Source organism: Xenopus laevis, chromosome 7L (genome assembly GCF_017654675.1).
Source record: "Xenopus laevis strain J_2021 chromosome 7L, Xenopus_laevis_v10.1, whole genome shotgun sequence".
Taxonomy (NCBI): domain Eukaryota; kingdom Metazoa; phylum Chordata; class Amphibia; order Anura; family Pipidae; genus Xenopus; species Xenopus laevis.
The window spans coordinates 97,463,696-97,519,916 of NC_054383.1; the positions used below are offsets into that span (position 1 = coordinate 97,463,696).

Here is a 56,221-nt window from a genome sequence, read left to right on the forward strand (position 1 = left end):
TAACAAAACGCAAAGATGCCAGGTATGATTGGCAAGAGTCAGAACTTGGAACACGCACAGCATTGCGCACAGCATCTACTGACACGGGTGTGCGCAACTTGTTGAGAAGCAAGGCAAGAAGCTGCAAGGTGCGGGGAAAAAAAAGTCAGGGTGAGACGGAGGAGCAATACTGTGAAGTGGTGTGGAGCAACTGGCAGGCAATGGCGACGTCGGCTGGAGGATACATGTCTGTGTATCGCTTAGAAGTGCTGCCCCATCTTGCCTGCAGAGCGGCCGGGAAAGATAGCCAGGGAGGAGAAATCAACTGCTGCAGAATGGATGGTCGCCCTTTCGCCTTTTCTCCAGAAGAACGGAAGTGGAGTTTCAGTGAGTTATTTTTTAATAAAGGCTTTACAATTTAAAAGTTTAATTTGTGTTGGTGTTTATTTTTTGATGTTTACTAATGAATTTTTGTAAAAAAAAATTTGATGTTACTGGTCCTTTAAGGGAGACTTTCAGTGCATGGCAGAAAAGCAAAGCTGTTTATGGTTAATGAATATAATATTATTATAGCTGTGTCAGTATGTCTTGACTTTCATGTTTATCTTGCCATTGTTGCACCGTAATTGTGCGAGAGGAATGGTAAAAAAAAACCCCAGCTCCAACGACATCTTGTAGCTGCATTTGGGTGTCTAAATATTGAATAGAGTCTGACATTAATTCACTGTAATCCCCCCTCACCCCACAGAAATTCAGAGGCCCAGTGATCCCTTCAATCCCTACAAACATCCAGCGACACAATGAACTGGCCCAAAACCTGAGGTAGAGGTTACAACCTGTACTAAACCTACAATACAAGTTGGCAACCCTGGGAATTAAGTTGCAGGTCCTGTCAAGAGTCCACAGCCCGCCACTAGAACCCATTACCACTTTCCCATGTTTGAATTTGCCGTCACGAATAAGTAAGCCGCAGTGGAGCGGTCACATGTCAGGATCAAATGACCGTGACGGCAGGCCCTTTCCTAGGATAAGAACTAGACGCTACAATAAACGTAGCCCGGGACTGTAGTCCTACAGAAGCACTAAACCCCAGTAAGCTACACTCAATCTCTCGCTCTATAACCTGCATAGAACTGTAGACATATTGCGAGAACATTATCACATGCCACCTTCAGTTGCCCCGCCCCGGATTGACCTCAACGTGTCGCCCGTAGCTGGGGGGCGACAATTCGCAGCTTGAGAAACGTGTCAGCGTAGCGTTCGCTGTGGGCGTGTCTATTTGTGCCGCAACTTCTTGGTTTTCTGGCTTCCCAGAGCTTCCTACTTCCGGCACTGTGCTTGAAGGCAAGGAACTGTAGAACACCGGGTTGAAGGTAATTGAAACTGGGCTCAGGGTTCCTGCCCGGTGTGTTTCTGTTGTGATTATAGTCTTCTGGTATTCCTTCTGCTTCCTACAGACATTTCACTTATTAATGCTGCTCTGGAGCATCCATAGAACTGCATTGTTTGTATACATTTTATTCCTTGCCAATGGTCGCTGTTGATTTTATTTTGTATGGTAATTATATGCATCAAGCTAGTCCCTATGTCTTGCTCCTACTTTGGGCCCTTTAATACATTTTTCCCTTAGGCTGCCTGTGTTATTTAAAGGGGTGGTTTCACCTTCAGGTTAACTTTTAGTATTTTATCGAATGGCAAATTCTAAACAACTTTTCGATTGGTCTTCATTATTTATTTTTTATAGTTTGTAAATGATTTGCCTTCTTCTCCTGACTCTTTCTAGCTTTCAAAAGGGGGTCGCTGACCCCCCTCTAAAAACTAATCCTCTCTAAAGCTACACATTTATTGTTATTGTTACTTTTTATTGCTCATCTTTCTGTTCTAACCCTCCCCTATTAATATTCCATATTCTCATTCCAATCAATGTATGGTTGCTAGGGTAATTTGGACCCTAGCAACCCGATTGCTGACACTGCAAATTGGAGAGCTGCTGAATAAAAAGCTGAATAACGCAAAACCCACAAATAATAAAAATTGGAAACCAATTGCAAATTGTCTCAGAACATCACTCCCTACATTATACTAAAAGTTAACTCAAAGGTGAACAATACTTTTTAAGGATCCTGTACCTATATCATGCGCCCACTGATGTCCAGAAGATTGGCACTTGATCACTAGATTTTTCACTGAAAGGGCAACTAAAGTATTTATTTAAAAGTGACCCATTCTGCACTAGGACTGTTGTACAGCATCCCACAGCCAGCAGCCCTGTCTCGCATATGTTATAGGCCTGAAAACATTCTAGTAGTCCTAGTGCTGCTGTACAGGATGGCAAAGACAACAGCCATCTCCAAACACTATTTGCAACACCTCCGTGCAGTACTCATCATCCAATCCTCCACTGTAGCCATTCACACGGCAGCCATTCACACTAGCCAGTTTTGGTTGCCAGGTACTCGTTTGTGTAATGGTTCTGTCCACCCAAGTGTGGCATATTTGAAGAATAGCAGATTTGTACGTTTGATGACCATGGCAGGTTCTGCTGGGTTTGGGAAGATCGCAACTGTTCTATAAGTGTTACAATGAGGCCATGTTTAATAGTGGCTCTAGTAGTTAGTCTGTAATAACATTCAGAATACAAAACAAGCATGGTTTAGAATAGAGACCGATGCAAAGCATTCTGTACATATAGAATACTAAATAGACATATGGTAAAGAGGAACACACAAAACATTATGCTATGGCTTTTATAGTAGAATGCTTTATTATTGTTTACTTCCTTCTCCACAACTTCCACAAACCCTTGATATCTCTAGTAGATTTTCTTGCAAATTGGTTATAATAGTAATTATTATGTATGACAATAGTAACTGGTTGTATTATTTTCCCTCTGTTCTACTTGTGTTAAGTTCTTGAAAATATGCGCTTGACATTCTTATTGTTATGTCCCTCGGGTTGCCTCACGTAGGGATGTTTGCTACTATTATGTGGTGGCATGTTGTAATTGTAGCCATTTCACAAATTACCTGTTTAGCATAAATAATGACGTTTCAAAACTGCTTACTTTGGCACACATAAAGAAATGGATAGGGAGCATAAGCCTGAATTAGTCTATAGTGTCATTTAGGTGCTTGTCTTGGATAGTCCATTAGCTATTGAAATTATGTAATTCACACCCCTTAACAGCTGTGGGTTGATACAACTTCTATTGCCCCGGTGTTGAGGTTGAGACATTCCGTGAGCTTTTGAAACTATCAATGACATGATGGTTTTGTAGATTTTTGTCTGCATCTGCTTATTAATTATAATTTATAAGCTATTCGTAGCTTCACAGTTTACTGACATTGTTCAATGTTTTTCTTCCCAGGCTTTAAACACTAAAAATCCCACTGTGTGATCTCTGTTTAAGCAGAAACATGGTGTCCAAGCAGGCTTTCCTCTTCAGCCTTGGTTCTCTCTACCTCTCCCTCCTCTTCATATTTCTCCTTATGGATGTCTATGCCAGGCCTGCAAACAATTCTGCTCTTAAGGTAGAAACAAAAGAAAAGGCCACAGACAATAAAGATGAAAATGAAATTCTGCCTCCTGACCATCTGAATGGAGTAAAGATGGAAATGGACGGTCACCTCAACAAAGAATTCCACCAAGAGGTTTTCCTCGGTAAAGAATTGGAAGAATTTGATGAAGATTCTGAACCTCGTAGGAATAGAAGAAAGCTGGCAGCTATTTTTGCCAAGTAAGTCAACCCCCAAAAAGGAGTAAGGTTATCCTTTCATGAATAAACTAATATTAATCTTTAGCCTTTCTTTACTATATTCTTTCTACAAAAGGCATTGAATATTATTCTTATTCTAGTGCTAGATATTTCCCTGTGGCAACTCCTTGTAACCCTTGAAAAGTTACTCAATATCCTGGCATACTTAGGGGCGATTTACTAAGCTCGAGTGACTAATTAGAATAAAAAAATATTCAAATTTTGAAGTAATTTTTTGGGTACTTCGACCATCGAAGTGGTCAAATTCGATCGAATCGAATGATTCGAACGATTCAAAGTAAAAATCGTTCGACCATTCGATAATCGAAGTACTGTCTCTTTAAAAATAACTTCAAATTCATACTTCACCACTTTAAACCTACCTAACTCCAATGTTAGCCTATGGGGACCTTCCCCAGCACTTTTCTAAGCTTTTTCTTGGTCGAATAAAAATCCTTCGATCAATCACTTAAAATCGTTTGAATCGTTGGATCAAAGCTTTTGCGCTAAAATCCTTTGAATTCGAAGGATTTTACTTCGACCCTTGCTAAATCTGCCCCTTAGTGTGCCCATCATGACTGCCTATATAAATAGTTCTTCCCTATTCTATAAAGTTGTGAGATGATCAAATTACATAGGGCCTGGTGGCATGTGCTATATGTACCTATATTGTACCTTTCATCCTCAATTTCTGATCATTTTTGGATACTTCAGCACCATTTAGCCTTGAACCGCCAACAAAGTGGTTTTCAGTTTCAAAGTGCAACATGTTATCTAGTATTTTAATTTTTGAATTTGTGATTCAGGGTGAGTCCAGAAAATCCACATGGCAATCTTTATGGCTATAGACCTTATCATTAATTATTCTGTAGGTGCTTTTTTGAAATTTACAGACTAAGCAAAACAAATTCTCATAACCATTAATATTTTTTCAGATGTTTTGCAATTTTTTTTTTTTGTCCCGTTTCTCGCTTCATTTTTTTTTTTCTTTTTTTTTTTATATAGTTAATTTCTTGGGCATGAAGTTATCAAAAATATTCTTCAGTTACAGGACATTCACCTTTGCTTGATATTGAGTTGATTTACTATTGGATAGGATGGCTCTTTGCATCTCTCAGCATTTCAAAACAGAGATAAGGGAGATTTATATTTAAAAAATAAAGTCTTCTACTAACAGCCCATGTTCCACTAAATAGCAAAGCTTGGGTATAAACGTGCGGTTGAGGTTACATGCAGCACCTTTTACAGTATTAAGTAAGATGACGGCGCATATTTAAGAAGTGAGATGGTTTTTGTGGTGAAACTCAAGCTAACTTGCTTCCTTTAGTTGTACAGTTCCAGTAACTTTGTACATATGTTTTTCATAATTCTTATAGTCACATACCTCAAAAGTAACATGACCGCTAAAATAATTGCTGGGTAATACTACTTTTTCACAGCGAAAAGATATGATGCGGACCGCATCAGAGCTCACCTGGCTGCTGTGTCTTTCCAGACGCTGCCATCCCGAGACGCTGGCAAATCCTCGCGGGTACAACTCTTTAGCACTAGAGGATCCCGCTTGTGTAAGCGCTGTTCTGGAAATCCATTAGCGGGCACAGACTGTTTCTTCGAAAATCGTCTTTATTAGTGCACACACAGTGGTACAAACAAAATTCGGTGGGTATCCAGGACCCACTGTGTGTGCGCTAATAAAGCTGATTTTCGAAGAAAGTCTGTGCCCAATAATGGACTTCCAGAACAGTTCCTACACAAGCGATATTCTCTAGTGCTAAAGAATACTACATTTTTCGTACACCAGCTTTCATGATGTATGAGGCAGAAGTGCACACTAGATTTGGGGGAGATGGGGGTCATAAATAAATTGTTTGGGAGTATAGTCTTTCTTTTGAGAAATGGTGTATTCTCAAATACTTGCTGCAGTAATATTGAGGGTTATTCCACAATTCTATCTTGCCACTGTTTGATAGAAGCTGTTATTATATAAACAACTTTGTTTAAGTTACTGTATTTTTCAAGGGCTTTTGGTGCTGAAAATCTTTTTGCATTGGAATGAAAAAAAAAAAGCAAGATGCATCTATGGTGAATGGGAACTATTTGTCTACTGAAATACTGTGAGCCCTGCTCACGTGCTGTCATTTTTTTGGGGCAGCACACATGAATATTGCTTGAAATATACACTCAGTTCAAAGTGATGGGCCCAAATATCAGCATTTAATCTGGAAATTTACCATCGTGGCAGGCAATTTTAGTCGTTGTGGCTGATGTTTATGTAATTTATACTTGTGACTTGCAAGAACAGACACAAAGTTTCATTGCTGCATATATTTATTGTTTATGGTCATTCTTATTGATATGGCAAATATCCATAAAAATGTAAATGTAAATGTATGCATGTATGTATATGTGTATATATAAACAAGACTTCCTGAAGATGGCCCGAGTCAGTGTGCCGAAACGTTGAAATCAATTTTCCACTATTTTCACTATTTCAAGACCTTGGAGTGCGGTTTTATATTTTGGATTATTACACTATGCTATAACCAGCACCCAGGCAGTTGCTTGTATCGCGAGTGCACCACTATAGTCTGTGTCTCTCTCTCTCTCTCTCTCTCTCTCTCTCTCTCTCTCTCTCTCTTCCCCCCCCCCTATATTTTTTTTTTGGTGTTAAAAGTTTCAAATTCCAATGGAGCCTTATTCATATGGGGCATCATCATTCAAATAAGAGCCTATCCTCTTCACACAGCCAATATACTTTGATCAATGTCATCAGGAACCATTTTATCTTCCTTTTTGTTTGTGGAGTGAGGAATTCCATGCAGACATAGAGCACACATACAAACTCTATGTAGATAGTGCCCAACTTAAACTTTGGACCCCAGCAAGGCAGCAATGTGAAGCCTTGTTACGATTTTAGTGATCTTTTCTGGCATCTCTTGATTTTAACCAGGTTGTATTCAAAATATTTTAGAGCTTTCAGGTATGCCCTCAAGTGCTTTTTGTATGCCTAGGAATAGCAGGAAACATATACTAGATAGGAGTCTATACTAGTTGGAGTCAGGAAGGAATTTTTTTAATTGAGGAAATTCATTTAACTATAAAAAATCCCTTAGCAATGCATAGAGAAACAAAGCAATGCATAGAGAGACAAAGGCAATAGTAAAAAAATATTTGCAGCCTGTGCTGTGGCTTTTAGCTTGTACTGATTGTGTGTAAATATTTAATTCTTCACAGTCAATTTCTAATTAAATGCACTCTCAATTTAGTATTAGTGTGTCCCATGCATATGTTCTACATAACAGTGGCAAAATACACAGGAGTTGTACAGCACTATGCAAAACCCTTAAAGGACAAGGAAGGTTAAACTAAATAAGTAGCTAGAAATGTTGTACATTATGTTTTGGGCTTCGGTGACAGCCCCAGACAACTGAAGCCACAGTAACGTTCTGTGCCTCCAAAGATGCCCCAGTTGCTCCCCATCTTCTTTTCTGCTGATTCACTGCACATGCTCTGTGCTGCTGTCACTTACTGAATTTAGGGACAGACTCAAAATATACAGTACACATAGAATATAAATGTCACAATAGAAGGCTGATTAGTAATTAATATGGATAATTACTACATGGAAACCAGTGCAGTTAGCATCAGAATTTAATCAGCCCTGTAGCATTAGCTTATATGACAGTCCAACCTTATTTTCTGCTTGATAATTTGCAAAAACCCCTTAATCCTGGCTTCTCAACAGCTGCTCAGAGCCCACTGAGCATGTGAGTGTCGCAGACACTTTCCAAGACGGTGACCCCCTGTGACAAGTCCTGAATCATTGTTGCTTTTGAGAAGCTGAAACTTTAGGCTGGTGCAATAAGTTCAGTATATAAAACATTGCATTTTTAGGGTTTACTTCTCCTTTAAGACACCTGAAACATTTAAGAAGCAGGCAAGCTGTACAAGTCAATGTAATTTATTGCAGTTTGCCTTTAGCAGGAGGATTGTCTTAACCCTGTAAATATTAGTTAGTGTTCAGTATAAGAATGCACCGAATACAGGATTCGGCCTTTTTGAGCAGGATTTTGATTCGGCCGAATCCTTGTGCCTGGCCGAACCGAATCCTAATTTGCATATGCAAATTGTGGGGAGGGCGGGATTTCACATGACTTTTTGTTACAAAACAAGGAAGCAAACCAATTTTTTTCCACTTTTTCCTTTTCCACCCCTAATTTGCATATGCAAATTAGGATTCGGTTCAGTAATCGGTCGAATCTTCCAAGATGGATTCAGGGATTTGGTAGATTCCAAAATAGTGGATTCGGTGCATCCCTAGTTCAGTAATAATACATAAAGAGAACATATCATTTTTGGTGCTTAGCATTTATATATTTGTTGTGTTGACAATGGCCATCTACTCATAGAGTCTTGTTAGCCTTTGAATGGTTCCGTTACCTGTAGGTGTCATGGACCTGGAGTAGGGATGTGCGGGCCGGGCTGATAGCTGCGGGTTGGTCGGGTTCAGGCCGACACGCACAATGAATTAGGGCCACATGCGGGTTCAGGATGAGCTCTTTGTGCTTCCCATTCTGCCCATCCCACACGCAACCTAAGTATGCTTCCGGCCTCGTATATTGCATGCCTTCCCTCCCTGCCCCCTCAGTGATGTCAGAGACAGGGTATAGTGATGTGCGGGCCGACCCGATACCCGGGGGGACCCGCGGGCGGTTGCGGGTTGAGCTCTTCTCCTGCTCTCCCTGCCCGCCACCTTCAAATCCCGGCATCTGGCTTCCGGTTTTATAGTGTCGCGTCTGCTCGCCCTGTCCCTTTTGTGATGTCATTGTGATGTAATCGGCGGGTCTATTAAAGGACCCATATTGGAAGCTGGTGCGGGCGCGTGTATTAGCAGGGCAGTTAGGGTTGGGTGCAGGTCAGGGAAACCCTGACCCGCACATCACTAGCGGCTTATATAAGCTGAAGCGGAGCGGCAGGTTAGGGTCAGATGCTGGTGCAGAGCAGCGAGTTAGGTTCAATAATCTGGAGGTCCGTTTAGTAGTAAAAAAAAAACTACAGCAAGAATGCTTATTGTTTAACATTTTCAAAATTACTTGACAAACTGTTAGTGGCATCAACAATATCACGATTAATGTAAAGCCATGTGATTTGTTTTTTACCATTGGCTATGAAACACATTGATGACATATATATGAAGGCTTTCTGATCATGATATACAGGTATAGGAACTGTTATCCAGAATGCTCAGGACCTACCTTAGGTCTGCTAGAAAATCATGTAAACATTAAATAAACCCAATAGGCTGATTTTGCCTCTAATAAGGATTAATTATATCTTAGTTTGGATCAAGTACATCTTATTACAGAGAAAAGGGAAATCACTTTTAAAAATTTGGATAGTTTAAATAAAAAATAGTCTATGGGAGACGTCCTTTATGTAATTTGGATCTTTCTGGATAACTGGTTTCCAGATAATGGATCCCATACCTGAATTAGACTTTGTGACTGTATGCCATGTAAACTATTGGAACAAGTCCTACTAGTAAAGCACTTTCATTTGTTTTTTTTTCAAATCCTGATGCCAAAAAAAATGAGTGTTTAAAGTTAGTGTTTTTACTTAAAATGTATGGATAGTTTAATTTATTTTATATGCAATATTTATTCACACATTTTATTTGCAATGTATATTTACATGAAATATTCATATACAGTATGTGTCCATATTTGTGTTTTTATGTATATGTTTGAGCTTCTCATGGGAAACCGGCAAATGTCTTTATAAATCCCAGTTACATAAAATGTATTTATTTCATTTTTTATGTTTGGACCCTTCAAAAGGAAGAATTTTTTTCTGGCACATGCATTCTTTTTTTTTTCTCTACTTTCTGAGAAATGTGAACCTACATCGCCAGTAAGGATGAATGTGAAGCCTCTCCCTGCTGGAAGCAGTGATTGATGTGGTACCTTTTACAAGAAGTGACAGCTTGCTGTTAGATCAGATACCCCATCCTGAGCAAATATGCAGTATCGCTTCAAAGCTGACATTACTGAAAGCTATCCCACGCAGTTTGCTAGGTATTGTGTTTGTCTGACTTTGTTCTCTGAACTTCCATTGCACTAGTTGATTTTGCTTTATTTTCTTATAAGTGTTCTACAGCCTTAACTGTAGATGGATATCTGCTGAAGTGTGTTTCTTATGGATGTGACCATTTTCAGGAATGGACTTTTGATTTACAGTCATGGGTTGCATGCCACATATTAGAATCTGATTTTCCCTGTTATTGCATATTTGTTACATAAGACTTCAAACAAAAAGTAAGCAAAAACACATAACTCTGCAAGTGCTATAGTCTAAAGCAACTGGACTTTGAGTTTTCTTAAATGTTTCACCCCTCATCTCAGAGGCTACTTCAGTTCAAGTGGTAAGGAATCCTTGGCATTTTAACTCTTTAAGGGTCAGGCCACACTGGGTGTTTTGGGGAGATTTGGTCGCCTGACGACTAATCACCTCGTTTTTGCGGCGACCAATCTCCCCAAACGCCGGCTAAAATGAAAAACCGCCGACGCTAATCACACGCGGTGATTAGTTTTCCGAAGTCGCCCGAAGTTTCCAAAAGTTTCCGACCAAATCTCCCCAAATGCACAGTGTGGACTTACCCTAAATGTAGCAAAGTCACAGGCATCCAATCACAGTGCTTCCATTGAACTTATTCTTTTAGGTGTTTGTTAAAACTCACAGCGGTGTTAAAGTAAAAACTAAAGATTGCAACCACCATTGTTCCACTCTATGCAAGCTTTTTTAATTATGTGTTATTTTAGGGACATGGTCCTGCACGGCTATAAGTTAAATATGCTGTGAGTCTGTGTTGTTCTGGACAGCAAGTTTTTAAGTTGAACAGTTATTAAAGGTTACATTTTATGTACATTGTTGCAACTGTTATCTGAACTAGTTTGCTTGTCACAACAAGATGGAAGTGTGATTCGCTTACATTCTATTTTAGTTGGTTCCAGTTTTGTTCTGAGTACTTGGATAGTTTGTTGCAAACTTGCGGATGGTTGTTAAAAGCATGTTCTGCTCTACCTTTTAGCTACCAGTCACAATGTTACCAAGATCTTCATCGAAGCATGTATATGACGGGAAGTTATTCTAATTTTCCAGCAACACCGCTGACCGCTCCTCCTCTGTTACTTTTGCAAACAAATCCTCTCCTCCTGTTCATCTTAGTGTGGGGGTGCTTGGTACTTGGTCCTCTGTTGTTCTCTCTTTAGGAGACCTTATATCTTCATTTGGCCTTAAATATCACCTCTATGCCGATGACATTCAGATATATTTAGACACTCCCTCACTAACCTCTGATGTTCAAACCCAGAGCTCAGACTGCGTAGTAGCTATCTCTTCCAACGCCACCTCAAGCTCAGCTTGGCCAAGACTGAGCTCATGGTCTTTCCACCCAAACTGAGCCCTTCTCTTCCTTTCACCATTACTATTGATGGCATGACTATTAACCCGGTTAACTCAGCACGCTGCTTAGGGGTCATATTTTACCAGTCCCTCTCCTTCTCTAATCATATTAATAATACTGCCAAAACCTGTCGTTTCTTCCTCCGCAATATAGCCAAGATATGCCCATTTCTTTCACAAACAACAGCCAAAACACTAATCCATGCCCTTATCTTATCCCGTTTAGACTATTGCAATCTCCTCCTAACTGGTCTTCCTGACTCCCATCTTTCTCCCCTCCAATCAATCTTAAACTCTGCTACCAGGATCCTTCTGCTCTCTCCTAAAAGGGAACCTGCTCAACCCCAACTAAAATCCTTAGTGTGGCTTCCTGTTAATCCGGAAGGATAGCATATAAAACCCTTCTACTAACATTTATAGCCCTCTGCTCCTCACTACATTTCCTCTCTTCTCTCACTACGTCCCTGGTCGTCTTCTTCCGCCCTTCTCATATCCACCTTCTCAGAGCCACCTTCTCTTTACACCAACCACATCCACTGCCACCTCTCGTCTCAAACCCTTCTATCTTGCTGCTCCTTACTTCTGGAATTCCAGCCCTGAATTCCTCCGTAAGGAATCCTCTCTTAATCTCTTCAAGAAAAAACTAAGAGCCTACCTTTTGGACAACTAGAACATTAGCCTAGTCCTGTCCCTACTGACTATGCCCTACCTTGTGTACTTTTTCATCACCAATTTGTACCTGTATGTTAGCCTCCCATCCACTTAGACTGTAAGCTCTACGGGGCAGGGACCTCCTTCCCACTAGGTCTCTTACCACATAGCACTTAAGCTCTTTGTCCTATGATTCTGTATATATTTATTATGTGATTTGTCTCCCCCCCTTTTATATATGCATGTATATGTGTGTGTGTTTGTATGTGTGTGTGTATATATATATATATATATATATATATATATATATATATATATATATATATATTGTACTTTTATGCACTGTACAGCGCTGCAGCTCCTTAACAGCACTTTACAAATAGTTATAAATACATATATACAACATATGGGATGACTGTTGCTTTGCCTGCTATGCTCCTCCCCTCTGTTTGTAGGTTTGGTATTTTTGCAAGACCTTCATTTTGCTATGGTAAAGGGCCAGTTTGAGTATCCACATGTTTTCAAAATTCCTTTGAGATGCATGCAGTCCGTAGCCTCAACATTGGTTATTACAGTTTCGGCCCGATGGTGTATACTTCTTATAACCCTCCGTTTATGTTCCAGAGGATGGTGGAAATCAAACAGCAAAAACATATCAGTATGAGTGAGTTTCATGTATACTTTATTATCTACCACCCCTGGTTTGCTGTCTTCCACATCTTCCCTTGTGAACTTGATGTTTTTGTCCACTGAGTTTGTGTGTTCAAGCATGGCTGGAACCTCATGTGCTTTCGTTTTGACCTAGATATCATCTACTTATCTGAACCAATGACTTTCTGCTGTTCCTTTGAAAGTGTTCTTGGCTTTCTTTTCCAGTTCTTCTGTGTTAAAGGGGACCTGTCATCCAGACATAAAAGACTGTATAATAAAAGTCCTTTTCAAATTAAAAATTGAATTCCAAATTCTTTTTTTTTTTTTTTTTCTTATAAAAGCATTGATAGCGGTTGTAAACGCATTTAAAAATCTCGGCTGTCAATCAAATATTGCCTGCCCCTCCTCTATGCCTCAGGCATAGCGGTGTCACTGTACTCTCCACATTCCCTGTCTCTCTTCACCAGTTAATATGTAACCAGTGCATGGGGATGGACACCAGGTCCCCCATTCTGGTGCAGAAACAAAATTTTGAGATGAAGCAAAGCTTGCCATAACAAAATGGCTGTTTGCTATAATTATGAATTCCCAGACTGAAGGAAACAAGATTCAAATAATTTATATAGTGTATTTAACTTTATTTTGCTTGACTAACTTGATAAAAAAAAATATTCCAAAACCTATTTTAGGTGACGTGTCCCCTTTAAGATTTGCTGCTATGGGAGACACGGGCAAACCCATGACACACACATTCCTAACGCTTGTAGTAAGTGGTATCAAGACATAGGGCTGGCAAAGAACAAACTTGTTCAGCTTAGTGTTGCTGTGAGGGTGATTCCTTGTTTCAGCCGTTTCCACGCTTTTTTTAATGGCCTCGGTAGGGGATATGCTTGTAAATAGTGGTGTCAAATCATAGTACACCATTGTCTCACCAGTCTCCAGCTTCACCTCATGAACTTTGTTGACAAAGTTCTAAATGTGTTGCTAATTAAGTAAGCCGAGATGTTGGTCATGTATTTAGTGATGTTATAAAGTAACAGAGTTGATGCTGCTGATGATTAGCCTCGGGCAGGCCCGGACTGGCAATCTGTGGGTTCTGGCAAATGCCAGAGGGGCTGCTATAAGGTCCCATAGAAAGTCAGTATTTAGTGGGCTGGTGGGAGCTGTTTGGCGCTGTGTGGGCTGGTGGGCCTCTGTGAACCTGAAATGCCAGGGCCTATTTTAATTTTCAGTCCGGACCTGGCCTCGGGGGTCTCCTTCCTTGTGTATTATAGGGAGTCCATATATTTATGTAGGGGCTTTACCTGGGTAGAGGCGACGATACAAAGCCAGTTTGCTAGCCTTGTCCTTCTCAAGCTGTTACATGCAGTCTATAATGCCTCTTGTCCACAACATGCAGTGCCACTTTAACAATAAAGACTTTGTAATTTTGCTCCCATTTATTCTCTTCACAAAAGGAGAACTATTTGATGCCATTTTATGTTACCAGTGCTTTCAGCTTCATTTTTATTGTGTCACGGCATGGTAGTTTGAGGTCACTCAGTACAACAGAGGCCTCTCCCAGCATTGTTTTTGGTGGGTAACCAATGTTTGACACAGTTCTGCTACATTTGAATATTTTGTTCTTTTTTTAAGATAAAGACTAATAAGAAGCTTCATTGTAAATTATGTAAAAGCAGATCACTGGTGGGAGGTGTTTTCACTTTTACTCGTTACTTTTAATAGCTTTGTGGTGGGATTCATTTTACACTTACTGTGAGCAGTGTTAGATATGTATGTGGTTTCCTAAAAAGAGATTCTCATCTTGGTTCTAAAATCTTAGAAGTCACTCAAGAAAAGTCATTGACTTTATTTTGTGTCCGTCAGAGCTGTTGTCCTTCTTATGGGAATTCATTGTCATCAGTCTTGTGAACGTTTTTACTATATTAAAGGACAGGTAAGAGATTCACATCTTGTTTCTAAAATCTGAGAAGGCATTCAAGAAAAGTCATTGACTATTTATGTGTCCATAAGAGCTATTGTCTAACTAGGGGAGTTCAGTTTCATTGTCAATAGTCTTGTTAAAAGTTTTTACTAGATTGAAGGGCAGGTAATATATCCTTCCTGCTAGTTGTGTTCTTGAATATTTGCTAGTTAAGTTGGCTATAAACACATACATATACACACAGAGTCAGCAGCTTAAAGGGGTTTTTCACCTTCCAAACACTTTTTTCAGTTCAATTGTTTTCAGATTGTTCCCCAGAATTAAAGACTTTTTTCAATTACTTTCCACTATTTATTTTTTACTGTTTTTCCGAAATTTACGTTTAAAGTTAAATGTTCGTGTCTCTGCTGTTTGAGTCTGGCAGCTCAGTAATTCAGGCGCAGACTCTAAACTGTTATAATTTTTGCAACATTTAGTTGATACATTTCTCAGCAGCATCTCTAGAGTAGTAGCAACTATTGTATCAATTCTAACCCAGAGATTCTGCTCAGCAGAAACAAAGATAAGAAATGTATCAACTAAATGTATCAATTTAGAACAGTTTACAGGGTCGGCGACCCCCCCCCGCAGAGCTGCTTTAGAAGGTGAAAAATTACACGTTACTCTACTCACATAGAAAATAGAAAGTTATTGGAAAAAGTTGTTATTTCTGGTGATCTATCTGAAAACAACTAGTTGTTTTAAGTTGAACAACCCCTTTAACAGGCTGTGTATGGGCATCTCTAAGGGTCAGGGAACACAGGCAGATTCGGGGAGATTAGTCGCCCGGCAACAAATCTCCTCTTCTTTGGGGCAACTAAACTCCCCGAACTGCCTCCCCTGCCTTCCCACTGGTTTAAATGTAAATCGGCGGCGGGATGGCACTCAGAGCGCTTCGTTTTCCGAAGTCGCACAAAGTTTCCTTGTGAGAAAACCGAGTGCCATCCCGCTGGTGATTTGCTTTTTAGCCGGCGGGAAGGCAGGGGAAGCAGTTCGGGGAGATTAGTCGCCCCCAAAGAAGAGGAGATTTGTCGCCAGTGACTAATCTCCCCTAATCTGCCTGTGTGCCCTGACCCTAAAGATGACCATAGACTTGCAGATTTTATTTTTTTTGTAACAAACGCTCGTTCATTTCAGTCTAACGGTCTACCATTAACCATTCAGATTAAAATAAAATGGCCATTTATAGACAGAAACCATACAAAAGTTATGTTCAACAAATAGTGACCCATTGATATAGTCAGATAGGTAATACATGCAGAGATCTTATAGTAATACCATATGAACTGATGTTTTGTTGGTTTATTTGTACTTGTATTGTTGCATGAACAATCAGAACAATAAGAAGGCAGCCATACCATGTGTGGCCCATGCATTCTGTCATCCGTTCTGCGGAGAGCATCCACAGTTGGCTTGTGTATGCCCATCTTAAAGGAACCATAACATCAAAAAATTTGAAAAATATGAAAATATAACGTAAACTCTTAAAATACATGTTAATAATAATAATAATGATAGTAATAATATTGTGTTGCACTGGTAAAACTGATGTTTGCTTCAGAAACTCTACAATAATTTACATGTACAAGCTGCTGTGTAGCCATGGCGGCAGCCATTCCCAGCTGAAAAGAAGAAAAGGCACATGATATACAGCAGATAGCAGCTGTAGTAACAATGGGATTCTTCAGAACTTCTCTGTTATCTACTGTGTATCCTTTGCTTGAATGACTGCCCCATGGTTACACAGCAGCTTGTCTATATAAATGACAGTAGTCTTTCTGAAGCAAACACGCCAGATTTACCAGTGCAGGGCAACTGTATATTATATTGTCATTCCTTTAAAACACTTTAATTTTTTGGTGTTACTGTTCCTTTACCGGTACAGATACAGTTTATGACCTGTGTTAATAAATCAGACCTATTGGTCAAATGCACTCACAGAAATGTAAAGGGTTTATTATAAATGTATGATGGGAAATAGCATATTCTATTTAGTGAAATGATTGGGCAAGATGTTTAGCAATTTGGTTTAAGAAATCCCAGTGACTAACTACTAGCTGGAAGTGACAGCAGAATTCCCTTTGTATATTACTGGTTAAGGGAAGAATTTGTGCTGACAAAAACCACAGCAAGCTTGCTAGATATTTAGTTATTCCATTTACAGATGCTTTTTAAAATATTTTTGGTTTGCAAATAGTTAAATTTTTAAAGTGATACCGACACGTTCCTATAAAAATCATAGGAACATGTCAGTATCAAGTATGTGCTGCACCCGCAGTAGTTCCCCGCAAAGCCCCCCTCAAAGCTGCCCCGCGAACCTTGGTGCACTACTAACAGATCTTCCGTATTGTTTCAGTGACGCTGGGCTGGTGGCGGAGCGATCCTTCCATAGGCTGAAGTCCTGTTGCACATACAAATTAGGGATGGTGAAGGAAATCGCATGACTTTGTCACATAACAAGGAAGAAAAAAAATGTTCCCCTTTCCCACCACTAAATTTGCATATGCCGAATCTTTCGCGAAAGATTTGGGGGTTCGGCCGAATCCAAAATAGTGGATTCGGTGCATTCCTAATTGAAAACGACATCGGTAAACTTTGATGCTTGGGAAATAACACAGCGGATAAGTGTAACTTCTTTATTCAACCATTAAATATACACGTGTATGTGGCTATGAGAATTGCATTGGGGTACTGAGAAGTGAATGCTAAGGAACTTATTAATGCCAATACCCACTGACTACTGGGGGCTAAAACTTGTTCAATTGGATTAAAAGCCACTTTCATTCCCTTTTTTTAAAGGGGAACGGTCGCAAAAATAAAAATTGAATATAAGCTTCAGCATACTGAAATGAGAATCGTTCTACATATAATCAATTTAAAATTCTGAACTGTTTCTGAAATAATCAAGTTCATCTTCACTATTACCCTCTCAGCATCTGTTTCTCTTCTTTCTGTCCTCATTCCGGACTTGGGTGTTAAGGTGGCCATACACAGGCAGATTAAAGCTGCTGATATCGGTCCTTTAGACCAATTTGACAGCTTATCTGGGCTTCTGACGGGTCTTCCCGATCGATATCTGGCCGAGATATCAACCGGGAAGGTTTAATTTTTCAGGCGATTGACCAGTTGGAGCCCATTGCTCCTTGTTGTAATCCGATCGTTCAGCATATAGCCCTGCGTTGGTTGGCATATCAGGGAAATATACGCTCGTTTGGCGATGTTGCCAAATGAACGGAGCCAATATATCTTACAGGGGGGCTCCATTTGCCTGGAAGATGTATTGGAGCTTACTCTTTTAAAATCAGCAGACATCTTGTCTCTCTACATGCAGAATTTGTGCAGAAGGCAGTTATTTTTTATTTTGTAAGAATTTGTTTGTACTGGAATCCGTTATTTGAGTGAGCTCTAATACATTTGCTAAGAAAGGAAGCCCCCCTATAATATATATTGGATCATACATCTGACACCCAACACCTGCATGAAGACAGAATGAAGAGAAACAGATGCTGAGAGAGGGATAGTGAACATGATTATTTCAGAAACAATGCAGAATATTTAATTATTTTTAGAAAGTTTCTTGTTTCAGTATGCTGAAGCTTATATAAAATTTTCATTTTCGTGATAGTTCCCCTTTAAACTGTAAAGCATACATCTACTGAACATATCCACTCACCCAGTGCTCTTGCTGCATTATTGACAATATGGTTCATAACTAGGAAGGATTATCTGCCTTCATACACCATGTAAACTGGCCAGTGTAAAATTCACTATTCAGTTTTTGTCCCCTGCTGTTTTTGTGGGGACGGGAAGTACTTTTTGTAGTATGTTTGAATTAAATGAAGGTGTGATTTTTTTATCTCCTGTATCTGTTAGACTTATGGTTATTGGTTTATAGAGGGAATCAAGACTTGGCACATACATTGTGGTAGAGCCATTGTTTCCTCTGTGGTTGGATCAATGTCTTTTCAGTTTTTGCGATTTATTCTGCCTAGTGTGTTACTTTAACTGATTAATAGGAATGGGAATAATAATCTTAATAAAGTTGTTCCAAGCGTTTACCATTTTTTAAAAAAAGATGTTTTCTCCCTGTGCTAGTCGGCAGAACCACAATTGATTTGTAAAAGAATGAGAGATGTAGTCATAATGTGTAATGACAGTGTTACATATAATAAATACGCCTTCTGTTTCCTCTTCATTCTTCAGGGGTTTTCCCCTTCAAGATGAACCATCCGGTCTCAGCGTAGATATAAAGGTGTCTAGCCTCTGCTATAAATCACTGAACTCACATTGTGTAACATTGTGCCTAGAAATATAGCAATTCAGTTTCATGGTTTAGACCAAAGTAATCCTTTTCATGTCAGGATATATTAAGACATTGGGCCTGGGATAGGGGGTTTGATATGTTATCTGGAATGTTGGCAAACTAGGGTTTTCTGGATATGCAGTATTTCATTAATATAGAGCATTATACTAAAACTAGAACCGTATTTGCAACTCGGTAGGAGGTCAGCTGTCCCTCCATTGAATAGTAATGGCCTGGACCCTAAAGGCCCCCATACACGGGCCTATAAAAGCTGCCAACAGACCGAGTCGGCAGCTTATTGGACCGTGTGTGGGGCCATCCGACGGGCTTTCTTGATTGATATCTGGCCGAAAGTCGTCCAGATCTCGATCGGGCAGGTTAAAAAATCCCGTCGGATCCCGGCCGCATCTGTGCCCGTATCAGATGCATTATGAACCGATCGTTGGGCCCTAGGGCCCATGATCGGATCAGCCCAATGTCGCCCACTTCAATGTGGGCATATCGCGAAGAGATCCACTCATTTGGCGACATCATCAAACAAGCAGATCTCTACGGGTATGGCCACCTTAAGAATGCACTTGCAGGTCTGTGAGTAATGCTCCTAAATGCTCAGAGCAACATTTCCAAGCTGATCCACAAGTGCATCCCAGGGTCCAGACAAATGCAGGTATGGGATCTGTTATCCAGAATGCTCAGGACCTTGGGTTTTCCAGGTAACAGTGTTATCATACCTTTAATCTACTAGAAAATCATGTAAACATTAAATAAACCCAATAGGCTGGTTTCACTTCCAGTAAGGATTAATTATGTCTTAGTTTGGATCAAGTACAAGGTACAGTTTTATTATTACAGAGAAAAAGGAAGTAATTTTTAAAAATATCGATTTGGATACAATTGAGTCTGTGGGAGAGAACCTTCCCATAATTCAAAGCTTTCTGGATAATGGGTTTCTAGATAACGGATCCCATACCTGTTCCATACAGATCAACGGTAGGGCTGTTTCGTCTGCCGAGCTGAAACGCATGTCTGTGACCCTGTTTGTAGCCATTTGCAGGCCCCACAAATAGCAGTGTCTAGTCCTGATTAAGTATATAGATTTCCCTCAGGGTAAAAAACAGATGATATAGTTTAGGAGAAACGTTCATTTAAATAATATAGTGATAAAACTCCCACTGTTCCTAAACAAAAGGTATGATCTACATTTTCCACATGCTCTGGCTGTTATTCATCTAGCAGTTGATTAAAAAAATCTTTATATAGTTTATTATGAGGTTCCGCCTCTGTGAGTACCAAAGGTGAGTATTCTGGCCTTCGATCGCTGTGCTGGTCTCCTAATTCAACAATGGGCTGTCGCCTAACTTCTGTGTCTCTTATATTAAAGCAGCAGAAAGTACACGTCCTAGTCCAAGGCTGACCATACACCGAAAGAGTTAAAAGCACAATATGATATGTGGGGAAACCGGTATAAGCACTGGCCTAGCATCACACCAGTAGTATATCCAGGAAACAACAAGAGAGCAAATACCTTTATGATGCAGCAAACGGGCTGATCCCAACTTTATTTCATGGTGCTCAAGACATTTTACACATTATCAAACATTTCTGGAACATGTCCTTTCCTCACTCATATGTGTTCCCGAAATGTTTGATTGTGTATAAAGTGTCTTGAGCACCATGGAATAAAGTAAGGATCATACCCGTTTGCTGCATCATAAAGTTATTGGTTCTCTTTGTTGCCTACATACACTGAAAGATCCACTCAGCTAGCGAAGTAGCCATAGGAGCAGTTCTTTGCCCGATTTGACCACCCGTGTGCAGTGCCAAATTGGACTGATCCAATCATTGGCTCAGGAGCTGAAATTGAATGTTAATGTGGGTCTGTGCAGATGAGTCAGGAGAAGATCACATCAGTGTTATGGTGCAACCCTCATCCTATATTTATTTGGGCAGGATCCCGTCATGAGCCACTAAGCTGCCAACTTGGTCTGGAGTAGCTGAGACAGATTTTATCTGACGGTGAAGGTAGAAAGCACTTTATCTAATCTAGTTGCAGCAGTAAAAATAAGCAGCTGAATTAGCATATGGTGTTTTCGTTCTGCTCGGCTACAATCTGATCAGGGGAAAGCACGTACTGCCGAGAGTGTGCCTACACAAACCAACATTTTCATAGTCACCACATTTCGAAGTGGATGTAAGAAATAGCTCTGCCGTCTTGCAAATGCCATTTAAATGTCATTTTGCAGTAAAACAAGCTTGGTTCTACCTCCCAAACAAAACTTTGTACTTACTCTTCTGACATGAAGGAGGCAGCTCAATACACTGTAATAACCTGATGAATGTAGGTAATTTAATGCACGAGCTAATGACATTCTAAAATATCATATAAATACAGCCTAACATTAAAAATATAGGCAGTTTTCATTACACATATGTATTGTATAGCTCATATATCCCCTATAATGAACTGCCTGGCAGACTGTTCTGAGGATAGCCAATCAGAAAGCAGTGCTGGACTGGAGAACGCTGTGCCTTTGGCTCTAAACACAGGCATCAGGGAATCTTCTGATTGGGGATGTTTCTTGAATCACTTAGTTAGCACTTGTTTGTTAGCACTGGCAACCAATCAGCACCTTGAATAAAAGCAAGTATGTTATTGGTTGCTTTGGAGTAAGTTAGTTCACATAATTTCATCGAATTGGGATATGAGTCTGGATGAGTAGCATATAACAGTATATATATATATATATATATATATATATATATATATATATATATATATATATATATATATATATATATATATATATATATATTAACAAGGGAAAGTTGTGCTCACAACTAATTTTTAAAACCATTAGGCGGGGGTGCAATGAGGCTGTGACCACAAAATACATACAAATACAAGATTCCTCTGCACTCAAACCATTATCAATATAAGACAGCGACATTTTGTGCATACTGCTACTGAAAAATGCCTTACCCTTTAAACAACACAGGGATTGTTTGTCCATATATTGTAATATATTTAAGCTGGCCAACTACGTCAAAGTCATCCCATATCTGGCCAGTCCTATGCTCAATTTTCATCTGATTCATTAAGAATTCTATTGCTTCATTATACATTTTACAAAGGGACTAAGTTTTACCTGCAATTTACTTGCTGTTTTCAAAGTAAAACTCCCAAACTTGGCTGCCCTTTTATTAGACACCAGTGGGATCACCTGACTATAGCTGGGAAGGGTGGGAGCTACAACATGGAGCTGGTCACTGCTCCTGTATAAACTATAACAAATAAGGGAAAGTTGTGCTCACCACTAATTTTTAAAAACATTAGGCCGGGGTGCAATGAGACTGGGCAGCCAAGTTTGGGAGTTTTACTTTGAAAGCAGCTAGTAAGTTGCATGTAAAACTTAGTTTCTTTGTTAAATATATTGATAATGGGTTGAGTGCAGAGGACTCTTGTATTTGTCTAATATATATATATATATCTCCTGCCCGACTCCTATGTAATACATCTGTGTAGCATGGAGCACCACATAGAGTAGAATAAAATCCAATACTTTATTCATCCATTAAAATAAAATATCAATATAAGAATTCGCCAATAGTGTACAGAACCATTACACTTGACGCGTTTCGTAGCCCTCCGACCACTTTCTCAAAAGCTCCTATATAATACATGTATTAGATCCATTATCCAGAACACTTGGGATCTGGAATTTTCTGAATAAGTGGTTTTCACAGACTTTAAACACTCATACCCCAAGTCTGAAATAACATTTACTGTAAACCGTAGTATTAAATAATAGTCGAGTCTTAAGAGTTTTTTGCTTCATTTTTATTTTCCAGAGTGGATAGAAATGAGGACAAGCAAATTAGTGCAAGTGAAATGCAGCGGTGGATCATGGAGAAAACAGAAGAGCATTTCCAAGAGGCTGTGAATGAGAATAAGCTTCACTTCCGTGCTGTGGATCCAGATGGTGACGGTAGGAAAGAGAACCTATGCTGACAAGAACAGTCGTTTTGTGCACGAATATACAAAACAATAAAAAAAAATTGTAATGGCAAAGGAATGTCTTTGGGACTCAAGGAATCCATAGGGCCTAAAAAGCTGTATTTATTAGTTTAAGTTGAAAATTTCACATCTCCCTGGGCTTTACGTGTTTCGTCCCCTAGGGGCACTTAATCATCACCAATGAGGTCCACTGAGAAAATATTGGCATTCAAACAAGAGGTCCGTGTCTGACTGTGCCAGATTAAGCATACTGAAATAAAATATCTCCTTCCACATCTGCCTTGCTATGCAAATAAGGATCACATGGAGATTTGATTTCATTTGCATTGCAGTCGCAGGATTAGAGAGGTGATTATTGTCATGAATATCCTGTAAATGATATCCTTATAATCAGAGCTTAGTGATGCCATCTGTTGTATTAGATTCTCAGTGATGTCATTTGTGCTACATGATTCCATAAAACTTGCGTAGGTTCAGCTGAACAAATGGCTACATAACTCCTAGATTTATTGTATTTCTACCAGTAACACTGTAAACTTTCTCCTCTATCCATGAACCCACAAACATTGTATGTCTGCAGATAATATTTTGATTGTAGACTGGTCTATCAGAACTGCCCTCTGACCTGACATATATATCCCAATGGCCAGGCAGTATGGTTAAAACTGCCATCAAATTGTCAAGAGTGTAGTACAGGGGTGCCCAAAAGGTAGATTGGGATCTATCAGTAGATCTTTAGCTGGGGATCAGTAGATCTCGAGACACTGTCGGCAAACAGCTTGAATAAATGACCCTCCTGTTTCATACTTTTCATTCAGATATTTATCATGTTAAGGTTACATAAGAAACAGTTTTTTAATAAATATAGCAATATACATTTTCTGATAAATCATTATTTAAGTAATATTTTCCATGGAACAGAAAGCTAGCAATGATTTTATGGATGTAGATCATAATGCGACAACATCTCTAAAAGTAGACCCCACATTCGTAAAGTAGGGGCACTCCTGCTATAGTATATTGATTGCACCAAATCCACTATTTTGGGATTTGTCCAAATCCTGAAAGATTTGGGGGAATACCAAACCCTATTTACATATGCAATTTAGGGCCAGAAAGGGCATGTGGTTTAAAATATTTCAACATCCCTTCTTTGTTTGACAAAAAGGCATGTGATTTTTAAGATTCCGATTCAGTTCTTTCAGACACTTGGATTTGGCCGAATCCTGCTGAAAAAGGCAGAATCACCAAAGTGAATCCTGGATTCGGCACATCCCTAATATTGAATCTTAGCAGTACAAATAGAAAACATTTTCTGCTTACACAGTAAAATATGCTTCATTAAAATGTTTTGCTCACGGTGTTGCTGTTGCTCCACAGGGCACGTGTCTTGGGATGAATACAAAATTAAGTTTTTAGCCAGTAAAGGATTCAATGAGAAAGAGGTGGCGGAAAAACTGAAGAATAATGAGGATCTGAAGATTGACGAAGAGAGTAAGTTCCTTGCCTTCTCACAGAGTATTCTCTTATGGCTGACACACACAGGCCACTTTATCTTCATGTCTTTACCCAAGAGTCTCTGTGGGTGATTCCAAGTAACTCACCACGTCCGCTGAATCCTCCTTTCCGTGTTTTCAGATCATTGATTGTGTGATTGTGACTGTGTCTGTTAGCTTCCTATTTCTGTCACTGTTACTTGTTTACCATTTCTCAAGAAGTAAAGAATTGGCTCTAACGCACATTCTCAGCATTTATCAATATATAATGGTTTTTCTGGAAAGATGACTTTTTTTGCAGCTACTTTAAATGTGTACAGTATAGTTTATTAGGGGAATTTGTAATTGCTGATCTGATTCACGTGTTACAATGCTTTGTCTTTATTTAAATAGCACAAGAGGTACTGGATAACTTGAAAGATCGTTGGTTTCAAGCAGACAATCCCCCGCCCGACCAGCTCCTGAATGAAGAAGAGTTTCTGTCCTTCCTTCATCCTGAGCACAGCCGAGGCATGCTTAAATTTATGGTGAAGGAGATTATACGCGACCTAGGTGAGCAAAAGTAGCAGAAGTTCTACACAGTTAATAAATACCTTTTGTTTCTGCTTTTTTGTGTACAGTACTTGGGAGTAATGACCTGCTGTTTCTCTTGTTTGCCGGGAATAAACACAGTGTTGTGTCAATATTTTCACATCTACGAAGGATAAAATTTCTTCCTAAGTATTCAGATGTTAACTGCTGTTGTCGTGCATATGTTGAAACGCATTTCATCATCTGTTTTAGTTCACTTGAGCTATTGCTCACCCCATTACTGTGCATGACTTCATATTTCAGGGAAATACTGATTTACCCAAGGGTATGTTAAAATTTAACTTTTTTTTAAATGTAACTCTCCGTGACTAGTCTCTGTTACCAATGGGAAGGTGCATAGATACAGAATGTAATATCCACGTGGATGCCAGAAAAAAGCTGCCACTGCATGCATTCCGTGGATATGGATGTATCACCAACATTCCGCCTGCTGCCTTACAAGCTTTGAAATGGAACTGATAGAAAGCACATCATATGCAGGTCAAGAGCTTCATGTGTACATCCCCTAACCAGATTATTGGTCTCTTAAAGGATGAGCATCACCATACGATTATACTTTATAATAGTTAAGAGCTTTAGGGATCCTACTTCTGTCTCTTGATGCAGTGTATGAAAAAAGGGCATTAACTCAAGGGATGAAAACATAATTATGCCTCTTTATAGGTCCCTGGTGAGGCCCCATCTGGAGTATGCAGTGCAGTTTTGGACTCCAGTCCTTAAGAGGGATATAAATGAGCTGGAGAGAGTGCAGAGACTAAACTGCAACTAAACTGGTTAGAGGGATGGAAGACTTAAATTATGAGGGGAGACTGTCAAGGTTGGGGTTGTTTTCTCTGGAAAAAAGGCGCTTGCGAGGGGACATGATTACACTTTACAAGTACATTAGAGGACATTATAGACAAATTGCAGGGGACCTTTTTACCCATAAAAAGGATCACCGTACCAGAGGCCACCCCTTTAGACTAGAAGAAAAGAACTTTCATTTGAAGCAACGTAGGGGGTTCTTCACAGTCAGGACAGTGAGGTTGTGGAATGCACTGCCGGGTGATGTTGTGATTAGGGATGGGTGAATTTTTTCACCTTGTTTTGCCGTGGAAATGACGGGCAAAGACTTTTATGGTGTCGTGCGTCAAAAAAAAAGACGAGCAACAAAAATATTTCACCACGCGACAAAAACATTTCGACGCCCATAGACTTTAATGGGCATCTGCGACATTTCGTTGGAGACAAATTTTCTGCGAAACGAAACGGGTCAAATTCACCCATCCCTAGTTGTGATGGCTGATTCAGTTAATGCCTTTAAGAATGGCTTGGATGATTTCTTGGACAGACATAATATCAAACGCTATTGTGATACTAAACTCTAAAGTTAGTATAGGTATGGGTATATAGAATTTATGTGATAGTAAGGAGGGGGTGTGTGTATGGATGCTGGATTTTCATTTGGAGGGGCTGAACTTGATGGACTTTGTCTTTTTTGAACCTGATTCAACTATGTAACTATGTTTGTAGAAGGAAAGATAGCTGTGTTGGGGGGTTTTTTTTTCACTTCTGAAGTTACAACTCACTCATAGACTCATTCTTGTGCCAGATTAAAGAAAATGGGTCTGCTTATTTTATTGCAAACATATTTATATACATAAGTGGATCACGTAATGAGTCTTGTACACACATACAGTAGCATTGGTACATTCAGCTCCACTACACCTAATGTTGGTCATTCGAGTCGAAGCTAGATTCTCACTGGGCCTCTCCTGCCCTGGTAGCCTAATCGCTTGTGTTCAGGGCCACAATTATGGCCTCCCTGATGGATATCTGGTTAGAATATTAATAATAAAGTATGGCAATCCCAGTAGATATGGACTGTGTTCAGCTTGCTTGTTGGCCTGATGCCAAACAACTACAAGTCTGAATTCATTACTACAGGGATGGGATCCATTATCTGGAAACCCGTTATCCGGAAAGCTCCAAATTATGGAAAGGCTGTTTCCTATAGACCTCCATTTTATCCAAATAAACCAAATTCTTAAAAATGATTTCATTTTTCTCTGTAATAATTGATCCTAAGATATACCGTATATACTCGAGTATAAGCCGAGTCTTTCAGCCCCCAAAATATGCGGAAAAACTCTACCTCGGCTTATACTCGGGTCAAGAGCAAAAACGGTCGCCGGCACCCAAGAATAGTTGCGGCGCCCAAGAATAGTCGCCGGCGTCCAAGAATAGTCTCCAAGAATATTCGCCGGCGTCCAAGAATAGTCTCCAAGAATATTCGCCGGCCTCCAAGAATGGTCGTCGGCATTCAAAAACGAGACGCCGGCACCTCCAATGGGAGCAGAAACCCTCAATTTTTTGATTGAAACTTACCAGAAGCTGCTGCATTTCTCACCCTCGGCTTATACTCGAGTCAATAAGCTTTCCCAATTTTTGGAGGTAAAATTAGGTACCTCAGCTTATACTCGGGACGGCTTATACTCGAGTATATACGGTAATTAATCCTTATTGGAAGCAACACCAGCCTGTTGGGTTTATTTAATGTTTACATGATTTTCTAGCAGACTTGAGGTATGAAGATCCAAATTATGGAAAGTTCAATTATCCAGAAACTCTTAGTCCCAAGCATTCTGGGTAATAGGTCCCGTACCTGTAGTACTAAATAACAATGAAAGTATTCTCAGTCCTTGTAGTCCTATTGAAAAAGTGCTTGATAAACCATGTTGTAAGCCACCCTATCTTTTTTGCTGGTATATCTCAGAGCAGATATTCACTGCTTCTTACCCTCCACCTATCCAGATACCTCCTTTGGCTGTCACAGTTGTTGTTCCACAAGGACCAATGGTTGGACACCTCTCAGCCTCGGGATAGCATCTACATCTGCCATAGATAACTGGGCAGTGAAATTGCTTAAAAATATAAAACCTCACAAACATACAGGCGGATTAATTAGCTACTGATGAAATGTATGTCATGTAAATGTGATAGGGACATTAGATTGTAAGCTCCACTGGGGCACGGACTGATGGGAATAATACAAAATCTCTGTAAAGTGCTGAAAATGTTGTTGTATAAATGAAGAATAATAAGATAAACGTATGTCGGATCTTAGTAGACATTTTGTCATTAAGATATATTTAACAAGCAACAATACTACAATAACCATTGACACTATTCAAATGTTTTGTTTTAGATCAAGATGGTGATAAGAAGCTTACTCTGTCTGAATTTATTTCTCTTCCTGTGGGCACTGTTGAAAACCAGCAGGCCCAGGATATCGATGATGACTGGGTACGGGATAGGAAAAAGGAATATGAAGAAGTCATTGATGCCAACCACGATGGTATTGTTACAATGGAGGAACTGGAGGTGAGGAGCCTGAAATAGTGGCAAAGGCATGATACTAAACATTGGTGTGTGTTGATTTGCCTGTATTCCTTAGAATTGCTCTTTCATCATGTCCCAGATAGTAGCCTTTCATTTTGTTTTAATCATTTGGCCTGTAAGTGGAGTCAATACAGAGTGCAGAATTAAGTGGGTCTTCTATGCTTCCCTTTAATACTGTGCTTTAAAGGTATTTGGCCTTCACACCCTCTAGCCATTCTATTGTTAGAGCATTTTAACAAAACACCAAAGCTGCAGTTAAGTCATACACAGGTGATGTCCGTGTTATGTGCCTACGGGTGGAGCAGGCAGATATCATTTAAAGAAAATATGCAATATAATATGCTGTCCTTCTCAATAGCATCATTAGGCAAAAAAGCAAGGAAATAAAATTGATAAGGGGGCTTTAACCCTTTCCCTGCCAGCCGTTTTGTCCTAGATGCGAACATCTACTGCCAAGCAGTTTTTAGATATTTTGCACTCTTTCACTTTAAGGGCCTTTCCTGGGGTGGTCTTTTAGTTAACCCAGGAAAACAATATATTGTTTTTTTCAGGACAACCTGAACTTTCACAATATGCAAGAATTTTGGTGTAATTCTACTTCTCTAAAAAAATATTGGATTCTAAGTGTCAAATAAAATGAAAAAAATCATGTTGCACGAAGAACAATCACATATATCAGAAACATCATTCATTTTACGTACGAGAACACAGCTGATTTAGAAAGGTCTATGTCTCCTGAACGCGACAATACCAAATATATATAGTTTTATGGAGATTTCTCACTTGTATAGCTCAAAATCTACAAGCAGTACACAACCAAATTTCCAAAGCAACACTCCCCAAACGGCATACTTTTGATTTCAAGGCCAAACATTCCACTAACAGTAGGTTTACCCAAGAAAACTACCCATTACTAGAAAGAACAGATTCTGGTGAATCAAAAATGGGTAGAAATATCTTTGTACTCCAAACCACCAAGTTGCAATTGTTTCCTAAAGTTATAGTGTTTTATAGAAATTGGTGAATTTTTTGAAAAATGACCTCAAAGCTTCCACTCTACAGCAACATATCTCCCACACATCATTAGGTATCAATGTAAAACACCCCAAATATAAAATCCTGGGTCCACTGAACAGTTTGATGCCCAATATGAATAGATGTACCCAAGCACGTGGCATAGGAGGCCCCAAAAGGAAGACCCCCCGTTTGTTCTGTAATTTCAGATACTGCAAAATCAACACATTTACATCGTTTGGGGGCGGCAAAGGTAGAAAACAGTACGTTCACCCCAGAAAACCATATATTTTCGGAAAGTACACATTCCCCTGAATCTAAATTGGGTATGCATGTCTTTCTACGCCAAAGTACCAAGCCGCAAATCATTCCTAAATTTGGTGATTTTGGGGACATTTCCAAAAATGACTTCAAAATTTCGACCCTGCAGCATCGTATTACCCACATACTTTTAGGTATCAAGACAAATCACCCCAAATATGAAAGCCTGGGTCTCTTGAACAGTTGATGCCCAATATGTATAGGTGACCCAAGCATGTGGCATATAGGGCCCTAAAAGGAAGACCCCCATATAGTCTGACATTTCAGGTACTGCAAAATCAACACATTTACATGTTTTGGGGGGGCAAAGTAGAAAACAGTAAGTTCACCCAGAAACCATATATTTTCGGAAAGTACACATTCCACGAATTCAAATTGGGTATGCATGTCTTTCTACGCCAAAGTACCAAGCCGCAAATCATTCCTAAATTTGTGATTTGGTGACATTTCCAAAAATCACCTCAAAATATCTACCCTGCAGCATCGTATTACCACATACTTTTAGGTATCAAGAAAATCACCCAAATATGAAAGCCTAGGGTCCTCTGAACAGTTTGATGCCAATATGTATAGGTGTACCCAAGCACGTGGCATACAGGGCCCAAAAGGAAGACCCCATATAGTCTGTCATTTCAGTACTGCAAAATCAACACATTTACATCGTTAGGGGGGGCAAAAGTAGAAAACAGTAAGTTCACCCCAGAAAACCATATATTTTCGGAAAGTACACATTCCAACGATCCAAATTGGGTATGCATGTCTTTCTACGCCAAAGTACCAAGCCGCAAACCATTCCTAAATTTGGTGATTTAGGTGACATTTCCAAAAATCACCTCAAATATCTACCCTGCAGCATCGTATTACCACATACTTTTAGTATCAAGACAAATCACCCCAAATATGAAAGCCTAGGGTCCTCTGAACAGTTTGATGCCCAATATGTATAGGTGTACCCAGCACGTGGCATACAGGGGCCCAAAAGGAAGACCCCCATATAGTCTGTCATTTCAGGTACTGCAAAATCAACACATTTACATCGATTTGGGGGGGGGGCAAAAGTAGAAAACAGTAAGTTCACCCCAGAAAACCATATATTTTCGGAAAGTACACATTCCAACGAATCCAAATTGGGTATGCATGTCTTTCTACGCCAAAGTACCAAGCCGCAAATCATTCCTAAATTTGGTGATTTAGGTGACATTTCCAAAAATCACCTCAAAATATCTACCCTGCAGCATCTTATTACACACATACTTTTAGGTATCAAGACAAATCACCCCAAATATGAAAGCCTAGGGTCCTCTGAACAGTTTGATGCCCAATATGTATAGGTGCACCCAAGCATGTGGCATATAGGGGCCCTAAAATGAAGACCCCCATATAGTCTGTCATTTCAGGTACTGCAAAATCAACACATTTACATCGATTTGGGGGGGGCAAAAGTAGAAAACAGTAAGTTCACCCCAGAAAACCATATATTTTCGGAAAGTACACATTCCAACGAATCCAAATTGGGTATGCATGTCTTTCTACGCCAAAGTACCAAGCCGCAAATCATTCCTAAATTTGGTGATTTAGGTGACATTTCCAAAAATCACCTCAAAATATCTACCCTGCAGCATCGTATTACACACATACTTTTAGGTATCAAGACAAATCACCCCAAATATGAAAGCCTAGGGTCCTCTGAACAGTTTGATGCCCAATATGTATAGGTGTACCCAAGCATGTGGCATATAGGGGCCCTAAAATGAAGACCCCCATATAGTCTGTCATTTCAGGTACTGCAAAATCAACACATTTACATCGATTTGGGGGGGGCAAAAGTAGAAAACAGTAAGTTCACCCCAGAAAACCATATATTTTCGGAAAGTACACATTCCAACGAATCCAAATTGGGTATGCATGTCTTTCTACGCCAAAGTACCAAGCCGCAAATCATTCCTAAATTTGGTGATTTAGGTGACATTTCCAAAAATCACCTCAAAATATCTACTCTGCAGCATCGTATTACCCACATACTTTTAGGTATCAAGAGAAATCATCCCAAATATGAAAGCCTAGGGTCCTCTGAACAGTTTGATGCCCAATATGTATAGGTGTACCCAAGCACGTGGCATATAGGGGCCCTAAAAGGAAGACCCCCCCTTGTATGTTCTGTCATTTCAGGTACTGCAAAATCAACACATTTACATCGTTTTGGGGGGGGCAAAGGTAGCAAAAAGTAAGTTCACCCCAGAAAACCATATATTTTCGGAAAGTACACATTCCCACGAATCTAAATTGGGTATGCATGTCTTTCTACTACAAAGTACCAAGCCGCAAACCATTCCTAAATTTGGTGATTTTGGGGACATTTCCAAAAATGACTTCAAAATTTCGACCCTGCAGCATCGTATTACCCACATACTTTTAGGTATCAAGACAAATCACCCCAAATATGAAAGCCTGGGGTCCTCTGAACAGTTTGATGCCCAATATGTATAGGTGTACCCAAGCACGTGGCGTATAGGGGCCCCAAAACGAAGACCCCCATATGGTCTGTCATTTCAGGTACTGCAAAATCAACACATTTACATTGTTTTGAGGGGGGAAAATGTAGAAAAAAGTAAGTTCACCCCAGAAAACCATATATTTTCGGAAAGTACACATTCCCACGGATCTAAATTGGGTATGCATGTCTTTGTACTCCAAAGTACCAAGCCGCAAACCATTCCTAAATTTGGTGATTTTGGGGACATTTCCAAAAATGACTTCAAAATTTCGACCCTGCAGCATTGTATTACCCACATACTTTTAGGTATCAAGACAAATCACCCCAAATATGAAAGCCTGGGGTCCTCTGAACAGTTTGATGCCCAATATGTATAGGTGTACCCAAGCACGTGGCGTATAGGGGCCCCAAAACAAAGACCCCCATATGGTCTGTCATTTCAGGTACTGCAAAATCAACACATTTACATTGTTTTGGGGGGGCAAAGGTAGAAAAAAGTGCGTTCACCCCATAAAACCATATATTTTTGGAAAGTACACATTCCTGCGAATCCAAATTGGGTATGCATGTCTTTGTACTCCAAAGTACCAAGTCGCAAGCCTTTCCTAAATTTGGCGATAAAAGCAACTGTTTTTACATTTCTGAAAATCGCCTAAAAATATTGCAATTGGCCGCATTTATCTCACCCAATTTCTTACATACAATTGTAAAACACCATAAATATTGATGCCAAGGGTCTACTGAACAGTTTGATGCCCAATATGCATAGATATACCAAGGCAGCTGGCATGTGCGGACCCCAAATAAAAATAGTGAATATGAGTTTTCTCCGCTGCCCATTCGCCTTCTGTGAACATAGACCCTTGACTTCATATTATTTGCCTCAAGACCCTCCTAACAGCAATGACCCCCCAAAACCATACATTTTTGGAAAGTACACATTCTGCCGATTCCAACAAAGATAACGACGTCTTTCTACACGAAACTACCAAACTGCAAAGCTTTTCTAAACATATAGGTTTTTACAACATTTCTGAAAATCGCCTAAAAATGTTGCAGTTTGCCGCATTTATCGGACACAATGTTTTACGTACAAAGAAAAATCTCTCTAAATATGGACGTCAGAGGTCTAATAAATAGTTTGATGCCCAATATGTATAGATTTACCAAAGTATGTGTTGTGTATGGACCCCAAATGAAAAACGTAACTATGAATTTTCACGCTAGCCAACTAAGCTGCAGAAAAGAGAACCCTAACTGTACGTTATGTGCCGTAAGACCCCCAAACTGTAAAAAGACCCCCAGAAACCCATATATTTTTGGAAAGCACATATTTTGGCGGATCAAACTAAGTAAAATCTATCTTTCTATACCAAAGCACCAAACAGCAAAACGATACTAAAGATACATAGGGAACAATAATGCAGGGATAAAATTGCAATAAAACCACAAAAATAGCGTAAATCAATGAAATAACAAAATAATTGTTCTGACAGCGTAATTAGTGGCCGAAATCGATTATCCAATAGTCACGCTGCCAAAATAACACGTTTTTAGGCAAAAAAACAAAAGATAACAGTATAATGAATTCGTAAAAAAAAAAAAAAACACCTGTTTGTGTATACATATTTGTGCACTAATAAAAGTTATCTGAGTGTGCAAATACATGTAAATAAGTGTAAATAAGTGTAAATAACTGTACAAAAGGGACCAAGTGTGCTAAAATTAAAAAAAAAAAATTTAAAAAAATTCCAATCTTTACTAAAATGCATAAATGTACTGTAAGTATGTGTAGGTGCAGGTAAGTGTGTAAAAAAACGTGCACTTACCGTTTTTGGAGCAGGAGAATCGCTGTCTTCTTTGGAGGAGTCCTGGCAGCGTGTCTGCAGAGTTGCTGCGCAGCAGGAAGTGCGTGGGCGGCTCTGCAGGCAGGAAGAAGGTGAGTGTAGTAGCAGACGCTCCATGCGATGCGTCTGCTACTTTGAAGTCGGATCTGCGACAATCGAGTCGCAGATCCGACTTGACAGCCCCCCAGCCTCGTTGCCTAGGGGGCTGTCTTCTCTCCCCACTCTCTGCGGAGGCGGCAAAAGCCGCCGAAGCAGAGAGAGCGCTCAGCTGCTAAAGAACGTACAATGTACGTTCTTGGCAGCCTGAGCATTTGCCTGCCAGCACGTACGCCGTACGTGCTTGGCAGGCAAAGGGTTAATAATTGAAGTACAAAAACAGTGTTGGTACTGGTGTCACATTATTGAGAAAAGAGTGGCAAACATCAGTGGGAGATAATTGCACTTACAAGGGGCGATGTTAAAGGAACAGTAACACCAAAAAGTGTTTAAAAGTAAGGAAATGATGATGTACTGTTGCCCTGCACTGATAAAACTGCTGTGTTTGCTTCAGAAACACTACTATAGTTCATATAAACAAGCTGCTGTGTAGCAATGGCTTTAGTTGAAAAAAGTCTATGTCACAGGTTAAATAGTGGATAACAGATAACACCATTATGTTCTACAGAGCTGATCTGCTGTGTAACCTGAGCCTTTTCTCCTTGGAATGGCTGCCCCCATTGCTACACAGCAGCTTATTTATATAAACAATAGAAGCAGTTTTACCAGTGCAGGGCAACACTGCATTTGTATTACCTTAAAACACTCATTTTTTTTTTTATGTTCCTTTAAGAAAGGTTCATGTCTCTTACGTTTATTAATTTTGTGAGAAATGGAGTGTTGGCTGGAGGAGAGCGGACTACTACAACTTGGCCTGCAAGAATCATCCTTCATTAAAGCCACCCGGTGTGCTATTGGGTTTAATGTGGAAATGACGTTAGCCATTTTGGATCAATCGATAATCATCCGGCCCTCGATGATAATTATGATAGCCTGGGGAGGGATATTCTTTTCACAAGCTAGAAATTGGGTCAGTGGCAGAATGAACTATTGTCGTTTGAAGGACATAAAGAGTAGTGCCGAAGCAAACACACAAGGAGGAAACAGATGAAGTTACCATTTAAGCATTATTGACTGTATGAGAAATGTTTGCTTTGTTAATATTTGTTTTGTATTTACTGAAGTACTTTAGCTCATGCCAAAGGCAGAGTTGGCTTACATAGTAACATGGGTTACTCAGTACTCGACTGAGTTCCAGTCTAGTACACAACTGGTTACTGGAATGAACCAAACATTTATTACAAGAAGAAAAAAAAAAGAAGTGGCGTATGAGAAATCCGCATTCAGGCCATATAAATAAATTAGAAAAAATGTTTAGAAAAAAAATCCCTTAAAGGAGAAGGAAAGTAAGTAAGCTTTATCAGAAGTGTCTATATAAATACACCAGTAAACTGCTCAGAGTCCTCTGTCAAAAGAAACACATTTCTTTCCTTGTATTGTGTACACATGGACTTCTGTATCCGACTTCCTGTTTTCAGCATAAACCTCCAGGGATTGGGCTTGAGCATGCTTAGTTTGCTCTTCTCCCCCTCCCTCCTCCCCTCCCTGCTGTAATCTGAGCCTAGAGCTAGAGACTCGGACCGGAAGTGATATCACCCCAAACTAATATGGCAGCTGCTTTCCTAAACAAACAGAACTTCTAGAGCTGTTTACTCTGGTATGGTAAAGCATTCTACAGAATAAATATAGCATTGTAGCTTGTACTATTGTGGCTAATCTATTGGCAACAAACTGCCTCAGTAGCTTTCCTTCTTCTTTAAAAAGCCTTATACATTTGCTACTGTAGGAACAGTGAAGAGCTTTATGTGTTCTGTACTGGAACGATTGGAGATAATTAAAGTGGACCTGTCACCTACACATAAAAAGCTGCATAATGAAAGTCCTTTTCAAATTAAATATGAAACCTAAATTATTTTTTTTCATGAAAACATCCATACTGGTTATAAAGGTGTTTAAATATCTGAGCTGTCAATCAAATATCTACATAGAGGAGGGGCAGTCAATTACTTTTACTTTTCATTCAGCACTTCCTACATGTCACTGCTCTTCTCACATTCCCCCTTCCCTCTTCACACTCTGTAATTATATAGGGCACTGCACATGAGAATTAGGTTCCCCATTCTGGCGCGTGCGCAAGATTTTGGGTTGATATACAATTTATTTTAATAAGTGTCCACAAAATGGCTTCTGCCTGTTTGCTGTGATAGTGTAAATCCAAAACTGAACGAAATAAAATGTAAATAATATAAAACAGTGCAAGTAAATTTTATTTTACTCAACTAACATGATAGAAAAAAATTTGGAATTATTTCTTAGTGTGACAGGTCTCCTTTAAAGCGGACTTGTCACCTACGTTTAAAAAACTGTATAATGAAAGTCCTCTGCAAATTAAACATGGAACACAAATTCTTTTTTTATGACAACATCCATACCTGTTTAAAATAGGTGTTTAAATATCTTAGCTGTCAATAATATATATGCCCCGGCTCTAGCCTGAGGCATAGAGGCGGGGCAGTCAATTACTTTCACTTTCCATTCAGCAATTCCTACATGTCATTTCCCCTCCCTCCTCAGGCTCTATAATTGTTGTAGGGCACTGTGCATGGGCATTTGGTCTCATTTTGAGGCATAAACACGATTTTGAGGTGATACACTCACTTAATAAAAGTGTCCACAAAATGCCTGCTGCCTGCTTGCTGTGATTGTAGACTTCCAAGACTGAAGGAAACAAAATTTAAATAATAAATATAGTTTACATAAAATTTATTTTGCTCAACTAACACTACAGTAAAGTATTTTTTATTTATTTTTTATGGTGACGGGTCCCCTTTAAAAATCTATATCACTAAGGGGCCCATTTACTTAGCTCGAGTGAAGGAATAGAATATAAAAAACTTCGAATTTTGAATGATTTTTTGGGCTACTTCGACCTTCGACCATGACTTCGAATTGAACTATTCGAACTAAAAATCGTTCGACCATCGTCGAAGTACTGTCTCTTTAAAAAAAACTTCGACCCCTTAGTTCATCACCTAAAACCGACCGAAGTTCAATGTAAGCCTATGGGGAAGTATTTTTTGGTCAAAGAAAAATCGTTCGATGGATTCAAATCCTTCGAATCGAAGGATTTAATTGAACGATTTTTCGTTCCATCAAATTATTTGCGGTAAATCCTTCGAATTCGATATTAGAAGTCGAAGGATTTCCATTCGGCAGTCGAATATCGAGGGTTAATTAACCCTTAATATTCGACCATAAGTAAATTTGCCCCTAAATGTGTTTTAGGGTTTTTTTTTATTTTTTTCAAAAAATGTTTTTTGTTAGTTTATATGGCCCGAATATGGATTTTTTGAATGCCTACCTCTTTTTGCTGCCGTACAAAACGAGCATTTGCCCAATGTTGCTGACATTTGACTCTGTGTACAGTAAATCTATTTCAGAGACAAGTAAATGTGCTTATTCTGTTTTGTTTCTAGGAGTACATGGATCCTATGAACGAATACAATGCTCTCAATGAAGCCAAGCAGATGATTGCAGTCGCTGATGAAAATCAGGATCATCTCTTGAGTTTAGAAGAAATACTGAAGTACAGCGAGTATTTCACGGGCAGCAAATTGATGGATTATGCCCGCAATGTTCACGAAGAATTCTGAGTCTGTGGTGTCCTAAATTTCTTCCGAACGCCACCTCTCCACATAGTCTACAGCAGTTCCAGTGATGATGAACTGATCCCTCTTGTATTGGAATGAGAAGAGGAGCTGGTACCAGTTTCTGCTGCTATTCTACCTGTGTGTTCTTCGTGTGCATCAGTGTGTGGGGCTTCTGCCTTCCCCACCAGGAGCTACTTTTCATTGCAGGATTTGTACAGAAATACTTGCTTTTATCCACTTCAGTTCTATACATAGCTATATTTTTACATCAGCCGTTCGCATATTGAATCATATCTATAACAGAGGTTGTTGCCTCTTTGGTGCATAAGGACTCGAGCTACACTGTCCATGTAATAGGTAATTAGCAAAGTAATAGATGCTTTTTAATTGGGGAGGGGTTAAACATTGGCATGTATATGCATCTGGATTTTACTGGTTGTGGGGTCATCCTATACTTTATAGCAAGCCAGAACAAACCAATGGCATTCATTCATTTAAAAGCAAAATTCACCATTAAAGGGGTTGTTCACCCCACTTTTAGTATAATATACTGAGTGATATTCTGAGATTTGCAATTAGTGTTCATTTTTTATCATTTGTGGTTTTTGAGTTATTTAGCTTTTAATTCAGCAGCTCTCCAGTTTGCAGTTTCAGCAGTCTGGTTGCTAGGGTGCAGGTTACCCCAGCAACCATGCACTGATTTGAATAATAGACTGGAATATGAATAGTAGAGGCCTGAACAGAAAGATGAGTGATAAAAAGTAACAATACATTTGTAGCCTTACAGAGGATTTATTTTTAGGTGGGGGTCAGGGACCCCTATTTGAAAGCTGGAAAGAGTCAGAAGAAGAAGACAAATGAATCAAAAACGATAAAAAATAAAGACCAATTGTAAAGTTGCTTAGAATTGGCAATCCTATAATATACTAAATGTTATCTTAAAGGTGAACCACCTCTTTAATGTGTTAAATTCTTTTTTCTTTGTGGTGAGGGGACAACAAAAAAAGTTTCCAGAGGGAAAGATTCTGTCTTCTTCTTGTTTCCTCTTTTGTTTCCTGAATTCTGACCAAAGCAAAAACAGTGTTACTTTCCAGTCCGTGAACATTTGTTCGGCAGTCCCAATTTGCATCAGTTGGTTTATACAGGGTAAACCCCTAAGGGAAGTCCCGTTATTGACCTCGAGCAACAGCATGACTCTCAGCTGCAGGGATTCGCTTTCTTTCTTTTCAATGTCTTTTTTTTTATTGGATTTTACAATAATCCAGCAATAAACAGCTCATTTCAATAAATTGACATGACAATTTCATAGCAAATTCATTAAAATAATTAAAGAAAATAAAGTAAGAACTAGTAATAACTACCATGTGGCCAAAGTATTTATCTTCATCTCTATGCCTGACATAAATTTAAAAAGGAAAGTATTGCGTTTATATGAGTGGAACTATTTCAAATTCAATCTTGACTGGTAACCATATCTTTTCAGATCTCCAATTCTTTACCCATAAAGTTGTAAATAAATAGCTTTTTTTTTTTTTTTTTGCTACTTCTGATGTTTTTAAATAAATATATAATTTTGATTTAAATTGTTTCCTAAACGGATGATCTCCTACTTTATATCTAACCGCATCCTGGAAACAAAGATGATAAATGTATTGAAGAACAATTTCCAAAACAGGAACAGTGTCTTTAATCTGATTTGAAAAGATTGTCTTCCATGTAGCTGCCACCACCAAGAAAGAAATTAATTGTTTTGGCAGAAATATCAGGAATTGAATCCTTCTCTGATTCTTGCATATGGTTTATAAGGTCAAGCAGTGCAAATTGTGGGACAAGTTTAATTTTAGAGTATCGGAGGCACCGCCCAGGCCTCATCCCTATGAAACCTTACCTCCAAAATTCGAATTTCTGATACAGGTTCCTGCTATAAACAGACTAACTGGACTGCGGTACGTTGGATAGGCAGCTGCTGTCATTTAGGAAGGGCTAGGAGGCGGCTCAGGACTTAGCGGTGTTGTGAGTCAGCCTCTGTTTGACTGGTGATTGTTCAGTTGTTTAGTGTAGGTCTCACAGCAGTATGATACAATATCTGTGTATCAGGGATGTGGTACAGGTATAGGACCTTTTATCCAGAATGCTCAGGACCTGGGGTTTTCCGGATATCAAAATAATTATGTAAACATTAAAATAAACCCAATAATCTGGTTTTGCTTCCAATAAGGATTAATTATATCTAAATTTGGATCAAGAACAAGGTACTGTTTTATTATTACAGAGAAAAAGGAAATGATTTTTTAAACATTTGGATTAATTTATTATAATGCAGTCTATGGGAGACGACCTTTCCATAATAATAATGGGTTTCCAGATAACTGATCCCATACCTGTACTAAAGATGTTGCAGGAGAGATCCAGTGTCAGTACGACAGGATAGGGACCCTCAGGAATAAGGGAAGAACTCCACGATGCATTTGATGCCGACACGTAGCCATGCGACGAAACACATGCAACGTGTCGGATGTTGTGAAGAAACAGAAAGAGAAGGAGAATCGCATGTAAGAACTACATTTATCCGACTGTCGGATGAAAACGCACCACGCTGCTTGTTTCTTCACAACATCCGACACGTCGCATGCGTTTCGTCGCATGGCGACGTGTCGGCACCAGACGCATCGTGGAGTTCCTCCCTAAGGCTTAACTGAGAGCAGGTGGAAAAGATGAGAATTTGCTAAAAACGCTGCAAGATGAATATCCCCAAATGAACAAGCCGAGCATTAGCATGGCTAGAATTGTTTTCACTGTTATTTCTTTTTTATATATAATTGTATTATATATCATTTCTATGCATAAATATTATATGTAAGATTATGGATTTAACCAGTATCATGTGCTTAACTTAAATCCTTGCCATGCTTTGTGTCGGGAGTCTGCTTGTAAATAAACTTAAATTATACTACAACTGGATGCCTGTCAATTAGATTTTAGAAATATCAGTCAAATTGTTTTACATAGAATTACATATTAAACTATTTTGTTTTAAGAATTGTAACCACCTTTAGGGTAAGGGCACACCTGGAGATTCGGGGAGATTTAGTCGCCTCTTCTTTGGAGCGACTAATCTCCCCGAACTGCTTCCTGTGTCTTCTGTCTGCTTCAATGAAAAAACAACTGCGCCAATGCACTTGTGCCGCTTCGATTTCTGAAGTCGACCAAAGTTTACTCGTGAGGAAACCAGGCGACTTCGGAAGTGCTGAGAGTGCATTGGCGCAGGGGGGGAGATCTCAGATGTTTTTGATTGCCCCTTTTTAAGAAGCTCCACAACGATTACGTGTTAATATTGAGTCTATTGTCAACTGTGAGGCTGGATCTCCCTGTGTGGGGGCAGTAGATTAGGGACTTGGACTACAGACAAATTTGGGTGAGATTTGGAGCAAATGTTTATTTGCTGGGCTAGATATTCTTAGGAATGCAATTGTAGCATGGAATGGGACCTGTTATCCAGAATGCTCGGGACCTGGGTTTTTCTGGATAACAGATCTTTCTGTAATTTGAATCTCCATAGCTTAAGTCTAATAGAAAATCATTTAAACATTGAATAAACCCAATAGGCTGGTTTTGCTTTCAATAAGGAATATTAATATCTCATTTTGGATCAAGTACAAGCTGCTATATTATTATTATTATTATTATTATCATTATAGAGAAAAAGGGAATACTTTTTAAAAATTTTGGATTATTTGGATAAAATGGAGTCTATGGGAGACAGCCTTCCTGTAATTCTGAGCTTTCTGGATAATGGGTTTTCGGATAGCGAATTCCATACCTGTATGTGTTTGGGATAATAACCAAAGACTAGTTAGACAGTGCTTTTAAAACTTTACTAAGCCCTGTTGAAATGTTTATATGTGTGTCTGTGTATATACATATTCCTGAGTGCACACCGGATTTAAAAAATAATTTCAGTATCAAAATTGTTTAAAAAAAACATGTAGATGGATGTCTGGCCCTTCGAAGACCTTTATCAAGATCAAACATAGTAATTAAAGCACACAATTTTGTAATCACACAAACTCCACCCCCAGACATAGAGGATCAAGAGCACCTTCCACTATAAACCACACCCATGTTACCACAAGACCATACCCACATTAAAGGAGAAGGAAACCCCCAGGGCGCTAAACCCCTCCCCCCCTCCCCTGTGCTGCCCCCCCTCCCTCCTCCCCCCTGGCCTACCTGTCCCCCTGGGCAAATGCCCCTAACTTTTTACTCACCCCTCTGCGCAGGTCCTGTCCACGGAGTACGCAGTCGCCATCTTCTCCCACGCGCGTCTTCTTCCTGCTCTGATCGGCGTTTTCTGGCGCATGCGCAGTAGGAACAGGTACCGGTACGGCTCTACTGCGCATGCGCCGAATGTCACGAAGTGAAATCGGAAAACTTCGTGACATTCGGCGCATGCGCAGTAGAGCCGTACCGGTACCTGTTCCTACTGCGCATGCGCCAGAAAACGCCGATCAGAGCAGGAAGAAGACGCGCGTGGGAGAAGATGGCGACTGCGTACTCCGTGGACAGGACCTGCGCAGAGGGGTGAGTAAAAAGTTAGGGGCATTTGCCCAGGGGGACAGGTAGGCCAGGGGGGAGGAGGGAGGGGGGCAGCACAGGGGAGGGGGGGAGGGGTTTAGCGCCCTGGGGGTTTCCTTCTCCTTTAAGGCAGAGTAGGGCACACGCAGGCAGAGTAGAGTAGGGCACACGCAGGGAGCATAGGGAAGGCAGCAGACAGGGAAACTTATCAGGACCAGTCTAATATGTACTACATACAGTGATTCAGTGCTGGTGCCCCATTATGTGGGCAGTTTCAGTCTGGGTCTCAGGTGTGAACAATAGTGTGAACAGTACAGGGGGATCACAGGTGTGAACAATACAGGGGATAACAGTCTGAATTTGAGGTTTAAACAATGCAGGGGCCAGTTAATCTCTGTAGTGATACCATGGTAAACAGAAAGCAGGTATGTGGGGGGTGCCACACAAGGGGGGGGGGCAAGGAAGGGGAGGCAGAAGGGGTGAAGGGGAACAAGGGGAGGTGGGACGATAAGCGGAGACGGCCTAGGGGCTCCCCATTTATAAATCCGGGTCGGTGTAGGGTTTGGTCCTTCTTTCCTACAGAAGACAGGCCACACAGACATGTAATAAGATAAATGGCATGTGTAGTAGTAGTGCATGTAATGTGTGGCCTTATATAATACCTTTTTCCAGTATGATGATTGGTGAAACTAAATCCCGGTGTTATAAACCAGCATGATGTAGAATTAGGGCATCGGAAGCATCCGCTCTTTCTATCAGGGAGCCAAATATTCTTTGATTTCTGGTAACATTTCACAGGGTCCGTCTTGACCAACAAATCACGGAAATTGCCACCCCTTTTATGGGCAATCATAGGGGGTCTGGGAAAGGGCTTCAAATTGCGACCTGCCTGTAAAATATTCCACTTGTTGCAAACAACATTCCTAATCTGCAAATTATGATGATAAAACCAATCTCTGTGGCTCATTTCTGTTCTGCAGTGTCACTAACCTTACCCTTTGCCTTCTCCAAGGCTTGTTTGAGTACAAAGCTAGGATATCCTCGTGCTAAAAATCTCTTTGTCATCTCCTGTAATTGTATTTCTCTTGTTTCAGTGGAAGAATTGTTTTGCAATACTCTGCAAAACAGGTAGTGATAACTTCATTGCCTTTGTAAATGTAATAGTGTATTAGGATCAGTCACTTTTATATATAGCGAATACTCAAACCTGCTTTGCTTACGGGTAATCTGTACATCTAGGAACTGTATGGTATTGTCATTGATGGTGGCCGTTGCTTTCTTTAAAGGGATACTGTCATGGGAAAAAAACTTTTTTTCAAAATGAATCAGTTAATAGTGCTGCTCTAGCAGAATTCTGCACTGAAATCCATTTCTCAAAAGAGCAAACAGATTTTTTCATATTCAATTTTGAAATCTGACATGGGGCTAGACATTTTGTCAATTTCCCAGCTGCCCCAAGTCATGTGACTTGTGCTCTGATAAACTTCAATCACTCTTTACTGCTGTACTGCAAGTTGGAGTGATATCACCCCCCCCCCTCCCTTTTCCCCCCCAGCAGCCAAACAAAAGAACAATGGGAAGGTAACCAGATAACAGCTCCCTAACACAAGATAACAGCTGCCTGGTAGATCTAAGAACAACACTCAATAGTAAAAACCCATGTCTCACTGAGACACATTCAGTTACACTGAGAAGGAAAAACAGCAGCCTGCCAGAAAGCATTTCTCTCCTAAAGTGCAGGCACAAGTCACATGACTGGGGGCACCTGGGAAATTGACAAAATGTCTAGCCCCATGTCAGATTTCAAAATTGTATATAAAAAAAATCTGTTTGCTCTTTTGAGAAATTGATTTCAGTGCAGATTTCTGCTGGAGCAGCACTATTAACTGATTCATTTTGGAATTTTTTTTTTCCCATGACAGTATCCCTTTAAATATATACAATATATGTACAAGTGATATTTTAGAATTAATTTTTTAATGTTTGTTTTTGTCTTTTCCTTCGTTTTTTACGGGGGGGGGTGCTCTTGACCTTCTATGTCCGGGGGTGGAATTTAATTGTTATGTTTGATCTTGATAAGTGGCAAAATCGACAGTTTGGTACATCCTAAGAAAGAAAGAAAGAAAGCACTGGTAATCTCAGCAACGCAAAAAGACTTGGACGTCCACGGAAGACAACAGCGGTGGATGATCGCTGAATCATTTCCATGGTGAAGAGAAACCCCTTCACAGCAGCCAAACAAGTGTACAACACTCTCCAGGAGGTAGATGTATTGATATCCAAGTCTACAATAAAGAGAAGTCTGCATGAATGTAAATACAGAGGGTGCACTGCAAAGTACAAGCCACTCATAAGCATCAAGAATAGAAAGGCTAGATTAGACTTTGCTAAAAAAGGCAGCACAGTTCTGGAAAAATATTCTTTTGACAGATGAACCAAGGTCAACCTCTACCAGAATGATGGCAAGAAAAATGTATGGAGAAGGCGTGGAACAGCTCATGATCCAAAGCATACCACATCATCTATAAAACATGGCGGAGGCAGTGTGATGGCTTGGGCGTGCATGGCTGCCAGTGGCACTGGGACACTAGTGTTTATCCATGATGTGACACGAGACAGAAGCAGCCAAATTAATTCTGAGGTGTTCAGACACATACTGTCTGCTCAAATCAAGCTACAGTCAAATTGATTGGGAGGTGTTTCATAATACAGATGGACAATGACCCAAAACATACAGCCAAAGCAACCCAGGAGTTTATTAAAGCAAAGAAGTGGAATATTCTTGAATGGCCAAGTCAGTCACCTGATCTGAACCCAATTGAGCTGCATTTCACTTGTTGAAGACTAAACATCGGACAGAAAGGCCCACAAACAAACAGTAACTGAAGGCCAATGTATAAAATGATGTAAAGAAAATATAAAACTTTATATAAATAAATGTGTGTCGGGCTGATTGTGCTAATCGCTTGTTTGACCTGGGAAATTATCTAGACTGAGTGAAATGATTCTAAAACTCACAAATGTGTCCTTGGTTGAAAGTCACACTGTACCAGGCAACCTTAGCTGGGTTTCTCTTTCAGGGTTCTGTTTCACCGTTTTGTCCTGACACAATCAGTTAATTAAGCAGACTGATCCCCACTGTGCCTGTACAGCAGAATGGAAACTAATGAAAACAGGAGACTTTTCGGTTTCCATTTCTGCTTCTAATTTGAGTTGATTCATTTGTCTGATCAGCCAGTCACCTCTGTCTGTTTCATTAAGCAATACTCCCGTGTTTAATATGCATCAAGGGAACTAACAGTCGGCTTATTAGAAGGAGGAGGAGTGCACGTCAGGCTTTATCATTGTTTCATTTATTGAAAGACATGCTCTAGTGTTATTTTGGAGAAAGAAATCTGACCTGTTTTGATGGGTAGCAGAGCTAGAAATTCATATAAGGCGTTGTGTGCACCCTTAAATGGATACTGACATTTTTTTAAAAAATTCTATACCTGGCTTTCCTAGAATGCAATGTCCTGCATATGACTTTTTCTTTATCTTCAAATACACTCAAACAGGCCCAACCTGCTTCAGCAACAGAGGAAGTTAGGGTGATTCCCATAGTCCTCTCTACAAGCGAGTAGCACCCCAACCTCGACTGTCTCTAAAGTAGGTTCTGTCTTGAAGACTGGAAAGTCCTATTACTATGACCCTACCTCTATAGCAGCTAATGTGAACCTATCTTGGAGGTTTGGTGGCTCTGTTGCTTAAAATAGTGAGTTCCTACCTAATCCTGAATTACCAATAGTGTAAACATGTATCTCAGCTGCTGGCTGCAAAATGTGGGCTATTGCGTTACATTGCTTGGCCCCTTCTCTTAATATTGCTGTCATTAAAGGGATACTGTCATGCGGAAAAAAAAAATCAAAATGAATCAGTTAATAGTGCTGTTCCAGCAGAATTCTGCACTGAAATCCATTTCTCAAAAGAGCAAACAGATTTTTTTATATTCAATTTTAAATTCTGACATGGGGCTAGACATTTTGTCAATTTCCCAGCTGCCCCCAGTCATGTGACTTGTGCTCTGATAAACTTCAATCACTCTTTACTGCTGTACTGCAAGTTGGAGTGATATCACCCCCTCCCTTTTCCCCCCCAGCAGCCAAACAAAAGAACAATGGGAAGGTAACCAGATAGCAGCTCCCTATCACAAGATAACAGCTGCCTGGTAGATCTAAGAACAACACTCAATAGTAAAAATCCATGTCTCACTGAGACACATTCAGTTACATTGAGAAGGAAAAACAGCAGCCTGCCAGAAAGCATTTCTCTCCTAAAGTGCAGGCACAAGTCACATGACCAGGGGCAGCTGGGAAATTGACAAAATGTCTAGCCCCATGTCAGATTTCAAAATTGAATATAAAAAAATCTGTTTGCTCTTTTGAGAAATGGATTTCAGTGCAGAATTCTGCTGGAGCAGCACTATTAACTGATTCATTTTGAAAAAAACATGTTTTCTGATGACAGTATCCCTTTAAAGAAAGGCCAGTATTCTACATTGCTTCCATTGAAAGTCACTCTAAGACAAACGAGTAAAAATTTTACACAATTTTATTTTCTACAGTGAAAGCTCAGAATTACGGAAAGGCCGTCTCCCATAGATTCCATCTTATTGAGTATTGTCCCGCTGTTTTTTACACAGCATAATAAATGTGCCCCTTACTGTGGAAACTGGCTAACCATTAACATTACTATTAGATGGTTTCTGGATAGCAGATCTTGCCATAATTGCGATTTTCAGAATTGTAATAATGTGAGAAAAGATGGCATTCTCTACTATATTTTCCCCAATGCCAGCCAGGGCTCTATACTCTTTTTTTTAGACATAACACCAGCTAAAAGGTCCACAGTTTGTTTAAACACAATAAAGATTCATCACTACAAAGTTCTATAAAGTCTCTCCAGAACAGGACAGAAGGCTAGAGTCATAACAGCTTTTACTGTAATTATTATTTTACTCTGAAACAGTATTTAACTCATTACGTGCTTTTGAGTATTGTTGGTCTTGATCATCATAACATTGTGGTTTTGCAGCAGGAGTTAAACTATTCTTGTTTCACCTCATGTCTCAGTTTCCAATAATTGTCAATTTTACTATTAAATATTTTGCTTTCTTGCCTTTTTTTTTTTTTTTTTATTCAGCATTTCCGTGCTTTCACATAGGGGGTTATTTCTTGAAGGTCGAGTTGTGTTTTTCCAAAAAAATTCAAGTTTTTCAAGGATAGTTTCAGTAAAAACTTGAATTTTTTGGGATAATCCGGAATCCGGAAAATACTCCAACTAAAACCTGTCAGGTCATGTAGAAGTCAATGGCAGAGGTCCCTGGAACCATTTGAATATATTTTTCCATTCATGATTTTCTTTTTTTTTTTCAGTGGTTTATGCGGATAACTCAATCAATTTCAGTTTCCCCCGATTGAATTCAATTGAGTTTTTTGCATTTGGGGTTTTTCATAAAAAAAGCAAACATTCGAGTTGTGACTTTATTCAAGGTAGAAAAAGCTTTACAAACTGGACCTTTGATAAATAAGTAGTGCTTGAATTGGTGCGGGATAACATCCAGTTACTTTTTTAAAATGGCTGATCTCCATCCCGTCAGGGGGAATGGAACGAATTATAATACCGGAGCCGTTTTTTTTTTTTTAAACTTTCCTTTGTTTTTGCCCTGTAATTTTAAGATTGACAGATGTTCTGTGAGGGCGCCAAATAAGACGGCATCTTATTGCCTGGGCGGGCCCTAGAAATGAACAAATAGGCTGGCTGCGCACTGCAGGGTTCACCAGACAGTCGGCGTGAGGAGAGTAAGTGTTGCTGGATAAGTGTGAGGGCCGGGCCTGTAGTGGGGGTGTGAATAGTTAGAGTTGCCGCTCTGGTATATGCAGCTCCCGGTGAGTACGCAAGTCTGTGTTCCTATTGGCAAACGGCAACTGAATGTTTGTGTGGGGAAGCGGGCAGAGTTGTTGTGTGGGCTTGTCATAATGGGAAAGAGGCCACTTGCGTTGTTCTCCTGTGTGTGCTGTGATGTTGCAGGAGCCAGGAAAGCGTGATTTGTGTGAGCGTGTGTGTTACATCCCACCAATGGGACATGCTTGCTGTGTGTGTGTAGTGTATTGTGTGTATTGTGTATAGTGTGTATTGTGTATAGTGTGTATGTATAGTGTGTGCAGGCCTGGACTGAGATTCAAAATAGGCCCTGGCATTTCAAGTACACAAAATAGGCCATACAGCAGCCTGAACAGCCTCCCATCAGCCCAATATATAGTGATTGTCTATGGCAATTTACAGCAGCACTGCTGGCATTTGCCAGAACCCACAGATTGCCAGTCCAGGCCTGAGTGTGTGTAAAGTGTGTATCTATGTATAGTGTGTATGTGCCATGCGCCTGACTAGTAGCTTTATGTGGGATTGAGCAGGAGAGACTGACCCACTGGCCCCTGTATGGTTGGTCCTCGCAGAGCATCAGTCATGAGTGGCAACCAGTATTCCGCAGTCAGTATTCTGTTGCGAATGTGCAACATTTTCACATGTTTAAATAACCGGATCTCCTGTTGCTGGCTCAGTTGTGCATGTTTTGTATAATGGCAACGCTTGAGAAGTTGACTCCTGACTTGAGACAAATGCGCATTGTGCACTTTAAAAGGTGGCGGCTGAGGGAGGCAAATAAATGAGTATAGCAAGCAGGGCAGGTGGCAAGGAAAGTCTGGTGGCAGAAGAAGTACAGAATGTGTCTGCAGTGTCGGACTGGCCCACAGGGATACCAGGAAAACTCCCGGTGGGCCAAGGTGTCAGTGGGCTCTCCTGCTTCTAAACATTTGGCTTATTTCATGGTCATTACCAATTTCTATGAGAACAAAGAGGGTAAATAGATGGATTAATAGATTATAATATGAGGAAGAGGAAGAATAATAGTACTGATAGTGGGCCCCTGGTGTCCCAGTCCGACACTGTGTGAGGGCCCCCGAGGTAACAGTCCCAGTGGGCCCAGGATCCCCAGTCCGACACTGTTTGTGTGAAACACGGGGAGGATGGTTTTACTCTCTGAAACAGCTAAACGCCTATTGGTCTATTGGAATTTGGCAGATAAGGGGAGAGGCCAGAGGGAAAAAACACTTAACAGGCAAATGGGTCAGAATTTAGGGAAATAAAATGCAGCAGAGGGTGGAATAAAGTTAAAGGAGGCAGAATGCAGATAAGGTCAGGAATGAGCTGAGAACATTAACGTATATATAAATGAATGATAGGGCAAAAGAACATAAGGGAAAAGTAGATAATGTACACATGAAGAATGAGGCACATTTTGCTTTATTAAAGTAGGAACTTTTGATGCAAGTAGTAGGATGTGGGTGAGAACAGTAAAGAAGGACAACCAAGGCTTTCACAATCTGCTGATATATTTTGTGTGATTCCACTACTGTAACTTTACATGCTTCTAAATGCACATACTGTATATACATTTCATTTGAAGCAACGTAGGGGGTTCTTCACAGTGATGTTGTGATGGCTGATTCAGTTAATGCCTTTAAGAATGGCTTGGATGATTTTTTGTACAGACATAATATCAAAGGCTATTGTGATACTAAGCTCTATAGTTAGTATAGGTATGGGTATATAGAATTTAATTAAAAGTAGGGAGGGGTGTGTGTATGGATGCTGGGTTTTCATTTGGAGGGATTGAACTTGATGGACTTTGTCTTTTTTCAACCCAATTTAACTATGTAACTATGTACATGTAAAAAATGAGGGTCATTCTATTTCTTGCAATATTAAAAAAATATTTTTGATAAACATGGAAATAGCAAAATAACTGGTGGGCGAGACTTATTAAAAAGTGGAGGTGGCCTATAAATGTGGGCGTGGTCTAATTATTTAGACGCGCGGCACATATGCCATTCCTCCAACTTTTTGAACTCAATTCAAGCACTGTAAATAAGCCCCTGAATGATAATGTGATAGAGAAAGGGAAGTTCTAATGTCTTTGTTTTTTTATGGGGAACTTCCTTTGTTTTCCACAATACTGGATATTCTGCTGAATTTCACCCAACTCACCCTTGTATATAGTGGTTGGGAAACATCTGGCTTTCCCTAGACAGCACCAGCTTTGAGTTCCTTTAGGGAAAATCAGTTAGTCTCTGTCCAGTCTATTCACAATTAAAATGAACATTAATGGTTCCTCATTTTTTTTTCTCTTAAGTCAATTGTAGCTTTGACAAAGCACATTTGGGCATTTTTTTTGTTTTATGGGTAGATATGAATTAAAATAAGAGAGAGGATAAGAAGGAAAAACAGAATAAGGAACAATGAATTTGGCTTCCTCTTTTTTAAATATGATTCAGGTTGGTATCACTTATTATAACAAACCTGTGACTGCTTCTGCACAGTCATATTTAAAGCCCAAATAAAAAAGCTAAACTCATATTTAAGCCATGGCTTAGAAAAATATTTACCACTATTCTCTGAACGGGGGGGGGTTGTTTTACCAAGCCCTCGGCCACTGCACGACTTCCCCATCGTGTGATGAACCTTTTCAATACATATATATATATATATATGTATATATATATATATATATATATATATATATATATATATATATATATATATATATATATATAATATCAAAACAGGGGGGTTGTGGGAGCACTCTAAAGGCTTTAAAGTATATATATAAGTATAATAAATGCTATTGCATATGTACCCAAATAGGGGTTATTTTGTTACAAAGTTATGATCATAAAATTGATAAGCCACCATACCACATCAAGGTAAACCCCGAATGGCGGTCCCTAACTTGTTTTATATTTTATGTGCATTTTAGCATTACCTGTAATCGATGTCCGTTGAACGTTGTATATTTAGCCAGGAGCTGTGGCATAGCTTCAGTGGTTGTAGCACCCCATACCCCCCCTTTAAACTAGTGGTGTTCCTATGCTTTTAAAATTGGGCGTTTGTTTTGGGAATATCTCTCCTTTAAAAGCCTGATTGCTGGCTGGGGAGGATTTAGCCCTCAGTGAAAAAACAGCGTTCAATGGACATTGATTACAGGTAATGCTAAAATGCACATAAAAAATAAAACAAGTTAGGGACCGCCATTCGGGGTTTACCTTGACGTGGTATGGTGGCTTATCAATTTTATGATCATAACTTTGTAACAAAATAACCCCTATTTGGGAACATATGCAATAGCATTTATTATACTTATATATATATATATACTTTAAAGCCTTTAGAGTGCTCCCACAACCCCCCTGTTTTGATATTGTATATATATATATATATGTATATATATATATATATATATATATATACACACAGAAACAGGATTATCTTCCTCTGTTCTGCAAAGCGGAACACAATGATTATGATCTGGTTTTAGTTTCACCTGTACCTTGGAATCTGTCTCTGCCATTTCCTGTATTTATTAGTCACGTAGCTCTCGGTCTGCAAGGCAAAATCATTGGTGAAATCGGGCTGCTCAGTATTAGGGATGGGAGAATTTGACCTGTTTAGTTTCGCCAAAAATTTGCCACCGGCGAAATGTCGCCAACGCCCATTAAAGTGAATGGGCGTCAACAAAAATTTTGTCGCGCTGCAATCTGTTTTTTTTTTTTTCCGCGCGTCTTTTTTTTTTTTTTGTCGCACTACGCCATACAAGTCTATGGGCGTCATTTCTGCGGCGAAACAAGGTGAAAAAATTCCCCTATCCCTACTGAGTAGTCAGAGAAGAACCATCTAGCGACAAAACACAACCCCAGGTTCTTTATACTTATAATCTCTGGAAATTAAACTGGCTTTACTTAGCAAATTTATTTCCTCCAATAATAAAGAGCCATAGAATTTTGCCAGTGAATAAAACACTTTTATTTACTATGGGATTCGACTATGTTTCCATATAGTGTGTGTGTGTATGTGTGTGTGTGTATATATATATATATATATATATATATATATATATATATATATATATATATATATATATATATATATATATATATATATATATATATATAAATGGTCGAGTGGATTTCATTCTGAATTCATAGAGGGTCTGCTACAGTGGTTTTTCTTGAGCTTCTGCTCTATTCACCTCTACGCATCATTAGCCGTAAAGCTGGAATAGCATAATGAATTAATTCAATATATTATGATATGGTAGTAGTAGCTACATTCATTCAAACAGTTAAAAAGAAAAGTTGGGGAACCCTAGATTAGACAAGAGAGTTGGTTGGGTCTGACAAGTCTCACAAAACTTGTATCAAGATCACATAGGGATCTCACATGACCTATTAGATTTATAAACCCATTCTGGATCTATTCATGCTACATCCTAGCACAATGCTGTCCGACATTACATCTAGTGGGCTAAGTGTTTTTCATAAAAAAAGTAAGATGCCATACCATGTGGTCTATGGGGACCTTCAGCAGACTGAGGTTCATACTAATCCTTTTAAGGGAGATATCCGGCTCCTGGACCTCCAATTGGATGATTCTGTCCTTAACAAACACAGATCCTTGTACAATAAATGATACAGTCACTATTGCTTGGGTCAAATAGCCTTTCATAAAACAGTGTTGTTCTACATAACAGGGGGAGTTAAAGCTCAAATAATCTCTTGGTTTGATGTTGTTATTCTGATAGACTTCTGAAATTGGTCTCATTGATGGGTGATCAGCAACATCCAGAAAGGATATTCATTCTGAGGATAAAATGCCATTATTAGTATTATTTTTATTACTTATCTTTCAGTAGAGGTTATATCCCATTCATCTTCCAGAGTGTCATTCAGAGCTCTAGAGATCTGCAGAACAAAACGTTAAATACAGTAGATTTATTTGAAATGAATTGTCTCAGAATGTCACTGTTAAATACTCTTCAAGTTTCTTAAACAAGGGAGCAATATGATAAATGGCAGATCTATGAAAGTGTACCACTGATTATGGACCATCCCCAGGGTCAGACTATTGGTTGATGTTTGGGGCCAACACAATCCCCTTCCCAATTAGTTATCTGTTATTTCAGACACTGATCTGTCAGCATGAAAAAGCCACTTGGAGAAGAAACACACAAATGCTCTCTACAGCCAATAAAACGTGTAATAACAAACTGAATCCTTGAAGTCAATCTGGTTAAAAGGCAATAAAAAGTGTTCAATATGATGAACTAACTACTGTTTTTAAGCACATCTCTTAGCAACCAGCTTTTCACCTTTAGGTTCTTTACATTCAGGGTCCCTGTACAAGTGGGTAAAACCAGTGTATTGGGTTCCCTAACTCTACAGAGCTATGTTTGTCACACAAAAGAAAACAAGCCCCATTTAAAAGTCTAGGTCTCATCTTCGTCATCTTCTTCTCCTCACTAGTGCCTCCTACTTGTTTCTTGACCTCCATTCTTCCTCCCTTTTGGGCAGAGACACGTGGAGATTCAGGGAGATTAGTCGCCCAGCAACAAAACACCACTTCTTCAGGCGACTAATCTACCTGAAATACATTCCCTCTGGCTAGAATCTAAATTGCCGGCGGGATGGCACTCGGATCGATTTGTTTTCTGAAGTTGCCCGAAGTTTCCTCGTTGAGTTATTCAGGAAATTGACTCTACCTCCTCCCTTACATTATATACAACCACTACTGTCTGTCACAACATAGAGCTACTCCAAACACACACAAACAGGATGCTTCCCCATCTAGTTATATGTTTCAGAACAAAACCAGATGCTTCTGTGCTTGTCAATGTAATGTTTGCCCCAACACAAGTTAATTCAACACTTAAGATAGTATATAGTATGAATATCATTTTTTTATAAAAAAAAAATACCTTTCCTTTGTTTGCACCCATCCATAGTTCATGTCATTACTGGCAAGTACTTTTTTTATTCACATGTCGTCAGTAGATATAAACAATAAAATCTTTTTTTGGGGGCTCCAGAAAATTCAGCTCATTACTTCTACAACTGACTGTTTTTTTCTTTTAGGTGAATGGATTAATGGAAAAAAGTGCACATGTGAACCTACGCAATATATTTCTGTTTCCTGTGATTAAAAAAAAACTACCACAAAATGTTAGCATTCATTCTTCTTTCCGTGCTTTAAACTGCTTCGTAAGCAGAGAAGAAACTTTGAAGAAAACCATCACTTCCCAGGTGTATCGCTCTTGACGTTGATGGCCTGTATAGAGAGTATGCACACACATCCGGAGAGTAGCAAAGCACAAGAAGTTCCGCAAAAGCTTCAAGCTTTAATCATGTTAATGGGTACCGTCAGAATGTCCAAAATGGGTCAACTTGTGAACCACTTGGATCTTTAAAAACTAAATAGAATCCAGGCTCTAGATCAGTGATCCCCAACTTGAGAGCCACACAAGCTCAGTAAGGGCTGTAATTGGTTATTTGATTATACCTAGGTGGATTGGAAGACTGTTGGTTGGTCTGTTTGGGAGTACACATGGTCATTATGCCTCCAAGTCAGAAATTCAAAAATAAGCATCTTCTTGGAGGCCACTGGGAGCAACATCAAAGGCCTTGGTGAGCAACATGTTACTCACAAGTCACTTGTTGGGGATCACTGCTCTAATGTGTCTTTCTGTAAAGCTGGCCATAGACGAGCAGATTATAGCCTGATATCTATTATAGCCTTATATTTATAGTAGCGGTTTTACCAGTCATCTATGTAAACTCGTATATAACCCATGTAGTAGGTTTTTTGGCCTTTATAAGATCCTGCTTGGATAGCCACATAAATGACTGATTTCCTTAGGTCAGGCTGTACCAGCCATCACATAAGTGTTCCCTCACTTACTGCAGTAGAGCTGTTTATCTGATTGGAAATTACCCAGCATGCCTTGCCATGGCAGTTCATTTGCATATTGCTTATGTTGGTAAATTCTGCAACAATGAGAGAAATAGGCTCATCTCTACTGTGATTAAGAACGCAGGGAACACAGGGATACTATTAAGGACATGCACAACACTGTGCACTGAAATTGGAAATGTTACTAAAAGTCTCCACAAGGTTAAAGTTTAATCACTGTATCGCTTTCTATAGAGCTGACAAGCCTAAAAATAGGGATAGTGTTAGGGAGATCAATCCCACACTAACCATTCAGATTTAATAAAGTAATAGAAATAACAAATCACACAATGTTCTGGCCATGAATTGACAGACAGCAATCGTATTAAAGTTATGTCCAACAAATAGTAGTGACAGTCTCCCATACATATCTTCAGATAGGTAATACATGTAGAGATATTATCATTATCCGACTGAACACTTCTAACCTGTCCGATCGAGTAAACGACCGATTGCCTTGGTATTAAAATTCCCGGGACCATCCACACATGGTCTGAAAATCGTACAACCTTACGTTTCATGTCTATGGCTAGCTCTAGTCCAGTGAGGCTTGTGTTTGCTCCTGTACCTTTATTGACAATTAGTTGTGGAGAGCTACTACTTGTTGCATTATGTTCCGCAAACTAGTGGCCTGAAACTTTACTCCCACCCAGGAAAAGCATGGCTAGTTGCTTCCATAGATGGTGATGGTTTCCAAAGATGTCTAGTCTAGCTGCCCACTAAGGGATAAAGCTTCTGATTCTATAGGTTTCCATGTAGGAATAAGGTTTTCAAAGAGTCCAACGCATGTGGATGACTGTGAAGGTCAAAGCTAGGTAGACATTATCTGCCAACTTTAACAATACTTTTTTTTGATGTATGTAGGTGCAACAAGCAAAGGGAGCACTGGAAGTAACTCCCCCTCAGAATGTGTTAATCCCAGGGTATGTTCTGACTCAAGTACTTTTGTTAATAGCATCTGAATGGATGCAGGTTTGCTCTACCATGGGTTCCTAAATGAGCACTGCAGCTCAAAATCCAAAACTGTGTTTTCCACTCTCTTCATCTTTCTCCATCGGGCATATTTATTAAAGAGTGAAATTAGAGCTTGTCACTGTCCG

At 39.5% G+C, this 56,221-nt stretch overlaps 1 protein-coding gene across 2 annotated transcripts; it reads left to right on the top strand.

The window, feature by feature from the left end:
• The first annotated feature begins 1,333 nt into the window (after positions 1-1,333).
• sdf4.L (stromal cell derived factor 4 L homeolog) lies at positions 1,334-39,250 on the top strand. Of its 2 annotated transcripts, none has more exon segments than NM_001094142.1 (7): positions 1,334-1,352; positions 3,347-3,715; positions 22,612-22,748; positions 24,158-24,271; positions 24,667-24,825; positions 28,052-28,227; positions 37,494-39,250. In NM_001094142.1, coding segments are annotated over 6 exon segments (1,083 nt in total). In that variant the 5' UTR covers positions 1,334-1,352; positions 3,347-3,395; the 3' UTR covers positions 37,671-39,250.
• Positions 39,251-56,221: the final 16,971 nt, after the last annotated feature.

What these genes read in the sequence shown, in the direction of transcription:
- sdf4.L (XM_018224563.2), top strand. Translation starts at nt 3,396, where the DNA reads ATGGTGTCCAAGCAGGCTTTCCTCTTCAGCCTTGGTTCTCTCTACCTC. An exon ending in TGTGGATCCAGATGGTGACG is followed by an intron (nt 22,749 to 24,157) that starts GTAGGAAAGAGA and finishes GTTGCTCCACAG; the next exon opens with GGCACGTGTCTTGGGATGAA. An exon ending in TCTGAAGATTGACGAAGAGA is followed by an intron (nt 24,272 to 24,666) that starts GTAAGTTCCTTG and finishes TTATTTAAATAG; the next exon opens with CACAAGAGGTACTGGATAAC.